This window comes from Cynocephalus volans, chromosome 10 (genome assembly GCF_027409185.1).
Source record: "Cynocephalus volans isolate mCynVol1 chromosome 10, mCynVol1.pri, whole genome shotgun sequence".
NCBI lineage: Eukaryota > Metazoa > Chordata > Mammalia > Dermoptera > Cynocephalidae > Cynocephalus > Cynocephalus volans.
This window is the reverse complement of record NC_084469.1, coordinates 60,446,529-60,516,995: the sequence shown is the minus strand read 5'-3', so window position 1 is coordinate 60,516,995 and position 70,467 is coordinate 60,446,529. Positions and strand designations below refer to the sequence as shown.

The 70,467-nt window shown below is 49.1% G+C and overlaps 3 protein-coding genes across 3 annotated transcripts; 2 read left to right on the top strand and 1 right to left on the bottom strand.

The window, feature by feature from the left end:
- Positions 1 to 1,488: 1,488 nt before the first annotated feature.
- Positions 1,489 to 13,510, top strand: KCNN4 (potassium calcium-activated channel subfamily N member 4). Its single transcript, XM_063112839.1, has 9 exons — positions 1,489 to 1,647; positions 4,555 to 4,650; positions 5,951 to 6,366; positions 8,144 to 8,279; positions 10,643 to 10,753; positions 10,918 to 11,036; positions 11,412 to 11,481; positions 12,792 to 12,959; positions 13,432 to 13,510. Exons 1-8 carry the CDS (start codon positions 1,489 to 1,491, stop codon positions 12,954 to 12,956), a joined length of 1,272 nt encoding a protein of 423 aa, XP_062968909.1. The 3' UTR covers positions 12,957 to 12,959; positions 13,432 to 13,510.
- Positions 13,511 to 23,149: 9,639 nt separating this feature from the next.
- SMG9 (SMG9 nonsense mediated mRNA decay factor) lies at positions 23,150 to 43,473 on the top strand. Its single transcript, XM_063111834.1, has 14 exons — positions 23,150 to 23,393; positions 26,137 to 26,292; positions 28,832 to 28,906; positions 28,996 to 29,260; positions 29,358 to 29,455; positions 31,064 to 31,176; positions 34,829 to 34,940; positions 36,944 to 37,039; positions 37,422 to 37,507; positions 39,972 to 40,078; positions 40,845 to 40,952; positions 41,125 to 41,253; positions 41,557 to 41,701; positions 42,956 to 43,473. The coding sequence occupies exons 2-14, from the start codon at positions 26,143 to 26,145 to the stop codon at positions 43,032 to 43,034; spliced, it is 1,563 nt and encodes a 520-aa protein (XP_062967904.1). The 5' UTR covers positions 23,150 to 23,393; positions 26,137 to 26,142; the 3' UTR covers positions 43,035 to 43,473.
- A 7,803-nt stretch (positions 43,474 to 51,276) lies between these two features.
- Positions 51,277 to 52,668, bottom strand: IRGC (immunity related GTPase cinema). Its single transcript, XM_063113074.1, has one exon. The coding sequence runs from the start codon at positions 52,666 to 52,668 to the stop codon at positions 51,277 to 51,279; it is 1,392 nt and encodes a 463-aa protein (XP_062969144.1).
- Positions 52,669 to 70,467: the final 17,799 nt, after the last annotated feature.

The following is a 70,467-nucleotide window of genomic DNA, read 5'->3' as shown; positions in this document are numbered from 1 at the left end:
TGTTGTGCCAGAGGATGACCCCTGTGTTGTGTGTGATGTTGTTGCAGGCCTAAGCCGTGTCAGTGGGTCTTGTCTGGTGTTTTAGGTGACACATGATGTTTCTGAAAAGTTCTCTGTGTTGGGAAATGTTGTGTCAATGTGTTTTGTGTCACTATGTGTTTGTGTATTATCCTGTATATGTTCTGTTTGGGTGGCCACATATGTTGGAATAGAGGGTGTGCTGGGCCATGTGTGGGTTTTGTATGTGGAGTTCAATTGTGGCTTGTGGGTCAGAAGCGACAGTGTGTATTGCATTTGGGCATCAGGGTCCATTGAGATCCAGCTCCATCGCCACTCCTTTAGGGTGCCATCTTGGGTTGTGTCCTGTGTGGCCAAAATATATCAGAAAGTCTTACTTTGGGCAGGTGCTGCTTGGGTTTCTCTGTGTGTCGTTGTACACTGCAGGTCTCTGCATGCATCTGTTCAGTATTCTCTGACCGTAAACTTGGATCACATTGTGCACCAGGGTATCCTGTGTGTCTGGGTGAATCAGTGTGTGCTATGAATCATCACCATAAACGTGGGTGCTGGAGTTGCCATGCGCCATGATGTGTGTCAGTGTGCATTTCTCTAAGTGCTGGGTGACTGGGGCTGCCACAAGAGTGTCCCTAAATGTTGTGTGTCTGCACATATTGGGTATTATTGCATGGGTGTGTCATGTTTGGGACACCATGACTGCATTGTTTACATAGGTGTGTTGTGTGTGGCAATTGGGTATCACTATGTCAATGCATATTGTGTGTTTCTGTAGCACTTGGTACATGTTGTGTTTGTGTAGCCAAGGATGTGCAACACCCTATGTGTGGTGTTTGGGTGTGGCTCTTTGTGTCAGATAATGTGGTGACACTTTTGAATGTAATGTTTGTGCCTGTTGTGTAGACAATGTTTGGGTAGCTGTGTGCACCACGGGACACTGCCTGCTTTGCTAAGTGCCAGCGTGTGTCACACCATGTGTGTAGTGCCTGGGGGTGGCTGTGGGTTTCAGAGCTTATTGGGAGTTGTGAGTCACTCTGTGTAGGTTGTGTTGTGTGCCCTGGTGTGTGAGGCTACGTTTCCGGCCATGCTGTGTCATGTGGTGTCTGAGTGCGGTGAGTGTAGGTGTGTATCACAAGGTGCAGACCATTGTGTGTGTCAGTGTGTGTCTATCTACATGGATGGATGCCTCTTCCTTGCTCTGCCCCAAGACACACCCCAGCCCCTCCTTAGCCTGGGAAGAGGGGTTGGGGAACCTCCCCCTACCCAGGGTCCTCCCCAGTCCCTCCCCGCCCTGCCCAGCCGTCACCACTCCCCAGAGGGCACAGGGCTCTGCTGTGCCTCAGAGCAAAAGCCCCAGAACAAGCAGAGCAGCCAACCGGCCACAACCTGCAAGCCACAGTGGCTGCTCTTTGCCTGCTGCGAGGTGGGGGACCTTGGGCAGGAAGCTGGCTGAGTCCCAAGACCCTGGGGGCCATGGGCGGGGAGCTGGTGCCTGGCCTGGGGGCCCTGCGACGGCGAAAGCGCTTGCTAGAGCAGGAGAAGTCGCTGGTGGGCTGGGCGCTGGCGCTGGCGGGAACTGGCATCGGACTCATGGTGCTACACGCAGAGATGCTGTGGTTCGGGGGCTGCCCGGTGAGTGGAGCCCTTATTCTGGGCCATGAGAGGCTGGGGGCTGTGACTACTGGGTCTGAGGGAAGAGGAGGCTGGGGCCTTGACTTCTGGGTCTGAAGGAGGAGGAGCTGGGGTCTCAACTCCCAGGACCTGAGGGAGGTAGATTCTGGAGACTCTCTGCAGGAGGACGGGAATAGGGATCACAGTATTTGTCTTTGAAGATGTTGCAATTAGACAGGCGGGGGCCCAGCACCCCTGGAGGCCAGAAGGTGGCTGGTCAGATACTGAGTTTCCCAAAAGCAGATTAGGAGAGAGGTAGCCCCAGGTTTGGTGAAGGGAGGGCGGAGAGAAAGACTAACTTCTTCCAGTTGGCGGAGGCTCCTCGGTTCTTATCTAACCTCTAACTTTTACCCAGTACCTCAGCTGCAAAGGCAGAGCCCAGAAAAAAATACTGGCTGGGGGTGGGAAATGGAAAACACCCTCCCCCCCCCACACCCCTCATCTCCAGTATTAAGTTCAATTTCCCCCAGAATCTACCTGCTATTTAGTAGGGGAAATAATGCAGAGGTAGGTTTATAGTAACCTGGACTCCTGGGCCCCAGGGGAGGAGGGGGATGGGGGCCAAGGCTCCTGGGTCTGAAGGAGAAGGATTAGAAAGTCTTTGAGGGAAGGAGGGCTGACTACGTTAAGGATAGTGGGGAGTGGGGAGGAAAAGGACAGGTGGGGTGGGACAGATCTCAGCAGGCTCCTCACACATTCCAGCCCTGGTCAGGACAGTGATGGGGGCAGATGGAGGACAAGGGTCAGAATCGGTGGCTCGAGGGGAGAATGGAATTGCCCGACAGGAAAGGAGGGGTTGGAGACCTGTCTGGGACTATGGGTTGTGGAATTAGGCTGGTGGGGGGGGGCAGGGGGCGGACGCTGATTTGAAGATGGGATTGAGAGGATTCCCGGGGGACTGAAGCTCAGACTTGGAATTCAGGGTGAAGGAGGTGGGCAGCTCTGAAGTGACCAGGAGCCACGTGGAGGGTCAGGGCAAGCCAACTTCCTCTGGCCAGGCAGCCGAGGCGAGGGCAGCAGGCACTGAGGGGGTGGGGCTGCCAAAGCCCATGACAACAGGAAGCAAGGCTGGGGCCTACCCGCCACTTCTACACTTCAGCACTGCGCCCAGCCGGGGAGGTGGGGACATGGTAGCCCCTGGCAGATGGAAAGGGACAAGGGGGTCCTTTCTTCCCCACCCCCTCCTTCCATTTCTCGCCTCTCCTTTCTTCCTTCCCGCTACCACCTGCCAGGCCACTGCCTCCATCAGTGGGACCTTGGGAAGCTGCTGCAGCTCTCTGAGCCTCAGTCTCCCGATCTGTAAATTGGGGGTGAGGATTGAAACACATGACCCTAAAGGTCCTCCTTAGTCTTGATAACAACCATGTCCCCTCACCCCACAACCATCTCAATCTAATGAACTCATCTTGCACGGCCCCAGACACCTGCTCCCAGGGGGTGGGACTGGCGGGGAAGAAGCGCCAAACCCTGCAAAGCACATGAAGGGGGATGGATGGAGAGTGGTACAGAGAGAGAAACAGAGATGCACAGAGAGAAAAAGATGGAGAGGGATGGAGACAAAGATGAAGTAAGAGACAGAGAGGTGCAGTCACAGAGAAAGACAAATAGAGAAGACTTGAGATCTACTGAGAAATCCACTAGTGAGAAAGATAGAAAGTCCAATAGAAATAAAGACCCTCAAAACACAAGTAGAGCAGAAACAACCATCCCCAGAGACAGGGAAATTCAGACACCAGAATACGGGCCCAAGTGTAAGCGGGTCTGGGATTTGGGGTGGGAGGAACTGGAACAGTAGAGAAGCCACCAGAGAAGCGAACTGCAGTGTGGGCTGGGGACTCCTGTCCAGTGGGGTGGGGAAGAAAGAGACAGGGAACTGGGGAGCCATAGAAGGATGGAGGGGGTGGGGAAGGGCTGGGGACAACGGCACCATTGTTCCAGAAGGGGGAGAGGAGCAGGCCCCCAGGACAGGAAACTGGCCCTCTTCCCCTGCTCAGAGGTGGGGCCCAGCCAGGGGAGCTGGCAGCGGCCTTAGGAGAGACAGGTGCAGGGCTCAGCAGGGGAGCCCAGGTAGCCCCCTTCCCTGACAACATCTCCCAGGCAGGGGGCAGCCCCTCTTGCCGGAATCCAGCAGTCCCAGTCCCCTCCAAGTCCCTCCCTTCAGAATTCTAGATTCCTCCAATGTATTGCTACGCAAAGAGAGGTTTCTGGAGGCCCTATGCTTCTGGCCAAATTTGCCCTGGGCTTAGAGCCGGAAGGGGGGGGGGAGGAGACACAGGGGCAGGAGTGGGGGCGGCGAGCCCTTTCAGAGCTGGGGCCAGGGTCTCAGGGGCTCAGCCCCCCGAAAGAGAGCGGAGAAGGATGTCATTCTGTGTTTGGTGATTGAATGATAGTTTCTAGGCTCTTCTGGAATTGGGGCGGGGGGCATTGAAGTTGATTTCCAGGACAAGACCAGCTGGGTGGGAAGGGAAGAGGAGGGGGCACTCTCCAGAGGCTACGTGTCTTTTCTAGACACGCAACTGAGGAACTATTTTTAATGGGGAACAGGACAGGTGAATAAGAAGGAATGTGAGTTTCAGAGGTATGGGTCAAGGGAGAAGAGCCAAGGAGGAGAGTGGACACCAGCACCTGGACAGGGTTTTCCATTTGGGAAGGAAGAGAGCACCTTCCCTGGGGACCAGATGATGGTTTGAGACTTCTCCAGAACCAAGATATCGGGAGGGACTGGTCTGGGTGGTGGGGGTTGGGAGGGTGGGTGGAGGAGGCTGGGAAACTGGGAATCGAGAAGGGATGGTACTTTTGAAGGAAGGTAGAGGGACTGACCAGGTGGAGACCTGGGATCTCATCCCCTTTTTCTATCCCTCCTGACAGTGGGCGCTCTACTTGTTCCTCGTTAAATGCATGATCAGCACTTCCACCATCTTGCTCCTTTGCCTTATCACAGCCTTTCACGCCAAAGAGGTCCAGGTAGGCGACGCCCCACCCCTGAGCCTTCCTCCCCCCAACCCCCACCACGCCCTGTCAGCTCACACTTTCCACCCTCTTCCACCTCCTGATCTGAGTAATGATGTTCCTCCACCCTGAGCTGCATCCACACCCTCACCCGTTGGGATGGGATGAACCACAGACAGACAGACAGACAAAACCTCCTGGAGCGGCCCTGGCCCTTCCTCCACCTGAACCCCCCTCCCCCATTGCACACTCAGGGGTGCTAAGAGTTCCTGCCCTTCCAGCTCCCCAGCTTCCCCACCTCTGCACCCTGGGCCTCTGTCCACTCTGCCCCCAGGCAGCCTCACTCCAGGCCCAGTCTCCCAGATCTCTGTCCTCCATCACTGTGTCTCCACCTAGTCCAGTACCAAGCAGCCTAAGGACCCAGCTAGTGCCCACTCCTGACCTCCCCAGTTCTGTCAGTAGCCCCCAGACCCAGGAACTCTTCCCACCCATACCTCCAACGCCATCTCACCTTGACACATCCCATCCCCCGTCTCCCCAGATCCTGTTGTCCCACTCTTCTTCCCCTGCCTCCCTCTTCCCATACCTTTGAGTATAGTGGGACTATTGGCCATGCATAATAATGCCCCGTGCAGTGCCTGGCACATAAAAGGAACTTGGTAAAAAGTGCACATTATCGTTATCGTTAATAACAGTCTTAGAGCAGTTAAGTGGTCTGGGTTTGTAGCCCAGCTATGCCACTGCCCACCTGAGGGACCTGGGCCTCAGTTTCCCCACCTATAAAATGGGAGCAATAATAATATCAATCTCACTGTGTTGTGAGCATTCACTGAGTCACGTACAAGGGGATAAAGCAGTGCCTGGCACATCCAAAGTGCCCAATAAAGCTGGCCATTGTTATTGCTGATGTTACTGCTGTTACAGTTACAAGTGTCCCCAGAAACAGGAGCAGGAGAAGGCTCCAGGGATGTGGGGTGTAAGCTCCAGGGAGGCAGGGGTTTACCTGTTTTGTTCTTCTCTATGCTCGGCACATAGAACAATGCCGGGCACACAGTAGACTAGGCGTTCAATAAGTGTTCACGGACTGAAAGTTCTGGAAGTGGGCTGAAACTAGCGGGTGTGAGAGGGGAGAAAGTAGAGCGATGTTTTCCTCGGGCCCTGCCCGCCCCTTTCCCAGCCCTCCCCAGCCCCACACCCCTGCGCTATCTCCCTCCCGGGGCCGGAAGGGTGCGCCCCCTTGTCTCCGGGCGCAGGCGGGCGGGCAGCCGCCTGACCTGCGCCTGACCCGCCTCCCTGGTCGGCTCCTTCCCCGCAGCTGTTCATGACCGACAACGGGCTCCGAGACTGGCGCGTGGCGCTGACCCGGCGGCAGGCGGCACAGATCGTGCTGGAGCTGGCGGTGTGCGGGCTGCACCCAGCACCAGGGCTGGGCCCACCGTGCGCGCAGGGCTCGGGGGCGACGCAGCCCTGGCCGAGCTTCCTGAGCCAGGGGGAGGCGCTGCTGTCCCTGGCCATGCTGCTGCGCCTCTACCTGGTGCCCCGCGCCGTGCTCCTGCGCAGCGGCGTCCTGCTCAACGCATCCTACCGCAGCATAGGCGCTCTCAACCAGGTCCGCTTCCGCCACTGGTTCGTGGCCAAGCTGTACATGAACACGCACCCTGGCCGCCTGCTGCTCTGCCTCACGCTTGGCCTCTGGCTTACCACGGCCTGGGTGCTGTCCGTGGCCGAGAGGTGAGGTTACTAGGGGCAGATGGGGTCACGGGGGTACCTGGAGCACCTGAGCCACAGCCACTGCCGCCCTGTACGGTGGTACCTGCACGGTTGAGGGCCCCTGGCGCCAAACAGTGGAGAAAGCTCACACTTTCCACTTTTCTCTTCCTGGCTGTTTGCCCACACCCTCATCCTCCGGGGCTGGAGGAACCAACAGGCCAGCCCCAAGCATTCCTCTACATGCAGCCTTCAGGTCTTCCCAGATACACACACAGACCTTCGCAAGCCCTTCCCTGTGTCTCCGGACCTCTCCTGCTTCAGGTTTCCAGGCATCTGTTCAGTCTCCAAATCCAGGCTCTGGGACCTGGCTAAGGGTTGCATCTGCCTTGGAAGAAGGGACACCTTTTCCAACTTAGCACAGAGGCACAGTAGCTGCTTGTTGTGACCCTGGCAAAGGGGTGATTTGGAACTGATCTGGAAAAGAATTCCCTGCAGAGAATTGGGACCAGATTCCAGGCTGCCAGCTGGAGACTGTGCGACCTGATGTGGGGCCCATACCCTTTCAGAGCCTCAATTTCTATCTTACGGAGAAAGAAATTGGGAGTAAATTTAGCCAGTGGCTCTCAAGGTGTGGTTCCAGGACCAGCAGCATCGCCTGGGAACTTGCTGCAAATGCATATTCAGGCCCCATACAGACTTGCCAAATCCAAAATCCTGGGGAGTGGGGCCCGGCAATCGGTTTTAACAAGTCCTCCTGGTGATTGTGACACCCATCCAAGTTTAAGAACTTCTAGTTTAGTGCATCTGGCAAAACATTCTTGAGAGGAGGTGGAAAATGAGAAGATTTGGCTGTAGATCTCTCCTCTCTGAGCCTCAGTTTTCTCATTTACAAAATGTGTGTCAAATTCTACCATCTTTAAAGTCTCACTGGCAATTCTATTGTTTCATGATTTTAAACTCCTTTACTTCCCAGGATCTTAGTTTTCCCAACTGAGAAATCAGTCAGAATTAGGATTAATGAGTGATCCCCCCATCATGTTTCTCCTCTTAAAAATGGGAGAATGCGGAGGAAGTCAAAGTTCAAAATCCCAAGGCAGGAGTCCTCAGACTTGAATGCATTTGGGAATGGGGGCATGGGGCTTGCTAATAGAGCAGATTCCACTTCCACCCCCGGAAACTCTAATTTAGTAAGTCTGAGGTGTCTGGGGCTCTCATGAATGAAGCTTTCCCTGATGATTTTGATACAAGGGGCCTATGGGCAAAGTTAGACAAATCTATTTTTTATCCCTTCCATGGCTGGATGTAAATATCCCCTTCTATGAAGGGAGGGGAAAGGAGGGCAGAGTCCTGCCAAGCCTTTTTAGAGTTCCATCTTTTCACTTCCGATAGGACTACTTCAAGGCCATACAGCATCTTTGTCGAAATTAGAAAAAGACGCCCCTTCCTCTGGATTGACACAGCCCCCTGCCAGGGTGTGACAAGTGAATTTTGGGCTGGGTTTCAGCTCCTAAACCCTCAACCACACACTTTAAATGTGGCAGCCCAGTAGCCTAGCTGAAACCATACAGGCTTTGGAATTGACCAGACCCAGGTTCAAGTCCAACAGCCCACAGTGGCTGAGCATCTTGCCAGGTCACACAGCAAAGAAGAGGCCAGGCAGGCTTTCCAAAGCCCAGAACTTATTGGCTCTGTATCCAGTACTTCTTGAGACTGCAGGTGTGTATTGGGAGCAGAGAGGAGCAAATGTGATAGAAATCTCCAAGGCGAAGTCTCAGGACTAATGCACTCTTCCCTGTAGGCAGGCTGTTAATGCCACTGGGCACCTTTCAGACACTCTGTGGCTGATCCCCATCACGTTCCTGACCATCGGCTATGGGGACGTGGTGCCGGGCACCATGTGGGGCAAGATTGTCTGCCTCTGCACTGGAGTCATGGTGAGTACAGCCCTCAGGGACTCTACCCCTATCCCAAACTGCTCGTCCTCTGGGCCCCAGGAAACCATGGAGCCAACACAGGCTTTCAAGAACACTCTCTGAAAAACTTGGGTGTCTGCACCCCCACAGTCCTATTCCTTCTTCAGGACTCAGACACCCAGTACCATTTCCTTTTAAGACCAAGGAATCCAGCCCCTATGTCTTTTCTCTCTCCAGAACCTAGTATCCTAGCCCTTATCCTCCTTAGAGACCCAGACCCCTGACATCCCAGCCCCATTTTGTCCCAGAACCCAGGAATCTAGTTCCCAGCCCCATCAAGACTCAGGCATCTTTTGCTCCACCTTCTAAATTGTCTAGGACTCAGGCACCTGGTTTTCCAGCTCCAGGCTCCAGCAGAACCCAAGAATTCTGTCTTCCAGCCTCCATCAAGGGTACAGTGTAGTCATCAAGAGCACGCCTGTGGGGCCAGGCTACCTGGGTTCAAACCTTGCTTCTGCCACTTCCTAGCTGAAGTCCTTGGGCAAGCCATATAATCTCTCTGGGCATCAACTTCCTCATCTATAAAAAAGGATGCCAATACTAGTATACTCCTCATGGCATTGCTGAGATCGTTAAATGAATTCAACCATGTAAAGGGCTTCAAACAGTGTCCAGCACATAGGCAGTGCTTAATAAACGGGGCTGGGGGCACTGTTATTGTAACTGGTCTCAGGCATCCAGCTGCTCCAACCCCAGTTCCTGTGTCCTCAATGATGAAGCAGAGGCTTCCCAGCCCCGAGTCAAGCCTCCTCCCCACAGCGGCTTCTTCCTGAATCCAGATATCCATCTCCTTCCCTCCATAGACCTAGTTATCCAGTTCCACTCACCCAGTTCCTATCCCCCTCCAGGCCCCAGCGTCTTATGCCTTGGCCCTCACCTCCCCACAAGATCTAGTTACACTTACCCTCAGGGACTAAGCCATCAGTCCCTAGCCCTGATGTTGTCCCAAGAGGGATATGTTGAATCCCCAAGCCCTGAATCCACAGGCGATGGATGGGGTGACAGGGAAATATAATCGCCCATAATGGTGAGTCTTTGAGACAAGGGAAGAGAGGCCAGGAAAACACTCCCATAGGTCCAGGGACCCTTAAAGCTGCCTGTGACCTTCTCCCTCACTTGACAGGAGAAACGAACGTCTTGAAAGATAAGGCAATGTGCACCAGAGCTCACAGCCCACTTTTGGCTGAAAAGTTCCATCGTGCAATGGAATAATAATCACTTTACATTTATTGAGCACATACTCTGTGCTGGTCTCTGCTCTAAACACTGTCCTGTGCTGGCCAGTTAACTCATCGGCTAGAGTGCAGCTTTATAACACCAAGGTCATGGGTTCGGATCCCGTACCACCCAGCTGCCAAAAAATTTATATATGTAAACGCTTTCCAGGTGTTAACCCATGGATTCTACAGAATAACACTGTGAGGGCATGCCTGTTTTACAGATGAGAAATTAAATAACTGAGAGATTAAATAACCTGATGAGAGCTGGGCTTGGAACCCAGGCAGCCCTTGAGGCCAATGTATGTGACCAGTAAATTGTTCTGAGTGATTGAGAGCTGAAACATATAGGGTGGAGGAAGCTTCAGAGGAGTATTCATTCTAACTCGAGGAAAAGTGAGCAGGTGCCACAGAGCAGTTGAGATTTGACAGGGCCTTCGAGATTCTTTAAGAACCAGGAGACTTGGCAGAAGAAAGGGAGGAGAATGAATGTTCGGACAAAGTGCTCAGGCAGATGAGGCAGAACACAGCCAGGGCTATGAGTTGTCTGGGAGTGAGTCCTAGACTTTGGAAGGTAGTGGGAACCTAGAAGGAGATTAGAATGAAAATGGCAGGGTCATAACAGGGTGTCAGGTCTCTCTGAGGTCAAGGTAGGGTGAGTGGGATGCTGGAGGTGGTCCAGGAGGGAAAGGACAGGGCCAGAGCTGGGAAGAGGCTGTGGGTGTGGGAGGAAGGTGAGAGACACCCTCCATGACCTAATGGCCAACTAGGTATGAGCAGTGAGGAAGCAAATCAGAGGTCTGCCCCTACCCAGAACCAGCTTTCGTCTCTCTCCTCCAATTATATTTTTGATGAAGGAGGCCATTCTGATGGTGTGAATACCGCCATAGAATTTGGATAGACATATGTGATTTCTGATCTCAGCTCCACCACCCTGAGCTGTAGGACCTTGGTTCTCCTTTCTGAGTCTGTTTGCTTGTCTGTCAAATGGGGATGGTTGTAGCTGCCTTCTGTGGCTGTTGGGAGGGTTCAAAGATAGAGTTGGTGGCAAAAGGCTGGCCCACAGAGCCCCACAGCCTCATGCCACAGAGCCTGCTGTGCCCACAGGGGGTCTGCTGCACAGCCCTGCTGGTGGCTGTGGTAGCCCGGAAGCTGGAGTTTAACAAGGCAGAGAAGCACGTACACAACTTCATGATGGACATCCAATATGCCAAAGAGGTGAGGTTGGACCTATGGCACACAGAATACACCCCCTCCTCCAAAAGCCAGGAGTCCAGGCCCCAGCCTGCTCCTCTCCCAGGATCCAGGAGTCCAGGCCCCCAGGCCCCTCCTCCCAGAGCCCTAGGGGTCTATCTCCACTGACACTGTGCCACCCACCCCAGATGAAGGAGTCAGCTGCCCGGGTACTGCAGGAGGCCTGGATGTTCTACAAACACACGCGCAGGAAGGACTCCGGAGCTGCCCGCAAGCATCAGCGCAGGCTTCTGGCCGCAATCAACACGTGAGGGCCACTCTGCATGTGTGCGCAGGCATCCATGTGTGCCCATGTCCACATCATCTCTGTGCACAACTTGTGTGTGTGTCCATGACCATGGCTGTTCAGGTCCGGGCACCATGTATGGTCTCAATGAACAGCTGTTCACCTGGATTGGACCGTGGCTCTATGCGTCTATGCTGGTTTATCTGTGCATGTCTCAGAGTGTCTGAGGATGGGGCTTATGGGTGCAGTCACCCCCTCCCACACTTTCAGCTCCTAGGCAACTTTTCCTCTTTGTAGTGTGTCTATGTTGGTCTCTTCTCCCCTCCCCAGCCCAAGCTAGGGCCACATCTAGGGACCAGGTTTGTATGAGAACTGACCCCCCATATCTTCCCACAGGTTCCGCCAGGTGCGTCTGAAACACCGAAAGCTGCGGGAACAAGTGAACTCCATGGTGGACATCTCCAAGGTACTGGGATCCCATGGGAGGAGGTTTGGAAGAAGGGGGAGGTTGAGGTGGCTGGCAAGGAAATCCGGCCCTAGAATAAGGAACCTTAGCAAGGGCCTGGCACACAAAGTTACTCAGTAAAGGTTTATGGTTGAATGAAGAAAGGAAGGAATGAATGATGCAATGTAGAGTTTCTTACACTCAAAGTGCAGATCTCTTTTAAACTTAAAAGAAATTGTACAAAGAATCCCAGTATTGGATTTCAAGTTATCTTTATTTTCAAGTTACTCACATGTGGACGGATATAAAATTCCTTCCAGCTACAACTCTTATACAATAAAACCAAAGCAAATTTACAAACCAAGGTCAAACATAGATGGCAAAACCAATAAAATTCAGATAAACAACACTGACATGGACACAGGTGACATTGTTTCAGGAAAACTCAATCTCTGCTGCTACTGTGAAGGGGGTGCCCAGGGCCACAGGGGCTTCCATGCTGGGCAAGCTTGCTTGGCCGAGACAAGACTCAGCTTGCCCACTCCCTTCTGCTGAGACCCTTGATTCTGACAGTGCTCAAGGACAGTGACATCATGCTCCCTTGGCCTGGCTCACAGCACCTTTTGCTTATCTGGTGGCCTTTGCTTTTCCTCATTAGTCCGCAACAATTCAAACAGTGGCCCTTGGCACCAATGCCATGGTAAACATAGTCACAAATGCAGGCCTTAAAACTGCATGGCAAGGGCCGGCCCGTGGCTCACTCGGGAGAGTACGGTGCTGAGAAAACTTCATGGCAGGTCTCAGTGAGGAGGTGGTGGCCCAGATCTGCCAGACTGGGCCAGTCAGAATTTCCAAAGATTACTGAGCCAAAAACACAGAATTCAAGAATTTTCATAGAAGGCTCACAAACCCGCAAGTGTCAAGCTGTGAATCCTAGTTTGAGAATGTAGTAAAAGGGCTATACTGTATGGATTTTGGAGTCAGGCATCATCAAATCCACTAATATTTAATGAGCACCTACTGCATTCTAGGCCCTATTCTAGGGGCTGCCTTGGGCATGTCATTTAACTGTCCCATGCTTCAGATTCCTCAGCTGTAAGAAAGGAACAAAATTCCCGTTCTCACAGCTTTTAGGATTTCAAACCATACAGGAAAAGCACCTGGCCAAGAAATTAGTATCTGGTGGGTGTTTAATAAATGCTAACAGTTATTATTGAGGATAATCCTCCAGGGCCAGTAAGGATTTAGTCACTGTTGGTTCCATTGCCTTACCCTGGGGGAGTGGGGAGTTTTGACCCCAGCCCTCTGACACCCACCCTCTTCCCACTCAGATGCACATGATCCTGTGTGACTTGCAGCTGGGTCTGAGCAGCTCACACCGGGCCCTGGAAAAGCGAATTGACACATTAGCAGGGAAGCTGGATGCCCTGACTGAGCTGGTTAGCACTGCCCTGGGGCCTCGGCAGCTTCCAGAATCCAGCCAGGAGACCACATAGCTGGTGAGGGGGCTGGGACTTGAGTGGGAAGTCATCCTGGAGGAAGGGTGCCTGTGGCCAGCACCCTGTATAGCTAAGCAGGTGAGGGATGGCCTGGAAACAAGGCCACCCTTTCTCTTCAGCTCTGGCTCTGTCTGGAGGAAAGGACTCTGAGTTCAGGGCTGAACTGGCAGTGAAGGAAGGAGACATTCATTCCGTCTCCACTTCATTGAGCCTCAGTACCTTTCTCCCTCTTTCTCTGCTTGTTCTCTGCCTGTTTCTCTCTTCCTATTCCTAGACATGTTCTCTAGCTCTGTCCATCTATGCCTCTCTCCAAATGCCCATCTGCACCCTGGTCTATTGGTGCTGGGGTACACCTACCCTCTTCCTCCCACCTTTGCCCACTGGTTTCTGTCTACCTCAGTGTGTCCCCACTCTCACTCTCCCTCTGCTTTCTGGTCTGCCTGTCCATCAACCTCTCTATTTGTCTCTCCAGGATCTATGGAGGAAGAACCAGCCTGCTTTCCCCAGGACTGAGGTCAAGGACATCCTCCCTGCCAATCCTGACTCAGCCCTGAGAATAAAATACCTCAAGTGTAAGGACCAAAGGGGGCCACACATCAGCATGGCTTAACTCATTGCTGGCTAAAGGGGGGAAGCCTTGGCCCAACTGAGACCCCAAATGGGAACATGGTCACCACCACCCCACATACCCTCATCAAAAACATTTCCACTGTGCTGCTATAGATGACCTCCAGCTTTCAGTTAGAAGTGGAGGCACCTGGGGGTCAGGCTTCTGGGTCCCAGGGGAGGAAGGGACTTGGGGCCTGGAGTCTAGGATCCTGAGAAGATTCAGTTGCTGCTGGACAAGCTGAAGGCACCAGGACTGAGGCTGGGGCTAGGCGGGAAGCAGCGCCCCCTGGTGGGACAGCAAGGAGGACACCATTTTTCTAGAGCTGCAGAGACTATCTGGTGGGCAGGAGGAAGAGTGTGCAGCTCACCAGTCTCTGCTCTTATACTTTGTAATAAACGAAGTGTTAAACAAAGCCAGAAGAAGTTGCTCTTTATTTCTAAACACATCTATACTCCAAACTGGCAGACCATTCAGTGGAAGGTCCTTGCCCTGTCTCAATCTGTTTCCCGTCTATAAAATAAAGGCTTCTCCTAAGTGCCCTCCCCGCTCTGTAGGCTGGGCAGTCCTCAACAACCCCCTGCACAGATCTGAGGCTAAGAGCAAGAACTCTGAATTCAGACAGATCAGGGTCCAAATGCTGGTTCTGCCATCCACTTCCTGTGGGACCTTGGGAAAGTGCCTTTACCTCTCTGAACATTTTACCTCACCTGTAAAATGGGGCTACCTCCCCATGGAATTGCTGTGAGGATTAAAACAAGGAGTGGTACAGAGGGTCGGGCATTTAGTAAGAACCAAGTACGTGAGAGATAATCATTTTTATTATTTTTATTGATTATCACACACAATAAGTGGCTATCCTTTTTTTAAAAAAATTTTTTTTGCTGCTCCACCTCCCCACATTCCTCACCAGAACCTAGATGACAACTCACCCATCAAAAGACTAACAGGAGCCCCAAACCATCCCACGACCTGTTTCACATCTGGTCAAGAGGAGTCTGCTAGGACTCAGATGAGGAAAAGGAAGAGGGTTGGCACTTAACAGAAGCCCTACTGTGTGCCCAATTCTGTGCTCCCTGCTTTTATAAATCATCATAACCACTCCCTTGCCCCACCCTACCACATTCTACAGCGATAGAAATAGGTTTCAAGAGGAGCCAGGCTTAGGGCTCACTTGGGAGAGTGTGGTGCTGATAACACCAAGGCCACGGGTTTGGATCCCTATATAGGGATGGCTGGTTAGCTCACTTGGGAGAGCGTGGTGCTGACAACACCAAGTCAAGGGTTAAGATCCCCTTACAGGTCATCTTTTTGAGAAAAAAAAAAAAAGAGGAGCCAGGCTGGTCCATGGCCCCAGCCAGGAAGCTAGGAATCCTAGCTGCAGGGCCCAGATTCACACCCAGCCCATCCCACTGCTGAGCCCTCCCTCTCGGCCCCACCTGAGGTGAGTCAGAGGCAGAGTGGCCTTGGCCTGACTTCCGACAGCAGCTTCACTTCAACTTGAGGGGATGATTCATCCTTACTTCCCTCACTTTGAGGGGAAGCCCAGGCTGCAAGTCATCCTCTTCTGCTCAGCTATCTTTGGATTTCCTAAAAGTCCACAGCCAGCCTCACCCATTAGCCCTGAGATTAAATTGCGGCCTTCACCACCCACTGCACATCCTGCCCTTCCTTTGGATGCCAGCCCACCTGGGGAGCAAAGGTGGGGGCTCAAGAAAGGAATTAGATGACACCTCCAAAGACATCTCCAACACCGTTCTCCTGCAGAAAGCCCTCCTAGCAGTGTTGCCAAATCCCCTGCCAAGCTCATTCTTCTGGGACTGCTCTTTCCTCGTCCCACTCCCCTTCAGCTGGCAAACTCCTTCCTACTCGTCCTTTAGGCCTTGGCTTAGATGTCTCTTCCTCTAGGAAGCCCTCTCTGAAGCTCCCATGGCCCCATCAACCTGTCCCTACCACAATAATATTTATTAGGTCAAGCACCATGCTAAGTCCTTTATATAAATGGTCTCACAAAAGGAGGCAAAGTGGGCACCATTGGTCCCATTTTACAGATAGGGAAATCAAATTGTGGAGAGATTAAGAAACTGTCCAAATCCATAGCAAAGAGGTGGGAGAGCTAGGATGTGACCCAGGCAGCCTGGGTCCAGAGCTCCAGCACGTGACTAACTGACCCATTCAGACACTGAGATCATTATACTGTATTTTCATTTTTGTTCACTATCCTGTCTTCAATGCCAACTCCTCAGTGAATGTTACTGAATGAACACACTGAATACCTGGAATGGCCCAAAGCTCCTCATCTTCTACCACATGTTGGTTTCAGCTGAGACAAGGGCAGAATTTGTTAGAAGGGGCTTTCAACAAAGAAAGTAAGAGAACACACAAGAGATCCCATGTTCTGAATCATCTTAGATATGTCCCAACTTACCTGCCCCCATACTCCTGTGTGGGACTCAGGTCCAAATGCCCCCCTTCTGGCAGTTTTTCTAACCACCCCCTGACACCACCACCACCACCAAATCATCACTTCCTGAAGATCCTGAGCCAAGAGCTGGGCTGCAGACATGAATCTGCAGGCTCTGTCCTTCAGGGGCTCAGTTTCATGGTGATTCTGGATACCTCCCTCTCCTATTTCGGTACTGCCTGCACTGCTATGAGAAGACTTCATGCATGCCCCATACTGCCCTTTGAGGACCTTTCTAACACCAGACCTGACCCAGCCCTTCCCATGCTCAAAACACTTCCATGGCTCCCACTGCCCTCCTGTCAAAGTCTAGCTCCGAGGTCTAGATCTTTTTTTCTGTAACTGAAACATATTTTATATAAAGAACACGAATTAATATCTCAAAGAATTTTTACAAATGCATTCATTTGAGTTGCCACCACCTAGATCAAGTTAGACATTTCCAGACTCCTAAAAGCTCTCGTGTCCCTCCCAGCCAATACCCTCCTCCAGCCCCAGTAACCACCATCCTGACCTCTATCTTTATTTCTTTTGACCAACTCTGAACTTTGAAAGGAACCCTGCTGCTTGCCCTGGTGTATATATGCTCCTTGGGATCTGCATAATGGCTGTGAGATTCATCCACATTGTCCATCTTTTTCACTGTAGAACAGTGTTCTATTTTGTCAATATACCCAAAAACCTCACCTGGAGGACGCTGCAAGATCTGGCCCCATCCTCCTCCTCTCCCCTTCCCTTCCCCTCACTGCGCTGGCTTCTCCAGCCATTGGGCTCCTTTTCCTTCCCAAACATTCTTTGTCGTAACTGCCCACTGCTCTCCCCTCCCTCTTGCCCCAACCACTTAGGACAAACATCACCAGTATTTGTCCAGTTCTTTGTTATGGTCCATAAAGGAAGCCATATCATCCTAATCATTGGACCAGACCGGCAGTCCAAAGACCAGCTTTGAGCTTTTATGCTGTTTGGAATAGCTGCTAACATACAAAAAACAGGAGAGTGCTTTTCACAATTTGAAGGGGATGTCAAATGGTAAAACTTCCCCTTCTTTTACCAGGATAAACTGGCTCTTCTTCAATTCAAGTCCGACCCCCTCTACACCCGTGCCCCATCCACACCTCTTTTAACCTCCCTAAGAACCCAGCTCCTAAGCCTCTTCATCCATTTTCCCTCTATCACTCCAACCAGCATACAAACATGCCGTAATTTCTCTCATCGTATAAACATCCCGCTGGAACTTTAGGAAGCATTTTAGATTCTACAGTATCCTTAAAGTTCACTATTTACCAAACTGCCAAACATCTGGAATGATGAGTACTTATAAGCTTTTCCTTATAGAATCTGTATTATGATATTGAGAAGTTTCCATAACAGAGACTGGGGGATAAAAAAGGCTTTTTTTCATGGTGGAGCCCACGTTCACCTCCAGCTATGCCCCATATCTCTGCTCCCTAGGCAATCACCTCTTCGGAACCCTTTGTTCCCTTAGCTCCAGGTCATCACCTCCTCTGATGTTCTTGCTCCCTCTCAGCCCTCTCCAGGATGCTGCTCCTATCCCTGAGCCCTAAATGTGGGAGGCCCAGGGGCTGGTCTCTGTGCTTTCCAACACCTCGGCCTGCATGATCTCAGCAAATCTCAGGGCTTTAAATATCCTCTATACATGAGCAGCTCCAAAATTTAGCAAACTTGTATAGTTATTGATAAAATGACAGGATATCTGTGATTTGCTTCAAACAACAAATCTTTTTTTAAAGTGTGCTTATATGTGGGAAGGGAAAAGAGAAAAAACGAGACAAGTAAAATGTAGATGATTATCAATTCTGGGTGATGGGTAGGTGGAGTTCTTAATACCATTATACCTTTGTCCATGTTTTTAAAATTCTGTAATGAAAAGTTGGGAAAAAAAAAACCTCTATCTCTAAATCCCACCTTCTCCCCCTAATTCCAGTCACTTCTTGATGTCCAGGGTATACCTCAAAGTTAAGAAGCCTGAGCTCATCAATTACCCATCAAGACTACTCCCTGTTCCTGCAAAAAGCATCACTCTTCATCCAGTTGGCAGGCCATAAATCTTTGGGATGACTTTTTTTTTTAATGGTGTACATCGTGAAATTTGACGCACGTATACATTGTAGAATGGCTAAATCAAGCTAGTTAACATATGCATTACCTCACACTTATTTTTTTGTGGTAAGAACGCTTAAAATCTACTCTTTTAGCAATTTTCATAACAATACATTCTAAATTATAGTCACCATGTTGTACAATAGATCTCTAGGATAACTTTTATGTCATTTCTGATTCTTGCTTCCTCTCACACTCCACGTTTAATCCCTCGGCTCTACCTTCAAAACGGATCCCAGTTCTTGACCCTTCTCACATAATCTATCGGCACCACCTTCTTGCTGAGCCACAACCATCTCTCACCCAAGCAGGAAAATCAGCTTCCTCTCCTGCCTGACAACAGGCCATCCTCCTCACAGCAAACAGCACTGTTTTCATTTAACTTGTCTGTGCATAGACAACAGTGACATGATTCAAAAAAGTTAACACATTCTCAAAAAATTGTCCCTACAGCCCTGACTTGCATCTGTCTATATCCTTCACCCCTACAACCACTATAAGTTTTTGTTGTTCACTACAGAAATATTTACAAAACATACACCAGAACATGCTGGTCCTTGTTTACAGTCTTCCAGTTACACTTGGAAATAATCTCAAAACCCTTACCATGGATGGTAATACCTTGTGTAACCTGGCTTTGTCTACACCTCCATCCCTAAATTATCCTGCCTTTCTTCCCCTCCCATTTTTCTGCTTCAGCCACTTTGGCCACCTTGACGGTCATTGAACAGTCAGGCCCACTCCCACCTCGGGGTCTTTCATTACTGTTCTTCAGCATCTTTATCTGGCTCATTTCCCTACCTTCTTTCACTCTCTGCTCAAATGTCACCTCCTCAGAGCAGCCTTCCCTGACCACCTGTCACTCACTGTGACCTCTGTCACTCTCAATTCCCTTAGCCTGATTTCCTTTTCTTTTGATTTTATTTTCTTATTTTTTAGTTGACAAATAAAAATTATATATATTTATGGTATACAACATGATGTTTTGATAGACATATGCATTGTGGAATGGCTAGATCCAGCTAATTAACATACGCATTACCTCACATACCTATCTTTTTTTGTGGTGAGAACAATTAAAATCTATTCTTTGAGCAATTTTTAAGTATATGGTACATTGTTATTAACTGTAGTCACCATGTTGTACAATGAATCCCTTGAACTTATTCCTCCTAACTGAAATTTTGTATCCTTTGACCAATATCTCCCCAATCCTCCCTACCATCCTTGATTTTCTTTTCTTCCAAGAATCTTTTACCTGATGTCATCTGCCCCACTAGAATATCTGCTCCTGGAAGGCGAGTGCTCTGTCCTATTCACTATAGGATCTCCAGCCTACACCCGTGTCTGGCAAACAACTATAGTTCTGTAATTCGTTAAATATAAGAATGAATGAAATGAACAGAGAAATGAATAAAGAGTTGAATAGATCATTTGACAATGGCTCTCAAAATTTCCAATCACATACTCTTTGACTCAGCAATTCAATTTCAAACAAGATACTCTACTGGTAATACTATCATATACATGCAATCAGATGTACATGGATATTATCTGCAGCAAATGTTTGTAAGAGCAAAAGTTCAGAAACAGTCTAAATGTCCATCAATAGGGAAATTGTTAAATAAAGTATCCACACAACAGCATACCATGCCACTAACATGAGAGAAAAGGTAGCTCTCTGGGTGCCTGACTGTACCACTCACTCACCACAAGGTAGGCTGCCTGGTGCCAGGAAAAAACTGTGGGCTCACCCTGGAGTGAGACAGGCTTGGGTCTGAATCCAGGCCCTGCTGCTTCCTAGCTATGGGGCCTTCGGTAAGGGCCTTCTCTCTTTCAGACTCATTTTCTGTATCTGTTAAACGGGGAAGGAGGGGAAGTTCGTAGTGATGGAACACAGAACCTGGTACACAGTGGACCCAAGGTCAATGCAAAGCCTCTTCTTTTCCCTTTTTAAGTCATTTCAACCTCTAAGGATTGCCTATGAAACTAGCAATGGAGGGTAGTCTGGAGTTGAGAAATTCAGATAAGAAAAATAGTTGTGGCCTGAGAAGATGTAAAAATGGACACTGACAGACATAATACAGAGATGGCCTGTCATGTATATCTTCCTTAGACACCCACAATCTCTCTGGAAAATCCATAAACAGGGCTCACGTCTGTTAAAATGATTAGTGTTTTCACCTAGCCTGTGGCAGCCTGGAGAAATGGTTCTACCTGGCACCAGGTGCTGGGAAAACGGCAGCAGGGATGAGGCCTGGAGTGTATGGGGCACCTCAGAATCAACCACTATCATCATCATAGATCACAAAATAATGGCAACACATAGTGCTGTTACTGAATTAGGCTCTTGGGTCCCAAAGTCATAGAAATGAACAATGTACCCAGCAGTAAAGCAAGCAACACTTTATTAAAAGAGGAGATAGACTTATGCATAAGTGGGGTAGCTACAGTAAAGCTAGCCTCCCGAGGGGAGCTGTTCAGAGTCTTTTATATGGAAAGGAATTAAGAGGTACAAGCCAGTATCACTGGAGGTGGTCCATTCTGTCTTCCTGGTTGCATCATGGGCACATGCTCAGTTAAGGCTTTGGTTCTTGCACCTACTTAGTAGGTCCAAGACGGCAGTGGTGTTCATCATCATCACTCCAGGAAGGTCAATGTAGCAGTCACCTTGAAGTTTTGTGTGCATGCAGGAATTCCTACAGCGGTTTTAAATTTAATCTGTAACTTACAAGCCTTGGGAAGGGGTTTTGCAAGTCAGTGAATATCTGTTCCCCTCTGTATGGAAAGTGAAGGTAAATGGTCAGGGTCCCTCAGATATTCAAAATCTTGCCAAGCATTTGATGTAAATATGCACCCAGGTGTTTCTTGGTTATTGTCTGATATAATTGTGCATGTTTGCTCAGGTGTTCCTGGGTTGTCTGACTCGCACCCAGGTGTCCTGGATTATTGGACTTGAGTATAAAGGACGAATGGCTCTGACCCACAGTGCCCCTCTGCCCCCGGAATCCTGGGGTGGGGGAGGCTACAGAGAGGCTGCCACCGCCATTACTGCCGCTGCTGGAGGCCATTGCTACGAGCTGTTGCTGACTTCGCTCGCGTTGGAATGAACCTGTCAACTCTGCTAATGGCTCCTGGGGTCTTTCCCAACTACTACCTCACGACCTGCACATGAAGGGTCTGTGACCCAGTCTGTACAACAGGTTTGAAGGGCCTGTGAACTCTAGTCCAACACCCTCTTATCTCAGTTTATTTCATCAGGGCCGATCATGGGGTAATCATGTGCCCTGGGCGGGGGATCTCACGACTGAGGAGTGGAAAAGTAATAAAATGTCCCCTGCAGGGAAAATAAAGTCAATTTGGTTCACAGGCCTAGCAACAGGCACTGTTCTAGGCACTTTCGCCCATTTGTTCCTGACATTATCCCATTTCACAAAGGTGACAAAGAGGCAGGGTGTTAAGGAACTCAGCCAAGGTCAGCTGCTACTCATATAACCCAACACATGCTCTTAACTCCAATACTTTGCTGTAACAGGTGCTCCAGGAGGAAACTGAGAACCAGTGCTTTAAGAACAGAAAATGGGGAGCAGAGGTTGGGACTTACTTTTGTGTACCTTAAACTGTATATATATTTCCTGTTCAAATATATATATATATTTTTTTAAAGATGACCGGTAGGGGGATCTTAACCCTTGACTTGGTGTTGTCAGCACCACGCTCACCCAGTGAGCAAACTGGCCATCCCTATATGGGATACGAACCCGTGGCCTTGGTGTTATCAGCACTGCACTCTCCCGAGTGAGCCACAGGCCGGCCCCTCAAATATAATTTTAAAAATACTTTAGAAGATTTCATATGAAAAGTGGGAAATGTGGCTAGTCCGTTAGTTCAGTTGTTTAGAGCACCATGTTGTAACACCAAGGTCAAGGATTCGGATCCCCGTACCGGCCAGCCACACCCCCTCTCCCCTGAAAAAAAAGTGGGATATTTCCCCTTCACCATTTTTTGTGTGTGTGTGACCGGTAAGGGGATCACAACCCTTGGCTTGGTGTAGTCCGCACTGCGCTCAGCCAGCGAGCACACGGCCATCCCTATATAGGATCCGAACCCGCGAAGTGCCGCTGTGCTCCCAGCCCCGCATTCTCCCGAGTGAGCCACGGGTCGGTCCCCATTCACCTTTGTATCTTCCCATTTGGTAACAACCCGCGCTAAGTCACCAAATCCCTTCGACTGCGCATGCGCTATCCGTAGGCCGCACGCTCGGCCCTTAGTCCTCTTCGGCGCTCCACTTGCTGGAGTTTCAATTCCGACCCTCGACTGCATCCCTTTCTCCACCGCGACCCCGAGGTATTTAAAACGTAGTTCTGCCCCCAACAGAAATGACATTGGAGCCGTTTGGGATCTGATCTGCCCACCTCTGCTGCCTCACCTCCCACCCTAGGGGAACCCTGAGTCCAAGGGGGTCCTCGCAACCTTTGCTAAGCTGTTCCCTTCGCCTGGAGTGGTGCCCTTGTCTGCCGTCCTTCAAGGTCCAACTGGATTGGGTCCTTTCCTAAGTGATTTGGTCCCCTAGCCGACTCCCTCCACAGACCGGGATCTCGCCCAGGGTACACGCCAGTTCTGATTCACTCATGTGTTCTCAGCCACTCAACACTGAAATTCCTCCCAGCTGCTCCATCCCCCGCTGCATCTCGCCAACATCACTGAAGAGGCGAGATTCGAACCCGAAACGTCAGGAGCCGCCCTCCCCTCCTTTGTCTACTATCCACCCATTTCCCAGGGCCTCCACCGACGCGCACGCGCATTGAGTCAGAGCTGCGGCGCTCTCCCGCCCCCCTCCTTCTGTAACCCGCATGCGTGCTGAAGTCAACCCCCTCCCTCAGCGCATGTTCAGCTAGGCGCTCACATTCAGCTCTCGCGCGTCCAGCCCGCACGCATGCGCAAAGCCAGCAGCTACGAGACCAGATCTAAGCTTGGACCCGCGATATTTCCTCCTCCTCCTCTTCCTCTTTCGGGCTGGCGTTCCTTAAGAGCCGCTTCCGGGACGCCGAAGCCGGTTCCATAGTGGCGGGTGCCCGTTTTCTCTCTCTCACCCTCCCACGGTCCCGGCCCCCAAACGCCATTTCCAGGCGGGTGACTTGTGGTGAAACCTCCCCGACCCCACCCCCACCCCCACACCACGCCCGTGACGGGAGAGCGCGTGTTGCGCCACGCCCCAGGAGCCAATCAGCAACCGCCTTAGGTAAGGAACCCGCGAGCCCGCGCGAAGCACGCGCACTGGCTGGGGGCGGGGCGCGCCGCCAAGCCCCGCCCCCGCCTCTACCGTTAAACAGACGCTGGGCGGGTGTACGGAACTAAGTAGGGAGCTGACAGCAGCTGGTTGAGTGCCGCGTTGGCGGGGGTGGGGGCGGGCGGGACGACACAAATGTGTAAATAGAAACTTCAGTTCTGGGAGATCCTCATAGAGCCTGCAAACTTCCCCTAGAGTACTGGGGAGGTCTCTCCAGTAACGTATGAAGAGAAACTATTTCCGGGAATACCCTCATAGAGGGCCTACAAACAGATTCTTAAATACTAGGGCGGTTCTCCAAATAATGTGTAAATAGAAACTTGAGTTGTTGGGTTCCCCTTGAGAGACTTGTAAACCGATGCCTAATTACGGGGAGAGGCTCCCATATAGGAGATGGGACGGTTTCCCCAAGTAATTTGCAAATAGACACTTAGATTTTTGGGAGATCCCCAAAGAGATGTGAAGAGATGTTTAAGTACTGAGGAATCCCCCTCCCCCCCCAAAATGCGTAAGTTAGACTGTTAATTTCTGAGAGGTCGCCATAGGAGTCCTGTAAATACCCTTAAATTGACTGGCTTTGTAAGTTCTGAGGGAATCTCCAAAGGAGCGTGGACACGGCATGGGAGGGGGGTCCCCAAATTGCATGTAGGTGGACTTTTAAGTTCTGGGGAGCTTCCCACAGAGGCTATTAAATAGACTGTGGAAGTTCCTAGAATAACACGCAAATGGACACTTACTTGCGTGGGAAGAGGATCTTCATAGTTATGTAAACCCACACTTTAGTGCTGGTGCAGAATCCCTGTTGAGGCATGAAAACGGACACTTAAGCTCTGCGGAGGTGTTCAGAATAATGTGTAAACACAATTGCGAAGGAGGGAGGAGTCCCAAGTTCTGGGGAGAATCTCCATCGGAGACTGTAAACTGTTATTTAAGTGCGGAATGAATCATTTTCAATAAGCACCTGTAAACAGGCCCTTGTCCTCTGTCGAGGAAGGCAATTTTCAACCCGGTTTGTGGCTGGGAGAGAGGAACTAGGCAAGCCCCTGTCTGGCTGTCAAAATCACTCTTGCATCCTGTAAACAGATATTTCATTTCTGGAGAGTTTCTCAGGGACCTGTTTATGTCATTATGTACTGAGGTGGTGGTGGGAAGGATTCATAGAGTGATTTAACAGGCACTTAAGAGCTAAGCAAGGGTCAGCAAACTTTCCATAAAGGGCCAGGAAGTAATTATTTTAGCTCTGCAGACCATACTGTCTCTGTCTCAACTAATCAACTCTGCCATTGTATCAAGAACGTGGCCGTAGACAGTTTGTAAATTGATGGATGTAGCTTTGTTCCAGTAAAACTCAGTGTTTGCAAAAACAGAAGGCAGACCACATTTGGCCCGCAGGACACCACTTACCAGTCTGACCTCTGAGCTAGAGCAGATAGCCCCATAGAATCCTGCAAACAGTTAAGTACTCAAAAGACCTCCATAGAATGATGATGTGTAACCACCTGGGGAAACACTCACTAGGGACCTGTGAACAGATACTAAATGGTGGAGAGTGGGTAGTGTAGGGAGCCATACATTGTATAACATCTTAAATAGATTAAACATTGACGAAATCTTGAAATGAGGTAAAATTCAGAGTGTGAGGGATAGCAGACCATCAGGAATAGAAGAATACTCAAATGGCATGGGATACCAGGTGGAAATAGGTCCTTCGGTGTTGGAGCACATTCCCCACATATGCCTGGAATGGGTGATCAATAGAGTAGTTGTCACTGGGCTGGTGGGTTAGCTTCAGTTGGTTAGAGTGCAGCCTTATAACACCAATGTCACAGGTTCAGATCCCCATGCCTGCCAGCCACAAAAGAAACAAAACAAGATAGTTGTTGGACAGGATCACATTATGTTTTGTTAGAAAATGTCTTGCTGCATTTTGGGAAGGAGAATATCGCATTTTTGTGTGAACCTGCCCCTGTGAGTTGTATTTATGTTGGAGCATTTCAGTAGTTGGGAATGGTTTTGGCTACAAGTAAGAAATAGAAGTGTATTTGTTTCTCACTGCTTCCAGAGATAGGCAATTCAAGGTTAATATGGGACACCTCCCCCCACAAGGCTTTACCATGCCTTCCATTAATTTGCCTCACAGCCCAAGATGGCTGCTTGAGTTCCAGCCTCCACACCCACATTCCTTTCAGCCAGCAGGAGGAAAAGGCAAAAGGCATGTGCCAGCATCTGTGAAGTGAAGTTTCCAAAAGCTGCAAAAAATTGGCCAGAAAGTACTTAGTCATATGGCCACACCTAACTGCAAACAAGTGTGTTCTGGATGGCCTAGCTCAGAACTGAGGGTTTTACTTTCTTTTTTCTTTTTTTTTAAAAGATGACCGGTAAGGGGATCTTAACCCTTGACTTGTTGTCAGCACCACACTTTCCCAAGTGAGCTAACCAGCCATCCCTACATAGGGATCCAAACCCATGGCCTTGGTGTTATCAGCACCACACTCTCTAAAGTGAGCCACAGGCCAGCCCTAGGGTTTTACTTTTTTGGAAGAAGTTAAGAATGGGTATTGGGAGCCAGCTGGCAATTGCTGCCACAGCCACAGAGCTCTCTTTTGAAAGTAAGTGCCTTCGTATAGTCCAGGGTAAGCCAAGTAGAGTGGGAAGAGACTCTTTTCACCCTGAAATCCCTTTATTCCCTCCATAGGCGACCATGTCTGAGTCTGGGCACAGTCAGCCTGGACTCTATGGGATAGAGCGACGGCGACGGTGGAAGGAACCTGGCCCTGGTGGCCCCCAGAATCTCTCTGGGCCTGGTGGTCGGGAGAGGGACTATATTCCACCATGGGAAAGAGAGAGACGGGTGAGTGTCTGTACCCAAGAGCACATTCACATGTCCATTTGTTCCACAAATGTTTATTGAGCACCTGCCATGTACCATACCAGGAAGTAATCTAGGTGCTAGGGATACATTTGTGAATAAAACTGGCTGCCCTCATGAAGTAGGAAGGTGGAGAGTGATAAATGGGGGCTGTTTTAGATGACATGGTCAGAGAAGGTATCTCTGAAGAGGTGACGAGCAGATACCTGAAGGAGGTCAGGGAACAAGCCATGTCAAAATCTGAGTTGAAGAACATTCTAGACAGAATACAGCAAGTGCAAAGGCCCTGAAATGGCCTACATCTGGTGTGGTCAAGGAATAGCCTGGAGGCTAGTATGGCTGCAGTGGATGAGGAATGAGGGTGCATGATAGGAGATGAGGTCAGAGAGATAACTGGGGCCTGTTATGGGTCATGTAGGACCTGGTAGGCCTTGGAAAGAATTTTGGGTTTCACTGTGAGTGAAATTGACATTGGAGAGTTTAGCTGAGAGGTGCCAAAAGCTCATGTTTTAAAGAGTTGTGTAATAACAGTAGTAACTATTTCTTTTCTTTTTTTTTTTTTTTAAGATGACCAGTAAGGGGATCCTAACCCTTGACTTGGTGTTGTGAGCACCATGCTCTCCCAAGTGAGCCAACCAGCCATCCCTATATAGGGATCCAAACCCATGGCCTTGGTGTTATCAGCACCACACTCTCCCAAGTGAGCCACGGGCTGGCCCTCAGTAGTAACTATTTCTATTTATTGAGCAGCATACAGTGTGCTGGCCTTGTACTAGCGCTTTACATCTTTTGGGCCTTCCTACCCCATGGTAGAACCTGTGATAGATCCAATTTTCACTAATGAGGAAATGAGTCTCAGATGTGAAGGGATTTGCCCAAAGTCACAAATTCAATAAGCTTTGGGGCCTGGGCTCAGATCCAGATCCAGCTTAGTCTCAAGCACATTATCATTCTGCCTGCTATAGAGAGTGACTTGATCTGGGAATCAGGAGGCCTTGGTGAGTGCACGGACCCTGCCTTGCTCTTCTCATGTGCTTAGTTGACTCACTGCCAGAACTTGCCCCCTGGGTTCTTTTCTAGGGCTGGGCCCTCCTCAGAGGTGTCTGATAGGGTAGAAGAAGGTAACAGTTGAGGCCAGTTTGTGACCGATAAAACTGCAAAAGTGAAGAATAATTTATTCACTGTGAGCTGGGCTCTTGTTCCTTTTCTTGGGTCACAGCATAAATGAGAATGTGTAGTCTTTCCTTCCACCTCCATCATTCTGAGGAATGTTACTATCTTTCTACACTGTCAGCATTAGTCCCTGGATGAGCAACTCTGAGATCTTGTCTTTGTTCCTGAGCCTCAGCAGCCTCCTAACTCACCCATGGGCTTCTCACATCCTCCATGTCCCTCACTGACTTCCTTATCTTCCCACCATTTCTCCTCCTCCTCCCATTTTTCTTCCTCATATCAGTGACAGCCTATTGGGCCTCATCCTGGGTACCGTCCTCTCCCCTCCCTCACTCCCTTTGCACTAGTCAGGCACTGTACATTATATTCTGCCTCCTGAGTATGTCTATCCATCATCTCTCCGCCTCACAGCCTCAGTCTTAGGAATCATCCATTCCTCCCTGGCCTTCTGGAAGCCCACCTGTAGTTATTCCCTCAACTTTTCCACTTTCCAAAGCACTTTCATCATATTATCTTTTTGTTTGTTCTTTACCATAAGCCAGTGAGATGAGCAGGATTTAAATAAGTATTCTCAATGTATGGGTGAAAAAACAGACTCAGTGAGGGGTCAAGAGTCTCCCAAGGTTACTTGAGGAACCGGAGAAGGAACAGGACTCAAACTCAGATCTCTCCCCTCCTTTAAGTAGATTGGGGGTGAGTTGAGTTGGGGGAGTATGAAGAGGGCAAGGTGTGGGAGTCAGTTTGCCAGCTTGACTAGAGCAGGAGCGGGGCTGAGGGGGAGAGGTGATCAAGAACAGCATGCTACCAGCAGCTCTCAGATAGTGAGAACCTGCCAGGTGCCACACTGCACAGGTTACAAGTTCTCTCTCCATTTCATCCTCATGATAGTCCTAAGAGGAAGGAATTCCTATTCCCACATGCCAGATGAGAAAACAGGCATAAGTGAGGGTGGTTCCTTATCCAAGTTCCGCAGCCAGCAAGAGATAGAACCAGGTTTGAACACAGATCTATCTAGCTCCAGCACCCTAGCTCCTTCCCACCTTGATTTGTTGTCTAGCAGAAGCAGCTGAACAGAATGGTTGAGGATGTGGTTATGGAGCCAGGCTGTCTGGATTCAAACACTGGCTCCATTGCTTGTGGTTGTGTGATTTTGGGCAAGCTGCCTAACTTCTGTCTACCTCAGTTTCTTCATTTGTAAAATGGGGGTAATAGTACCTATCTCACAGGGTTGTTGGTAGGATTGAGGAAGTTCACATATGAAGAAGGTATTTAGAATAGTATCTGGCACATAAAGGCCATCTGGAGTGTCCAGGGGAGCCATTCCTGAGTAACTGCTCTCCCTCCACAGGATGGCAGCGAAGAGACAAGCACTTCCGTCATGCAGAAAACCCCCATCATCCTCTCAAAACCTCCAGCAGAGCGGGTGAGCAGGGAAGAACCTTCAGAAGGAGGGTGGAGGGGATTGATTAGGGAAAAGATAATCCCGCATTGACTGAAAACTTACCCCCATAGTCAAAGCAGCCACCACCTCCAGCAGCCCCTGCTGTCCCGCCTGCCCCAGCCCCTCTGGAGAAGCCCATTGTCCTCATGAAGCCACGGGAGGAAGGGAAGGGGCCTGTGGCCATGACAGGTGCCTCTACCCCTGAGGGCACCGCCCCACCACCTCCTGCAGCCCCTGCACCACCCAAGGGGGAGAAGGAGGGGCAGAGGCCCACACAGCCTGTGTACCAGATCCAGAACCGAGGCATGGGCACTGCTGCACCATCAGCCATGGACCGTGAGTTGGGACTTGGCAGGATTGGGTTGGGATCTGGCACACCCGCACACGCAGACCCTCACTGCATCTTCTGTCTCCTGCTTTCTCCTATCTCCAGCTGTTGTGGGCCAGGCCAAACTATTGCCCCCAGAGCGCATGAAGCACAGCATCAAGTTGGTGGATGACCAGATGAATTGGTGTGACAGTGCCATTGAGGTATTTGGGGGTCCCTCTCTGCCCTGAGCTTTCCCAGGCCCCATTCCCTCTGTCCCTCCACCCCTACCTCCAGCTCTTAGTAGGCAGTGTCAGACTGGACAGCTTTTAAGCAACTGCAGTGGTGAGAGGGGGTGATCAGATAGTTCTCACACAACCAGGGCTGAGTTTCACTAGCTCAGCTATGCTGGTTATTAAAATATGGAAATATTTTGATACTGGTTGGTAGAGATACTCTCACTACCACTCCAGAAGCCCTGGGATCTTCTGTGCCATCCTATAGCAGAGGGGTCCCCTGGACCCTGTTCCAGTCCTAATTGGTCAAAACCCATGCTGTCCCAGTGTTAACTGTTTTGAATGTCACTCCCTTGAGATCCCTGCCACCCCCCCTCTCTTAGCAACCCCTGTTCAGACCTCACATTCCCAGACCATCATACCTAATTCCAGTCTCCCAATCCACATATCCCCTCTTCTGCTTTATCTCCCCTAGACCTGTCATATCACACCCCTACTCAGATTGTCCCAGAGGTGTCCCCTCTCCTTCCCCAGAAGCCTGGACTTATTAGGACAACATGCCAGGCACATTTGTCATGTGGCTCCTGCCGCCTCTGTCCACTCACATTGACAACTGGGGAGCCTTTTTAAAAAAAAAAAAAAAAAAGCCAGTTTCCAGGCCGTACCCTTTAGCACTAAGTAGAATTTTCTGCAAGGAGGAAAATGTTCTATATTTGCACTATGTAGTATGGTAGCCACTATCCCCATCTGTGGTTCTTGAGCACTTGAAATGTGGCTAGCATGACTAAAGAATGTCATTTTCAGTTTTGTTTAATTTTAATTAAATAGCCACATGTGATCCATGCCTCCCATATTAATCAGGGCAGCTTTAGATATTTTTCTGTAATGTGTTAAAGCATATTTAACCCTGGTTGGACCTAGAATTCGATTTTTTTTTTACCCCCTTTTTCTAAAGCTCTCTAGGTGATTGTAAGGAGCAGTAGCCACAGTTCAGTACATAGCTGTTTTCCTTGAGGAGTGTCTCTTCTGCCCCCTGGTGGTGAAGGACAGCAGAGCTGGTATCCCAGAGGTGAAGGTCTCAGGAATTTCCTGAAGGGCCCTTAAATCCTACAGATAAGATCCTGGATGGCCTAATCTTCCTTTCCTGCACACCACTCCCTTCTCATGCTTCCCCATGTTTTCCCAAACTTCCTAAAGCAGGAAGCCTTCCAGGAGTCTGCTCCAGTAGCCTTCCGTTACCGATTCCTGTCTTTTCCAACCTGCCTTTCCATTCCTATACTGCTCACCTTCTCTTCACCAAGATTAAACTTCCCTTTTCCCACTGTGTCCCAGCCACATTGACTTCCTTTTAGCTTCTTGACCACATCAGGCTCTTTCCTGCTTCAGAACTCACAGATGCTGTTCTTTGCACCCATACATTCCACACATAACCCCACGACAACACAGACAGAGGTCCTTTGTCCAGTTGAGGGGATTGGGACTACAGAAATTTTTCTTCGTATGTGGACAAACAACAGTGGTGTCTGAAGTCTTCTATTTTACTCCAGCCCTAGCAACTGACATTTATAAGTGTCATCTTCCTACATCTTCCCACAGTACCTGTTGGATCAGACCGATGTGTTGGTGGTTGGTGTCCTGGGACTCCAGGGGACAGGCAAGTCCATGGTCATGTCATTACTGTCAGCCAACACTGCAGAGGAGGACCAGAGGTGAGCGGGGCATCATGTAGGGGTACATGAGGGAGGTGATCACCTACCTAGGGAGGGCAGGCCTGGTTGTTACAAGTTATGTTTTTCAAAGGATTTTGGGAAGTTGCTTCCCCTCCCCAGGCCTCAGTGTCTTCATAAGATGAGGATGATTATGGGCTGGACTAAATCTGTGTAGCTCCAAAGTACCCAATCCTGTTCTTCCCTCCCTCCCTCCCTATATCGCTCACCAGGAAATAGTACAGAGCCCAGCCAGGAAGTGGAATGATATAGTCATTAAGGCTTTGGACTTAGGCCCACCTCAGTCTCAGTCCTGCTACTTATTTGACTTTGGGTTGACCTTGGGCAGGTCACTTCACCTCTCATTAACCCATGTCCAAGTGGGTTTCTGTAGGATGAAGTTAGGTCAAGAAGGCAAAACTTAATGAGCACCTGACACAGAGCAAATGCTCACAGGCTGGTGGCTGATATGATCTGGGAAATAGAGTGAGGAGAGAGATCTGTATACAGGGAGGGGATTCGATACCAGTCTTAGTACTGCTGGGTCACCTTTGGGTTGGGGAGGATCAGACATGAGGATTCCCGGCCTGAACAACATTCTTGAGTAAGGATAGGATATGATTGTGAAGATAAAGGGTGAAGTCATAGGAGTGAAATTTGGAGAGGAGGGAGTTTAAGAAATAGGCTCTGAAACTAGGGGCAGAGAAGGAAAGGGAGAAAGACAGGGAGTGGGGAAGATATACAAGCTAAGTAAGGAAGAATCAAAATGGTGGATGAGAAAGGGTAGTAGCAACTTGGGGTAGTAAGGAACAGAGATTCATTCAAGTTACCTAAAAAAAAATAGGGGTTTGTTTTTTATAAAGCAGGTGATATTACTCTGGATTCCACAGATGGGCATTAGGGCATCTGTGAACCCCCTAACAGTACAAAGGGGTACTTCAAAAAGTTCATGGAAAGATTCAATTCTCTTAATTCTACTTTTCCATGAATCTTTTTAAGTACCCTCATATATGTAGAATTGTATGCACATCTGTAGTCAGGCTTTTTTTCTAGAGAAAGGGTTCATAGTTTTCACCAGATCTCAGAGGGGGCTGATGGAGACCCAGAAAAAATTAAGAACCACTATTATGAGGATGTATATCCACTAGAAGTGGAGTTGCCAGGTTTCTGCCTCTCTCCCAGATCAGCTTCATCCCCCACTTCTTTTCTCACTCTTGCCTTCAGCTCAACTTGTCTCCACTTTTGTTTTTTTTTGTTTGTTTGTCTTGTTTTTTTTTAAAGATGACTGGTAAGGGGATCTTAACCCTTGACTTGGTGTTGTCAGCACCACGCTCAGCCAGTGAGCGAACCAGCCATCCCTATATAGGATCCGAACCCGTGGCCTTGGTGTCATCAGCACCGCACTCTCCCGAGTGAGCCACGGGCCAGCCCCAACTTGTCTCCACTTTGGAACAGTCCAGCTCTCTTGGATATCATTCTTTCCATTTCAGCTTTCACCCCCAACTAGCAAAATTTCCCATGGCTCTCAGTTCAGACTCCTGAGCTAGAGAGAATCTTATTGGCCCACCTTGTTTTTTTGAGCCATGTCAGCCTGTGGTTTTGTACCAACTCTTTTCATCAGGTCTCATAGATTTTACCTCCTAATTCTCTTTAGAATTCATCTGTTTCTCCTCTCCTTCATTCCCACCTCTCTGGTCTAAGCCATTAATATCTTCTCTGGAGGATGCCAAGAGCTTCTCATCTGGTCACCCTGCTTTAGTTCAATTTAACAAGTATTTATTGAAAGCTTACTATGTGAGGCACTGTATAGCTCTTGGGGGATACAACAGTATACAAAACTGACAAAAAATCTACCCTCATGGGGCTTATATTTTAATAGGGGAGATAGTAAACAAAATAAATACAGTATTTGGCATGTTAGAAAATGATAGCAAACAGGAGCAGAAGTTATAGGGAGGCAGTGTTGGGGCTAAAGCTACAGTTTCAAATAGGGTGGTCAGGGGAGGCTGCACTAAGGGAAACATTTGAGTTGAGAATAGAATTGGAGGAGGTAGAGCATTTCAATGAGAGGGAATGGCAAACGTAAAGTCTCTGAGGTAGGAGCTTCCCCAGCATGTGTGCAGAATAGTATGGAGGCCAAGGAACTGGAGCAGAGTAAACGAGAAGGGAAGTTGTAGGAAATGAGGTCAGAGAGGCAAAGGGAGGCCACATGGTACTAGGCCTTGTAAGCCCTTCTCTGCTCTTTCCACCCTACAGTCCTCACCACAGAGCAGCAAGGGGGAACTTCTCACACCAAAATCTCATCCCATCACTCCTCTTAAATCTCTTCAGGGGCTTCTCCAGACTCATAGACCAAAGTAGCCAGCTCCTTACCATGCCCCACAAGAGCCTATATAGCCTCTTCTTGCTCCTAACTTCTCCCCCACATTCTTTCTTCTTTTACTGTTCTTTCTGCTTTCGATTCCTTGTACAAGTCACCTGTCTTCTGCCTGGAATAGTCTTCCTCTGTGTTCATCTTGTGCTTATATACACATACTCATATACATACATGCACACATGTACACACACACAGTCCAATTAACTCCCTCTCACCCTCACCATGTCATTTCCCTCTTAAGGGCGGCCGTTCCCAGCTCCACTGACTAAGTTATCCCCACTTGGAGTGCTACATACCTTTCTAACACCCATAGTTACTGAATTCTGTTGATTTGTAAGCTAGACCAGAAGCTCCATGGAAGCGTAAACTTTTTCTTGCTCACTGTTTATCCTGGTATTTGACAGATAAGAGGCTTTCAGTATAGTGTTTGTTAAGTGGGAGGATGCCTGCTCCATGTGAGAAAACACATTAAGCATCTCAGAGAGGCAGAAATCACCCTTTCAGAGTTTAGGTACTGTTATCCTAATTTTACAGATTGAAAGAGGTAAAATCACTTTGTCCAAGTCACAGAGTCACCATGTTGAACTCAGAGGTTTAGTGCCGGATTTTTTGTTTTTGTTTTTGTTTTTTGTTTGAGTATTTTGTAAGGCCCAGCTCTTCCTGTTTTGCCCTTATATCCACAGCACACAGCTCAGGTAGAAATGAGGGAGACTCACCTGATGGAAGATGTGCAAACCAAGACACCAAGCTACCTCTCACCGTGGGGGTGTAGGGCATTCAGAGCTGTATCTCCAGTGCCTGGTGTATAGGAGGTACACTTGGTAATTAATAGCTAACCCATATATATCTGTATATCAAACACTATTCTGAGGGCTTTACATATATATTAACTTCATAGTAATCTTAAGAGTTTTGGTAGTATTGTTATCCCCATTTTATAGATGAGGAAACTGAGAAGAAAGAGGTTGAGGAACTTGCCCAAAGCTATACAGCCAGGAAGAAGCAGAGCTGGGATTTGACACCTGGCAGTCTATGCTGTTTAACACGTCAGTCTACTGGCTTCATTAATTGAACTAATGCATCTACTTATAGGTAGGAGTGAAGTCATTTGGTGCAAAACATGGCTTCCCCCCAGACATGGACCACAGATGGAAGGCTTAGTGGGCAGGCAAGGAACCACATCTCACATGCTCATGTCACAAGGTCATACTATGGAGGTGTCAAAGACTGAGAACCAGAGCTCTTATGTACCGCCCCCCCGCCTGCTCCTCTCCACAGGGCATATGTTTTCCGGGCTCAGAGTGCTGAAATGAAGGAACGAGGGGGCAACCAGACCAGTGGCATCGACTTCTTTATTACCCAAGAGCGGATTGTTTTCCTGGACACACAGGTGCCAGCTCGCCACTTGCCCCACCCTGCTGCATACTGCATTCAGCCTCATCCCAGAATATTTTTAAGTCAGAACCCTGCATAGATTCCATATGCTTCCAGCCAAGCCGTGCACATGCTGGGTGCCTTTGGGCAAGTTGTGTCTTTTCTTTACCCTTAGTCTCTTGTCAAGTCTTACGTTTTCCCCTTGTCAAGTCTGTCATTCCACGTGTACACAGTAGCCTAAAGGATCTTCTACTGTAGTGCTTAAAAGTCTGGGCCCTGGTCTGTGTTCAGATCCTGCCTTTTAATTCTCACCAGCTCGGTGACTTTAAGTAAGTTTTAACCCCCTTAAGCCTCAGTTCTTCACCTGTGAATGGGGATGGTAATTATATTCAGCCTCTTAGGAATTTCGAGAATTCAGTGGAACAATCCAGGCAAAGTGCTTAGCCAGGATCTGGCCTGAGGTTAGTGCTCAGGCTCCTCACTGTCATTAGAACTCTTGTCATGCATTTGTCCGGCACTTTCCTCAGCTTTTCCCTTGCTCTCAAAGTCCACATTCCTTAGCCTGGCCTTCAGAGTTATATGGCTTGACTCTTTTAGATTGTGTAGCCTCACCCTCTGTGGTGTAGTTTCCAGCTCACTGCCACACACACACCACAAGTCCTCGCCATGGTCTCTCTTCCCTATACTTCTCACATCCTGATCTGTTTACTTGAAACCATCAACGAATTGTCCAACCTTGTTCAAGTCAGTTTTCTTTCTTTTTTTGATGTTTTTATGTTTTTTTAAGTTTTTTTAAATTTTATCATTACACAACAAGTCAGTTTTCTTAAGTGAGGAGAATAATATTGCCTGCCTCATAGGGTTTTTGTGAAGTTTCAGTGAGTTAATACAAGTCCTAATGACAGCACCCCACATGAATTAGGTGCTAAATACTCTTAACTCTTGGTATCATTATCATTAGGCTAGTCTCTCCCCTTGCCTTACTGCCTGGCTAATGCCTTCTCCCTGAACACTCCACTCGGATGTGGCCTCCTTTCGGGAGCCTTCCTCATTGTCTGAGTTGCCCATTGTTGCCCATGTGCACCTCCCGTTGCAGCATGTGATTTGCCCAGTCTCATTGCCACAGTGTGTGCTTCCACCCCCTACGTGCATGGAGCTCTTCAGGGCAGGGTTCTGACTCTGTGGATCACAGCTGGGGCACAGGGCCTGGCCCATAAGTAGCACTTGTAGTTGATGGAACAGTTCTGGTCACCATGGGCATTGATGACACACAGAGTGGAAAACTTGCAAATGTAATATGAACTCTATGTGCCATGCCCTGTGCATTGACTGCCAGGACCCAGAGACAAACAATTAGCTGTAGGCTGGGTCATAGGCCTGTAAGGGGGAGAATGGAAGTTAACAAAAGAAGATAGAGTAGAGCATTGCCCAATGTTTGGAGTTTTGGAAAGTGAGCAGTTGTGAAGGCCCCTTTCTGAAAGAATTCCACTCGTTGCAGTAAGAAGTCAATAGAATACCAGGCTAATTTAGCACTTGTCATTTTTAAATTCAGTGTTCCTTTAAGAAAGATTTGGTGAGCTCATCACTGATTATTTTATATACACTGATGCAATTTTTAAATCACCAGTTTTCATGCTAATTATTTTTTGACCTAAGTAATTATCTTAGCAAAGTTTTGAAAGCTTATGAAACAACTAACAACAAATGGAGTTTTTAAGGGACATGACTCATTCGAGTAAATGTTAAATTTATTAGCACAAGTAGATTTCTTCTTTTAGGGCATGAGGTGCTTGAAAGTAGTGATGATTTGTAAAGGTTCTGGAGGCAGGTGTATCGGCTTTGAAATTTCTTTCTTTAGCCTTTTCTTGCTAACCAGCATTGTACTAATTAGAAATTGCCAGCTTGTATTTCTGACCTTGTTATGTCCTGAGATAAGCAATGTACTTATCTTCAGCATGTGGAACTTGGGTAGCCATGACCAACCCCTTCCCTGACACTCTCTTTTCTTCCTTGCCCCAGCCGATCCTGAGCCCCTCCATCTTGGACCATCTCATCAACAATGACCGCAAACTGCCTCCAGAGTACAACCTTCCCCACACCTACATTGAGATGCAGGTGAGGGAGCTGAACCAGGCCCAGGGGTGTGGCTTTACAGCCCTACCCCCAGCCTCTCAAGATCTGTGATGGGGAGCTAGATATGTGTTGTTGACTTAGTTTCTGGCTCACCTCCTGGCTATGCCCTCAGGCAAGTCATTTTCTACCCCCTCCTCTTTAAGCCTCAGCATTCACTGTATAAAATGGGAGTGCTAATTCCTACCTTGCCTGATATATGGATGGCCTGCAAAAGAAGTGCCACCATGGTGCTGGGTACACAGTAGGTGCTTAAAGGCTCTAAGGCCCTTGCCCCGCTGCCCCCTCAGCTGAGTCCTAGGATCAGGGACCCCAGTCTGGGCAGAAGGGACACTCAACTTTGTTGTCCCTTTCTGCCCACCCTCAGTCACTCCAGATTGCTGCCTTCCTCTTCACGGTCTGCCATGTGGTGATCGTCGTCCAGGACTGGTTCACAGACCTCAGTCTGTACAGGTGAGGAGCTGGTGGGGACAGTGGGGAAGGGGAGAGTGAGGCAAGAGGCAGAGACTCAGAGACTGAGCCAGTGGCCCAAGGTCTCACAGGTTCCACACAGCAGCCAGAGGAACCCTTTTAAAATGTAAACTGGAGTGGGTCACCCCCACCTAACCCCACCTGAAAGCATGCATGCACACACACTTACAACCCTCTGCTGACTTTACACATCAATCAGAATAAAATCCAAAGTCATTCCATACATGGCTTGCTTAGAGTCCTATACCATCTGGTCACTTTGCTGGCCTCTCCCACTGCTTTCCCTCATTCCCTCCACTAAAGCCATAGGTGGCCCTCATGGCTGTTCCTCTTGTAGCTCAGGACCTCTGCACTCCTCATTGCTCAGCCAGAAACACTCTGCCCACAGATCTTCTCAGACTCCCTCAAGCTATTCAGGTCAACCTTAGGCCTTCTCTGACCGTCTAACATAGCATCCCCAGGTACTCTCCTCCCCTCCAACCCCCACTCCCCACCTTTCCTGCTGTGTTTTCCTTCATTGCACTTACCACTTCCTGACAGGATACTATAGATCTCCTTATGATTTCTCTCCCCCATTAGAATGTAAGCCTCAGGAGGGCAGGGTCCCTGGGGTACTTACATAATACCTGGCATAAGGTAGACATTTAATACAAATTTGTTGAATGAGTCGCACAAGGAGCTGGCTTGTCTGGTTCTTGGAGTTTTGTTGTCCATCTCCTCTAGGCATGTGTGCCGTCCCTTTGGTACTTGGCAGGCAGGAAAAGAGAAGGAGTCAGAACCTGGCAGGAGCCTTGCCTGAAGCAGCGGCAGGTTCCAGAAATGCCCCCAGATAAGAGTGGCTCAGAATCTATGGCTGCAAATGTTCCTCTTGGCCTCAGGTCCCAGGAAACAGCTAGGAGTGTGAGAAGTGGGACAGCAGCTCTGGGCACAAGGTTCAGGCAGAAGGAAGGGATGGGAACTCACAGGGAGAGGAGGGCTGTTATTAGGAAGCAGATGTCTCCAAAGTCGGGCAGCCAGGGGTTTGAATCCCAGCTCTTGTTGGGCATGTGTATTTCCTCCCCTCAGTTCCTCATCAGTAAAACTCTTTTGTACAGATCGAGTTAAAGAATTTAAAGCATTCAGCATAGTACCTGGTACATAGTAATCAGTTGATAAACGGGAGCTTACTGTTTGTATTAATAACTAGAGATGGGGGTGAGCTGTGGGTCTGGCCAAGAGCAAAAAAGACTTGCTGTGGAGCTGGTTCTTGTGACCAGATCTAAGTGACTTAATTCTGAAATACCCTGTTCTACCATTGTTCATTGGGATTTGTTCACACAACAAATATATTGAACATAGTGCCCTTGTGGAGTTTACTTTCTGTTGGGGGTATTGGCTTAGGGGCTGACATGTGGCAGAGCCTTGTGTTTAAGCCGTCGTCTGCAGGTGGGCTTCTCAGTAAGCGAGTACCTTGAAATTGTAGTCAGTTTGTTTCTGAGAAACACATCCACACATTTTATCAGATCCCATTATCCCTTATCTTAGATAACAGGTTTGTTTTATTTACTTTTACATATTTGAAAGAATTACTTAAAAATAGCATAAACTGAAAACTTATGTCCACACAAAAACCTGCACACAGATGTTTATAGCAGCTCTATTAATAATTCCAAAACTTGGACACAACCAAGATGTCTTTCAATAGGTGAATGGGTAAAGAAGCTGTGGTGCATCAAGAAATGAGCTATCAAGCCATGAAAGATGTAGAATAATAAGTGCATACTATTACATGAAAGAAGCCAATCTGGAAAGGCTGCATTCTGTGTGATTACAACTATATGACATTGTGGAAAAGGCAAAACTATGGAGACAGTAAAAACATCGGTGGTTGCCAGGAGTTGGAGGGAGGGAGGGAAGGATGAATAAGTAGAGCACAGAGGATTTTCAGGGCAGTGACACTACTCTGTATGGTGATATAAAGGTGGATACATGTCATTAAACACTGTCCAAAACTACAGAATGAACACCACTAAGAGAATACTAGTAGTAAGCTATGGACTTGGGGCAATGATGTGTCAATGTAGATTTATCATTTGTAACAAATGTACTGCTCTGGGGGAGATATTGACAGCGAGGGAGGCTATGTATATGTGGGGACAGGAGGCATATGGGAACTCTCTGTTTTTTCTGTCCGATTTTGGTATGAACCCAAAACTGTTCTACAAAATAAAGTATTTTTTAAAAATAGGATGAACTCAAATTTGTACTGTTGACATAGATCCATGGATTGGTGTCTGAGAGGATTGTCTTTGAGTTTCCTAAAATTGTGCGAGAAACATGGTGTGTGTGGCATTTTTCTGAGCATGCCTGTAGCTTTCATCAGAATCTCAAAGGGAGCCCCCTCCCCCAGGCTGTGGGATATGGGATGCAAGTTCAAGAGCAACTGCCTCTCACCCCCAACCCCAAGGTTCCTCCAGACAGCAGAGATGGTGAAGCCTTCCACCCCGTCCCCCAGCCATGAATCCAGCAGCTCCTCAGGTTCCGATGAAGGCACCGAATACTACCCCCACCTTGGTGAGAGTCTTTCTGGGGGCTGAAGGGGAGGTAGGAGGAAGAATGGGGCGGGGTGTGAAAGCCATGAGCACTCTGGAAATGGCAAGAAAGGGGAGGGATGAGGATCTGGGAGGAGCACTTTTGAGAGTTGTGAGGAGGGAAGTCAAAAAGGATTAGCTGCTATTTCCTCTGAGATTCCCACTGCTTCAGTCCAACCCTAGCCACCAAGAGCATGACCCTCTGAGTCTGTCTGGCTCCATGATCAGAATGAGACAGGACCCAGGTCTTCCTGTTTCTGGGTCCCTTGCATCTCCCAGCACAAGGCTCAGGAAATGAGTGTTGGGCTAAACTGAGTGGCCCCCATCCACCTTTTCTCCCTCTTCCGGCCTTGGCACATGACATTCCTTTGCCTTTGTCCTTTCTCTGCTCTACTTCTCTTCTACAAAGATCTAGTTCATTTATGACCCCTCACCCCAGGCACGTTCTTTACCTCCTCTGGCCTTGCTAAGCCCCTTGTTCCTCCTGTAATGCTCCTGATTATGTGGCCATCTTCCTCATCTGTCTTTGTTCATTAGACTGGAGGCTTCTTGACAGCAGAAACCAGATCTGACTCACCTCTAGGGTCCCAGCATTGCCCTGCAAAGGGCCTCAGGCTAAAGTGAAATTATGTAAATATTTACACAGTGATCTGAACTCAAGGGTAAGGGCACGTCTTTGAGGTGAGAAAGGGGAGTCCATGAGGCCAAGTGCTGTCTGCCTCACAGGGCCTGTCTCCTCCCATCCTCAGTCTTCCTGCAGAACAAAGCTCGCCGAGAGGACTTCTGTCCTCGGAAGCTGCGGCAAATGCACCTAATGATCGACCAGCTCATGGCCCACTCCCACTTGCGTTACAAGGGTGAGGCTCCCCAAACTCGCCCCCAAGCTGGCCAGTGCCCTCCTAGCTCCTGACCCAATTCCATGACAGAGACCCCCAGACTAGTCTCCTGACCCTGGCTCAACTCTCAACTACTCCCGCCCCCCAAAACCTACAACATGGTACCTGCAGGCTGAAGCATTTTCTTCTCCAGGTACTCTGTCCATGTTACAGTGTAATGTCTTCCCGGGGCTCCCGCCTGATTTCCTGGACTCTGAGGTCAACTTATTCCTGGTGCCCTTCATGGACAGTGAAGCAGAGAATGAAAACCCACCAAGAGCAGGTATGGTTACCCCTCACGGGAATCTGGTCCACGGGGAGACAGGTCCTGGTTTGGTCAGAGAGACCCAGGTTGCCTTGGTCTGGGAGGAATGTGGACCCACCTGGTCTGAGAGAAGACTCTAGCATGTCCCCAACGTGCTTGGACCCTTTCTTAGGAGCATGTTTCAGAGTCGTGAAAGTACAGAAGGAGCTGGGCTGGGGCTGAACTCTGAGGTGCTCCTTGAAGCCCAGGATGCTATTAACTGGGAAGAAGAACTTCTCCTGGCAGTCTGTCCCTCTTGTCCTCCCTGCCCCAACTTTTCAGGACCCGGTTCAAGCCCACTCTTTTCCCTGCTGCCTGGGTACCGTGGCCACCCAAGTTTCCAGTCATTGGTGAACAAGCTCCGGAGCCAAGTGATGTCCATGGCCCGGCCACAGCTATCACACACAATCCTCACTGAGAAGAACTGGTAAGAGAGCTCTTTGTAGAGGATGCCAATTTGAGGTGCCCCATCCTGATACAGACACAACGGGGCTCTCAGAGAGCTGCATGACCTCATCAAGCTCCTCTCCAGACCGCAAGTTCCTTTTCTGGAACAGTGATGATTGCTACCATCTGTAAGCACCTCCTCCATGCCAGGCAACATGCTGCTTCATGTGACTTTGAATTCTCTTGATTAGCTAGCAGGGTGTAGGTCTTGTCACCAATTTTACTGGTGCGGAAATTTATGCTCAGAAGTGCGTCACATAGCAAAGTCACACAGCTTGGATAGGTGCCATTTGATTGCTAGGTGCCAATGGGCTCAATTAAGCTTAAGGAAGATTTATTCCAAGATCTGAGTGCAGAAAATGTAGCCCTACAGGAGGTAGGAACCAGAAAGCCAACAGGAACAACAGGAGCTGCACTCTCCAGCTCCCACTGGGTAGCACAGTCTCATTGTCCCCTTCCATTTTCCTCCTTCCCTACCTGCTGGCTTTCCTCCCTCTGCTCTCACATGGCCCTGCAGTACCTCGCCAACCCCTACTTTACATGACTTCTGTGTCCAGAGTCCACAGCCAGTAGGTCCAGTTCAGCCTCATCTTACTTCGAAAAGAAAGAAATCTGAAAGAAAAATAGCTTGGCATGGTACTGCCTCTCTAACTTGGCTTTTAGGGTCTTTTTGCAGTTGGCCGTGACCAGAAGGGGTCAGGAATGCCCATACAGCAGCAGGAAGCCACTCAGGGCTCAAAGGGAAGAAGTGGGGTGGAGCTGGTGTTCAGCCCCAGCTCTGCTCCTCCCATTAGTCTAAACGAGGGCCCAGTGAGGAGGGGGGAGAATTTGGGAGGTAAAAGGTTGTGCAGCTGCTGTTAGATGTTTCCCACCATCACAAGACTCTGGCAGAGGTGGAGATAGAACCCTTACCCACAAAAGTCATCACTGAGTGGAGTGAGAGAAGTTTAGACTTGGAGGTGGGGACTTGAAGTCTTAGTCCAAGCCCAAACACCATTTTTTTTTTTTTTTATTAAACTGGTGTAGGAGAAGCAGGGCCGCAGGGCCGCAGGGCCAACTCTCATCAGTATTGGCATCTTCCCTTTATCTCGGTCAAGGAGTCTGGGCTCCAAGAGGGTTAGAGTCACATTTTGGGTCATAAATGGGGCTTCAGTTTTCCCACCTGTCCAAGGCTGGTGCTAAGCTGGGTGGGTCCCCAGCCAGGACAACCATAACGGTTGACCTTCTCTTGCAGGTTCCACTATGCTGCCCGGATCTGGGATGGGGTGAAAAAGTCCTCTGCCCTGGCAGAGTACAGCCGCCTGCTGGCCTGAGGTCAAGGGGAGGAATGTCATATAGGAACCTCCTGGGTCCCCAGTGGATGGTGAGGGAGCACGCATGTCCTTCCTGCAGTGGGGTGGAAAGTGACAGCAGGTCTGATGGACGAGGGATTGCAACTTCTCCGCCCAGAAACATGAGGTGTCCAGGGCTAAGCCCCCACCCTCAATTGGGGGTTTTCAGGGGGTGAAAGAGATCCCATCCCCAAACTGGGATGGGACAGCTCATCCTAAGTCCCCACAGGGACAAGCAGTGGGAGGAGTCTGAACAGTCACCAGGAGGCCCAAGCTCTATCTTGAGCTCCCTTTTCAGGGACAGGAGCAACAGGCCCCTCTCCCCTGACTCCAGCCCTTCCATGTAAGGGGAGGCAGGGTGTGGAGAGATCTCTATCGGAACAGATCTGGTGGTTCAAATAAACACAGTCATGCAAGCCTGTTTGTGTGTTCTGCTTATTCCTTTTTACTCAGCATGCTGTCCTGGGAAGCAGGGCAGATGTGGGACCTGGCCCTTGTGGGCAGATTATCCCTGGCCAGTCATTGGAGCCTGAATGAACTTCCCTCAGGGACACATCCACTGTGGGTCTTAGAATTGTCAGGAGCAGATGAAGACCTGTCTCTGCTAAGGAGGAAGCCCCCAGAAGGAACTGTTCTGTTTCCCAGGATGGCATCAAGCCTCCCTTCTGTGTGTGTTTTGGGTAGATTAATACACTATTCAGCCAAATACAGTGACTACCCTCATGTCTTCTGCTCTCATTTGAAGACAGTGCCTACCTTTGGGTTAAATGCCTAGTTAAATAAATGCCTACATTTGGTTTAAAAAATAGAACTTGCCCTTATTTAAATATAGTACTTACCCTTAGTTCAAGTATCATACCTTATCCTTGGAGAAGGTGCCTACTGTTGGTTAAGAATGGTGTCTTCCTTCCCTTATAAACCTCATCTACTCTTGCTTAAAAACAGCAGTCCCTACCTTTAATTCAGAGCCTACACTCAGTTAAATACACCATACAGCTCAATATAGTAGCAACCTTCATCTTCTCAGTTAAATACAGTACATAATCTTAATTATTTCCCAAAGTATGTCTGCAAATTGGTCTGGCTGCCCAAAGTAGTCCTTACCAACAAATCCTGCCAATTTACTGTTTAATAAAGCAGTTAGTTCCAGTCCAGCCAGCTGGGTCTCTGTATATCCACTACCCCTTATGTCACTTCTTTGTCTCCCTGGCTTCCTCCTGCTCTCAGGCATACCCATAAAGTCCTGGTGTCTATATACCTGGTATCTTGGTGCCTTTCAAGAAGAAAGCACAACTGGAGAGGGTTAGAGGGCAGTGAAGAAAAACAGCAGGCCAGAGGTCAGGCCAGAAGTGGGGAGTCCATGCAGGTCTTTACAGAGAGGAGTTAAAGCCTGGAAGGTATGAGACCCAGAGCAGGCTCTGACACTGTCACTTCCTGACTGACCTTAGGAGCCTCCTCTCTCTGGCCATTATCCCAACAGTAAGTTGATCCTGATGGCCCTTCAGAGCTGTGATATTCACTGCCCTCTAACAAAAATGCTTCTAAATCCTTTGTCCGACTGCCCCAATCTGTGCAGAAACCCTCCTAACTGACCCCTCCAGCTAGATAACTGAGCTCCTCCCTGCCTTGTCAAGATATCATTCCCAGGTCCCGTTCCCACCCAGTGCTTCCTAGAGGGTCTATCTACTGGTTGACTCCGGATTTGCCAGAGAAGGGAAAGTGGAGGCAATGGCCAGAGAAGGGCATAAGACCCAGGGCGGAAAAGCACAAGATAGCACATGGGCTCAGTCCAGGGGAGTTAGAGCTTGAGTTTCTTCCTCCCCAGCCCCCAACACCACACAGCCTGGGGACAGAGAACTGCATCTTCCCAGTCCTTCCCTGCCACCTCCAGTTGGCCTAGGCTCAGGGCTGAGATTTACCGGTTGGATACACCTGGGATCTTATGGCTGGAGTTGTCAAGGAAGGCCTCAATCAGCACACTGCATCCTTGGCTGCCACATCTGGTATATGGTGGTGAAGGATGGGTGAAAGCAGAGGCACCTCTGGAAGCCTGGCCTAGCATTTCCACCACCAGTGCCTTGGTGACCTTGGTTCATAGTCCATGTACTGTCTCCAAGCTGGCCCATCTGCTCAGCCATCTTGACAAGGGAGTCAAGCTGCAACGGTAGCCTTCCAGGGAGTGGATGAGTGTGTACAGAGCTCATACCACACTGTTATGTCCAGCATGGGACTCAGGTTGATTCTTCAGGCCACCGTGGCCAACAGCCAGATATGCTGCTGCAGGGAGGCCTTCTCTAGGATGGGCTGTGAGATGTTGGGCATGACCAACAATGCTTGCTGCTCAAGGCTGCCCAGTTCCTTCACTATCGTCTCCTATAGCAGGTGGAATTCGCCCTTGCCCAATTCAAGCATGGAGATAAGGAAGACTTCGGGATCCTTCACACCCACCACTGCAGAAAACATGACCACCATTCAGTTTCTACATTGGAGCAGACTGTATTGTCCTGACAGGTGCCTGGGCTCAAGCGCTTGCCATGAGCACAGAACGTTGCTTTAAGAGTGTCAGCTCTGGAGCCAGGCTGCCTGAGTTCAGATCCCAGCCTTGCCACCTACCACCTGTGGCCTTGGGCACGATACCAAACCTCTTTGAGCTTCTGTTTTTTAATCTGTAAAATAAGTTGATATTGTACCTACTTCCTAGGGGTGTTGTGATGAATTGAGTTCATGAAGATGGAGCCTGGCTATGGCAAACCCTCTTGTTAGTTGCCCCAGGTGCCAGATCTGCATTGGGCACATAGCATTTGCACTACTATAACTTTGCAAATGCATGAGCCAATACATACCCTTTTTTCCTTAATGCAAGTGGTCTATGTCACCACTGACAAAAGTGCCAACCCAGAAGATGGCAGCTGTAAGCATTTCACTGTGGGACCTAGTTCAGTAATTCAGTGTGACCTTGAGTGACCCCTTTTCCTAGTCTGGGCCTCAGCTGGAAGATGGAGGGGAAGGAGTCGGAAATTCCTTAAGGATTCACCCACCCCATCCTGCCAGAGCTTGCACCTGATCCTCTAGCTGCTGCTGACAGCTTTTCCAGATCTGACTGGGCACACTCTCAGAGAAGGTGCTGGAGGAACAGCTGCAGGAGGTGGAAAAGTTCGTGTCCACCTTGGAGTGGATGAAGTAGAAGCGCTTGCCCTGCTGCAGGATCTTGCCAGCCAGCTGGGCATAGTTGGTGTTTAAATGCTCTAATGTAATGATGAAGTCATAACAGTCCAGCAGCACCTACTGGAAGTATTTGTCAGCCTGGAAGGTGGGAGTGCCTGTGCCCAGCAGGTCCCAGATGACGACTCTGGATACTTGGTGTGCAGGTATGGCATGGGGTCCACAGTCATTTCCACCACACCCATGCAGGCTGAGTTGGGGTCTTTGTCTCCCAGCCTCTGGATGGTATTGACAAAGGTCAGCTTGCCTGAGCCTGTCCCCATTAATGCCAGTGTCCAGCCTGACATTCTCCAGAAAATGAAGTGTGGACTGCAACTTGGCAACTACTGCCAGCAGGTTCCCTGTCCTGAAGGCTTCCTTTAGAGACCTGACCTCCTCCAGTGACAGCATTAGTGTCTTTAACTGGCTGAGGCTTGGCTGGGCTTTGCTTGCCATGGGCTGTCTGATCCTAGTTCTCTGTCTTCAGAACTTGGTGGCCTTCAACAAGACAGGTAAGGGAGTATCTTCACTCTGAGTTTCCCTCTCTATTGCCCTATCTAGATACTGTCATAAATTTAATATAGTTGCTGCCTCAGCATCCATTTTTAGGCATAAGTTGTTTGAAATCCGGTCATACCACGTCACATTGGCCTAGTCGAAACTTCCCCTCACTTTGTGTTTGTTTGTGACATAGCCCACTCGTTCCTCCTCTCACTGGCCCCAAACCCAACCCTCCCACAGCAGCTGACTATGACAAAACCTAATGGTCAACATCAGAGTCATAGAAATAAGTTCCCCCCTTTGAGCTTATTTACATGCCAGTGTAAATATATTTATAATTGCCAGTCCACAACTCCCACAGGAAAGCCTAAGGGATAATGTCCACATCCCTTAATAAAGGCATAGGGCCACAGGTCCTCTCCCTACCTCTGTCTCTCTCGCTCACTCGCTTTGCCTCCCACTGGTTGAGCTTTCTGTCACCTCCCTTCCACAGGCACCTCTAACCTCTCTGGAACCTGTGAGGAGTAAATTTCTTCTAGGCATTTTGGTTTCACCTCCTTCTTGTGTCTCACCTGACTCACACATGAACCTAACTGCCCTGGTGAGGGCTCTCCTAGAGTGGCTGTCTTGACTCTCGAGAGGGAAACCTCAATGCCAAATTTAAAAGAAACCATAATAATAGAAAACACAACAATGCCCAAAGTGTTTGAGGCATCACCAGTAATAGTACCAAGAGTGTAACAATTTGCCAAGCTAAATGCTTTATTTTAGTTAACTTTATTCATCACTGCCGGGTACTCCTGGCTCATAACAGCCTGGAAAAAGAGATTCACTTACTATCCTCATTTGGCACTGGGGATGATTTAACATACCCGAGGCTGCCAGCTGGTGCATTGGTTGTTGGGAATGGGACTGAGGTCTTCTGATTCTAGAATTCAAACTCTTAAATAAATTTTTGGCATTTACCATGCACCGGGCACAGTTATCAATAATATAGGACAATGAAAGAGCTGAAACCCTCACTGTTCTAACCACATGCATAATTTTATTTTTTTTTAAGATGACCGGTAAGGGGATCTTAACCCTTGACTTGGTTGTCAGCACCACGCTCACCCAAGTTAGCCACGGGCCGGCCCCATGCATAGTTTTATTAAGTCCCTGTTTTACAGAGTAGGAAACAGGCTTAGGAAGGTAAAAATCACTTGCTACATATCTTTCAGCCTGCCCCAGAGCCAGGACATAGACCAGCTCCCTTGGATCTTTTTGCCATACAAAACCTCCAGATCATTGCTGTTGAGTGCCCACTAAGTGCTAAGACTTCTTTGGGTGCTGCAGTCCTAGACCTGAAGGAAAAGACAGGCCCAGTGGGTCTGCTGCATCTGTGCAACATTTGCCCATTGCACCCATGCTGCCTAGCTTCTGACTACTTACATCTGCTCAACCGTGGAGCACACCTTGTCAAGCCCTGTCCTGCCTTGGAGTTCTCACTAGTATGATGGACAGGGACAGCCAGGGCAGACCCCCTGGGACTGCATGATCACATCTAGTCCCAACTGTGCCAGGAACTTGCTGGGTCACATGGGGCAGGTCACATCTCTGCTGTAACCTTTATTTCCCCCTTCTGTAAGGGATGGGACAGGATAAAGGTGTCAGTCTTCTCACCTGTGAAATGGAGAGCCGACTCCTTGGAGTCTTCTCAGCTCTGCAGTTTTAGGAAGACTCAGGGTTTTACTCTTGGTGAGGTTCAGGCAGAGGCCAGCTTGGGAAGGACCTGGAACATCAGCCTGAGCAGCTTGGTTTTATCTCAGAGTAGCCACGGAAGGTTTGAGCAGGGAAGGAAGAGGGCCACTGTGGACATTAGGAAGATCCTTCTGGGGCCTTATGGGGTACCTGGGAGAGGAAGCAAGAGGCTGCAGCAAGAGGTGGCAGGAGAGGGTGAGGCCTGAACTGGCATGGGCTGAGGGGGTCAGGATGGGGGATGGGGACAGGACGTGGAACCAGTTGGCTGAGGGGGGTGAAGAGGAGAGGGGAGACTTTCACATGTCATATCCTGGCCTTTCCATCCCAGCCCCAGCGAGGCCAGGAAGTCCTGTGTTTAGGATAAAGTCTGAGGGTCCACAGGGAAGAAGGATGTGAGCTGGACTGGAGCATGGATTTGGAAGGGACCATCAGTCTTGGGCATCTGGGGGTCTGGGACTTTTCTACCATGATCCCCTATACTCTCTTTGGTGCAGAAATGCCCATGTGAACCCCAAGTAGTCTTGGCAGAGCCAATGGAGAGGCCTCCCGAGAAAAGGGGAGTCCTTTTGCAAAGCACAGGAGCCCTTCAGTAAAGGGAACCCTCTAATCCTACAGGTAAAAGCAGACCATCTTCTTAGGGACTGTTCCTAGAGTCAGGGGTAATTTGAGGCCTCCAAATGAGGCTAGAACCATCACCGGTCCTGGAAAAATCCACAGGAATATATGTGAGCACTTAGGGGTGAGGCCAACTTCGTTGCACCTTGGTCCCCTCTGCCACCGCCTTGTACATAGCCTCCAGAGCTGCCTTATGACCTTCATGAACCTTGGAGGGTTTGCCCAAGATGTAACCACATGGGCTGGATCCTGGACTCCATCCTTCCTCAACCCCACATGGCAGAGGAGGCAAAGCCTGGGAGAGGACTCAGATCCTGGTTACTGTTTCCCCCTAGGACGGCTGCTGTCTTACATTCCCCTCCACCCCAGCCAGGCATCCAGGAGACTCTCCCAAGGGAGACCCAGGTCATATTACTGCTCCCCAGCTGCTGGAGCTGAAAGGCGAGTCTCTTCCACCTCCCAGGACCCTGAATCTCCCCCCACCACTCGCAGTCATTGGCCAGTTTTTCCAGTCCCATCCATCTTCCCCCTGCCCCTCTGAGTTCCTTGAGCCCTGGATGTGAGTTCTCATCTTGGGCTGCAAAGTTTATACTGCCTGCTGCCCCCAGGATCCCAAGCCCAGGAGGAAGTGTTCTTCACTGAAACATTTCTGGGCCCTTAGCCCAACCAGCTGTGTTGAGTGGTGAATCAGCTCCTGTCCTCAAGGTCCTCAAGCCTCAGGGAAGCTGCTGCCCTCCCAGCTCCTCTGCCTTTGGCAGTTTTTCTTATTTTTACACAGGGCAATCTCACTGGCTCCCAGCATTAGCCCTGCCCTGTTCTGGCTGCCATCCCTTTGCCCATACTGTGTAAACTCACCCTCTTCCCTGCACATAAATCCAATCCTTACCTGACCCTTGTCTGAGCCCACAGAAGCCCTTGGGGCAGCCCCTGTCCTGTCCAAACACCTCAGTCTGGTAGTTCTTTTAATTTTTTAAACACGTGTGATCCTTGACTCAGCAGGTAAGAGTTTAGGCTTGGAGAGGTATGAGGGTGTATTTGATGTATATGATGATTCACTTTTGCATCCCTCCAAGAGCCAAGCACAGAGCAAGGCGCCTTGTAAGTTTGGTCTTAGGATTTGGTCTCACAGGGACACTTGGGCCAGATACAGATACCCTCACCCATTGTGTTGCATGTACCCCCTGTCACTCGCAGCCACATGCAGCTTTCACAAACCCCAATGCACAGTCACTGTCATTATCAGACCCACAGCCTTCCAGCACAATTCAAGTATACACACGCAAACACACCCCTGCCAGCCACACATACACAACCACACAAAGACTCAGCAAACAACTCACAGTCTTAGACCCATGGCATAAAAATCAGAGACTTATAAGATTACTCCCAATCACAGATGCACCAGAAATCTTACCATGCATATTCACACTCAGAGAGACACCTGCAGTCTTTCTGAAACGAGACTCAGTCTAGGCCGTGGAGTTGAGCCTATGGCCTCCTCTCTTCTTTGATGCTCATGGAAACCATACGCTCGCCCTCTCACCACAGTCCACATGGAGGTGAGCCCCATGGCCACCTAGCCTCTCTCCCTCACTCCCACCAACGATCACTCACAGGTGGCAGAGCAGGCCCAGGATACCTGCTCTTTCCACCTGTTTCACACAGTTGCTAGGCACCATTGTGCCAATCCCAGGTCCCAATTGGCTGCCTCTCCAGAGGCAGCCTTTGGGACACTGGGGTTCTCAGAAAGGGACATGAGACTGAATGTAAAGCACCTTAGCAGGACCCAATCGCCACTCAACCACCCACATGAACTGACGATTGGCTCCTGTCTGGGAACCAGGCTGTGCTGCCCACCACACAAATCCCCCTTGATCACTTGGGGACCAGGGAGAGTGACACCACCGAGCAGCCCTGGGCCCACCATGTATACCTTGAACCTCTCACCCCAAGGTCAATTCCTATCCTCATTCAGTCTATGCCTCTTGGACTCGGGCCCACCTGCCTCCCTCAAAATGGTGAGTTCTCGCCCCTCCCTCCAGATCCCCCCTCCACACTCTGCCCTCAACAACTGCAGCTCTCAATTCACCACACTGGCTCTTTGGTTAGTTGGTTGGTTTTGTTAAGGCTTGGTTTGTGGGTGAGGCAGGGGCTGGGAGCTGCACTTTTATTTCTCTTCTAAGTCACGCTTCTTCCAGCTGTCAAGAAAGTACTTGAGAAGGAGGCCGAGCTTCCGGCCGGTCGAGAGCGGGGCTTCCTCGCTGCCTCCCTCCCTTGATCCCCGCTTTTCCACACCATTGTCACCAGCTGCCTCCAAGCTGACCTCAGTCTGGGGCTCATCCTCCTCCAGGGCTTTGATGCGGACCCGCTGGGCATCCTCAGCCATCTCATTGAGACAGCCCTGGAGCATGGTGTAGACAGTGCCAAAGCTGATGCCACCAGCCACCAGCGTACCAAACACAGGGATGCCCTTCTCAAAGGCACGGGCCACCCGCATGGCGCCATCGGACGACTGTGAGTAGAGCCGCAGGACAGCCTCAGGCGAGACCTCATTAGCCAGCGGGGAGCGGATGACGGAGCGCAGGTCCCCCGCCTGTTTGCCCACCTGCTCAGCCAGCTTGGCCAGCGAATCATCGTCCAGGCCAAAGCTGCGGTGATAGCCGCGCAGCGAGCGGATGAGCAGGGCGTCGTCGTAGGCGGCCGCCAGCCCTGGCACAGGCAGGGCCTGGATAACGCCGGACACCAGGGCCGTCTTGAGCACTTGCTCCTGGAGCATGTCCTTCTTCTTCTGCAGAGCCTCCAGTGAGATACCGGGCAGCGACAGCAGGCCAGCGTGGCGCCGGTGGGCAGGCAAGTCGTGCTCCCAGGTGGACAAGAGCATCGGAAAGTCGTAGTGGGCCGGTGAGAGGTTGGACACGAGGAAGACGCGGGGGTCGGTCACACCGACCGCCCGCAGCCGCTCGGCACAGTGGTCTCGGATCTCCTGCAGGACAGCGGCCTCGCTGAAGCCTGAGGGCCGCTGGGTTCGCGTGGCCACCAGGTCCTCATCCACCTTTGTGCGCACAAAGTAGAACTTCTTGCCCTGGCGCAGGATCTCTGAGGCCAGGCGGGTCTCAACAGCCCCGCAGCGGTGGGCGGAGACCAGCAGGAAGAAGTCATAGCGGCCAAAGGCCACCTGCTTCAGGTACTTGTCAGCCGGGCAGCCTGGAGAGCCAGCCCCTGGCAGATCCCACAGGGTCACGTCAGGAAACTGTGGGTGCGGATAGGGCGAGGGTTGCATTGTGGTCTCCACAACGCCTGTGCGAGCTGCGCCTGGGTCCTCAGCTCCCAGGCCACGCAGGGCGTTGATGAGGGATGACTTGCCAGCTCCCGACTCACCCGTGATGCCCACCTCCAGACGGGTGCTTTCCGAGGAGGCCAGCAGCTCCCGGAGGCGAGAGGCAGCCTGGGGAATGTCACCTGACTCAAAGGCTGTGCGCAGGGCCTCCAGCTCTTCCTTTGCCATGAGGATGGTCGTCTCCTCCTCCCCAGACACCATGGGCAACTTCGAAGTAGCCATGGTGACCAGTGGTTCCGAGAGTGGCAGGGGAACAGGGGAGAGTCCCAGGACGCGTGATCCTCAGCGTCTGTGGAGGAGAAGGGAGCAGTTCACAACTCCTGGGACTTGGCATGGGGCAGGGAGAGAGAAAGCAAGGGTATGAAGGAAATCTTTCTGGAACCCCACCACTCCCTCTTCCTCAAGAACCCGCGGTACATTTTTGGCATGAGTTAGGGGTGTGGAGATACTAACATTAATAAAGCACACGTATTTCACGGGGCCTTAACCTTTATCTTAGTAGGACCAGAGTCCTTAGTTTTAGCAGGGCCAAAGCCCTGTAGTTTAAGGAATAGCCTAACTTTTTAGAATTACACATAGAAATGCTAAACTTGGGAAAAACAGAAAACTTTCTCAGGACTAAAGTCTCTGTTGTAGATAAGACAATTGTAACACAGCAAAAGTGATTGCTCTAAGGGCAGTCGTCCATGGTGCAGCTAAACCTAATGATGGGAAAGTATGTGAGCTAAAGGCTTCAAGGCTAATGGTTGGGTTATGTTCCTCATCTTGCCTTCAATTATTTCTTTCAGTTTCTTGGGGAACTAAGTGTTGCCATGATGATTATCTCATTGTTTCTTTTTGTACTTCACATAGCTTAGTTTTTTTGACTCCTTAAATAGTAAATTGCTTACACTATGACTGATTAACCACCTTTGTTCTTTTCTGTAACTTTCTTGCCTGGGCAATAAAAACTGAGAGAAAACCTTATTTGGGGTTACTCCTGGGATCCTCCTCTCTTGAGGGAATTCCTCCTGGGATTAACCCCTTCGAGCCTCTCATTGCTCTGGAGAAATGGGCTTTGAGTAATCCTTTTCGTCTCCATCACCCTCAGAGAGGTGACAAGGGGGCTTTGGAGTCTCACAGGCCCCGACTCATGTCCTGTCTCTGCTACTAATTTTCTTTGTGACCTGAAGCAAAATGAAGCCCCTCTCTGGGCCTGTTTGCTCCTCTGGATAATGGGCATGATGGTCGGCTGCCTCCTGAGGCACTGTCAGGAGTCTGTGGGGTGACCTGGGGAAGGGGCCAGTTTTATGGAGCCTTGTGCCCTGTAGGGCCCAGTGTTTGGTTTAGTGTCCTGCTGATGCTGAGCAAATTCTTTATAATATCTGAAACGGGGCCCTACATTTTCATTTTATACTGGGCTCTCATTACATTGTCCCTGCCAGAGCCGATCCTCCTATCCCGGGTGGGGCATTTCCCCAGTGCTGTGCCCACTCCCTGCATGCCCTCTCCCTAACCCATCTCAGCGTATGGCCTTAGGAGAAAGAGTAGGACCCTGGGACAGGACCCAGCAGCAAGGCCAAGGCAGGTGGAATTAGGACTGAGGGGTTTGGGAATGGGAATGGAAGCCCCTGCCTCCACCCACCGCAGGGCCCAGCTGGAGACCCCTGCCCTCGGGGGACTCACCTGCCCTGCAGGCTCTCCCTCTCGCCTCACTCTCTCCCTGCTGGTGGGGCCTCCTCCCATTAGACCAGAGTCAGACCCTGTTGCTAGGACCCATTATAATAGCAAGCAGCATCTTATTGGTCAGCCAGCCCTAGTGCAATAATGTGACAGTGATGTCAAGGGGTGGGGCCCTGATGTGGGGAGGGGACCCCACCCCCCAGCAGCTGATGGGGCCACCATTCAGTCACACTGGGCCCTCAGTCCCCCATATGGGCCCCAAAGAGATCTAATACTGAGATTTGTTCAAAAGCCACCATGTTCTCCATGACAAAGTCCTAAATTCACAGCTTGGCATCTGAGGACCTGGCTCTGCCCACCACTCCCCCCTCCATCCAGGGTACTCTCAGTTCCCTAAACAGGCCATTCATTGGCCTTCTCTGCACCATCTGCTCACCTACCTTCTTCACGAGGTGTTGTGCATGCTCTGAGAGTAGTGAGTTGGCTTGGCCAGTGGTGGCAGGGACCAGGAGAAGCCATGGGGAGGGGCCGAGTCTGAGGCCACCCACATGGTCCCTGCCAGCACGCCTGTGCTGGGCACTAGCCAGGACTCACAGCCCATGGTGGCGGCAGGGCAGCTCCACACCCCAGCTGTGAATCTGTATCCAGACTCCCCAAGCTCAGGCCTTCCTCCTTCCTTGGAATTTTATTTTATTTTATTTATTTACTATTATTATTTTTTTCTTAAAAGATGACCGGTAAGGGGATCTCAACCCTTTGCTTAGTGTTGTCAGCACCACACTCAGCCAGTGAGCAAACCGGCCATCCCTATATGGGATCCGAACCCGTGGCCTTGGTGTTATCAGCACCGTACTCTACCGAGTGAGCCACGGGCCGGCCCTCTTCCTTGGAATTTTCATATCCCCTCCCACCCTCCTCCCAGCCCATCCTTCAAATCCCAGCCCAGGGGCCAACTGCTCCGCAACACCTCTCTCCATTTTTTTTAAAGATGACCGGTAAGGGGATCTTAACCCTTGACTTGGTGTTGTCAGCACCACACTCTCCAAAGTGAGCCACGGGCCAGTCCTCACCTTTCTCCATTCTGCTCTCTCCTTCCTCTGCTTCCTCGTGACCTTTTAAGATGGCATCAGTGTGACAAAGAAGGAAATGGAAGTGGAGAGAGAAATGAATGAAAAAAGGGAGAGGCAAAGACCCGTCGAGAAAAAGGGGGTTAGGTGGGGGAAGAGAATCCCCAAGAAAAGAACAGAGGGGAAGTCAGGCGGGAAGAAAGAGTGGACAAGAGACCAAGTCAGAGAGAACCACAGAGTCAGAGGCACAAGTGACAGAGAGAATGAAAAGGTACAGAGCCTTAAAGATGGGAATCAAGAGGTGGAGGCCGAGACACACCTGGAAGGAGATGAAGACCTAGACAGACCAAAACCCAGCCCACTGGGGGACACCCCCAGGCTCCAGCAGCTCCCTGCACCCTGTCCCCTGCCCCTGCGGCTCCCAGGCCTCCCCCCTACCCTCTAGTCCCTTTACAGCTGTCTCGGCCCTGTCTCCCCTCCTGGCTTCCTCTCTGCCCAGGCCAGACTCCACAGGGCCTTCCCGCATCCCCGTTTCTGAGATGTACCACAGGCCTCTGCTACTCAAAGGATTTGCCTGACCATCCACAGGTTAGTTCTGGAAAGAAATCTCTGAAAACGAGTGAGGAGGAGAAAGAGGCCTGGGAAGGGAACAGACTAGCTCGAGGCCACAACCAGAGTTGCTGCCCACATAGTCCGGAGTTCCTAAGCCAGAGGCAAGAGAGAAACACAGACTCATTCATTACCTGTGTTCATACCTCATTGACTGACACAAACGCATAGAGACTAAAGGAGGAAGAAACATTCTAAGACATTCCTGGACACAAAACACATACAGACCAGCAGACACCCAAGACTCCTTCCCAAAATGCACAAACACACACCCCTGACCCAAGAGGAAAAGAAAAGATATAGAAAGACCTCAGATACAGTTATTAAAGAAAAGCAAAACTCAGACAGACTCATAGATACAAAAGCCTCGCAAACACACACATTCATGGCCAGTTAGCCATTAATTAGTTGGTTAGAGCGTGATGCCAATAACACCAAGGTCCAGGGTTTGATCCCTGTACAGGCCAGCTGGTAAAACACACACACACACACTTCAGGCACACACAGACTTGCAGACCTTAAGAGACACAGTTACACACAATGTATACAGACTGCACCCAATGCACTGCATCCATACGTGATCCTCCTCCCTTCTCCAGCTCTGAGCCAGGGATCCAGAGGTGCATCAAACCCAGGCACCGCCCTTGGTGCTGCCGGCCTGAGGAGAGGGAGATGGTCACAGCGCAGGGTGACTGCAGGCAGAGACAGAGCCACAGGCATCTGCTCACATGCATTCGATGCAGACTGACATGCTCCAAGGCACCCCTGCCAGCTGCTGACAGCACCAGCCAGAGAGGCTGCACCCTTGCCCACCTAGCAAGCCTCTTCCTTTTTCCCTTTTCATTCATCAAACATTCGACACCTCTCCAGACCCCTCCTGGGCTGGGTTCTGGGGATGCAGCAATGACCAAGACAGCCCCAGGGTCTGCCCTCCTGGGGCTCAGAGTCTAGTGGAGGAGTCACATCCATCCCAAGAAAATGATGACCCAGAGTGGGCAGGACTAGGATAGGGGACCCTATAAGGTCATGAGAGAACAAAAGGGATACCTGACCCAGCGTGATGGTCAGGGAGGGCTTCCTGGAGGAGGCAGCACCTGAGCTGAGAACTTTTTTGTGTGTGTTTGGGGTTTTTTTGTTTGGTTTTTGTGTGTGTGTGTGTGTGGCTGGCCATTCCAGAGATTTAAACCATTGATCTTGGTATTATGACACCGCATTCCAACCAACTGAGCTAACCAGCCAGCCCTGAGCTGAGATCTGAAGGGTGAGTAGGAATGAGCTGGGGGATCTGCCAGGGAACTGCATCTCAGGCTAAGGGACCAGCTTACACAAAGGCCCTGAGTTGAAAGAGAACTTTCATTTATCCAATAATTCACTCAGTTTTTTGATCATTCCACAAACACTTCTTTGGACTTGATTCTAGGACAGAGCCCGTACTGGTTCAGAGGTGTGAGTCACGCTTATCCCAGCTGCTATAGAACTTGCAGGCTGGTGGAGCAACAAGCATGACCACACACAAAGGCAGAGTGATCATTACAGTCGTGTACCTGCATGAGCGTCTACAATGTGCCAGGCACTATTTTATTTTATTTTATTTTTATTTATTTATTTATTTTTAAAGATGACCAGTAAGGGGATCTTAACCCTTGACCTAGTGTTGTCAGCACCACGCTCTCCCAAGCAAACTAACCAGCCATCCCTATATAGGATCTGAACCCCTGGCCTTGGTGTTATCAGCACCGCATTCTCCCAAGTGAGCCACGGGCCGTGCCAGGCACTATTTTAAAGCACATTAGTTAGAATAAATCATTTTTTTATCTCTTTTTTTTCCCTCTCCTTTTTGCAGCCGGCTGGTTCAGGGAACCGAACACCTGACTTGGGTTACAAGGCCATGCTCTAATCAACTGAGACAAGCAGGCAGCCAGAATAACTCATTTAACCAAAACTAGAATTCTGTTCTCTCACCTTCATCCCTAGACAGACGTAAAACCGAATAGCTGAGACTGGAAGAGAGAGGAAGAGACAAATGAGATGAACACATTTATTCACTCATTCTTTCAACAGGTTCCAAATATAATCAAATGTAAGGTTGATTGTCAGACACATCCTTTTCTGTCCCCCTAACAAAGAAAAAAAATGCTACCAATAAAACTATGATACGATATTTCCTTATCACTTAAAATTTTTCTTTTACAGTTACTGAAAGAGCTTTTTGCAAACTGATTTAGAAAACACAGATGTTCATTATACACCACTAGGAAAATAAAGGGAAATAAATTGGCTAAGCTAGTCCTAAAACTACGCAGAGTCTGACTCTTTGGTGTTGCTTTTGCCTCAGAATAGTCGACATCTGTGCTAGTCCACACTACATTGTCCTCCTACCGCAAGGAGCCGTGATAATGCTATTAAAAGCAACTCCATTACCACATCCAGGCAGTGACCAGCTACGTCACAATGGCTTCCCAGCTGACAGCAATAGTAAGGCATCATTCACCTTGACTCCTTCTGATTTCAGAATTGTTAAAATGTGAGAAAAAAAAAAAAAGGCAGGGAGAGAGAGAGAAGTGTGGCTTAGCATCTATGGAAGTGTTTTCTGAGTGTCCACTCTCTGCCTGGCCAGGCCGGGAACACAGCAATGACAGAGACAGCCCTGCCTCATGGGGAGGAAATCGATGCGACAAGGGCCCGGTGGTTGATGTCCGGGACCCAGAGGTGACTGAAACAGCCCCAACCTCCCTGCACAGGACTTAGAGTCCAGTGAGGAACACAGACCTGCCCCCCCAACAGCGATGATCCACAGTGGTTAAGGTGGGGATGGAGTTGCCCAGAGGGGTGTGGGAGCCAGGGGGTGCCTGACCCAGCGTCAGGGGGTGGGGACGGAGTCGGTGAGGGCTCTTTGGAGAAAGGTCACTCATTCAGCACATGCTTTCTAGACACCTACTGTGTGCCAGGCTCCGGCTGGTGGAGACTGGAGATAGAGCAGTGACCAAGACTGTCCCTCATGAAGCTCCCAGTCCTCTGCTTCTCGCCTTCCTATCATTTCTCCTGCCCACTCCTGATCCTTCTCCTTTCCTCCCTGTCCTTCCTCTCTGAGTCTCGCAGAAATCCTAAAGCACTTCCCTAAGAATATCTACACATTCTGGCCTTCACCTTCGCCCCACTCCCCAGAACCCTGGGTAAACCTGAAGCTCATCCCAGGGACTCATTCATTTATTCATTTAAATATTGGGGGCCTTCTATGTGCTAGGCACAGTTCTAGGCGCTGATAACAGCGGTGAATAAGACACCGTTCTCATGGACCTTATATTTTTTTGAGAGATATAGATAAAAACAAAAGTAATTTAGATAGTGTCAAGTGGTGATAAGAAAAAACAAAGAAAAAGAAAGCAATGGGCTGGCTGGTTAGCTCAGCTGGTTAGAGCCTGGTGTTATAAGATCAAGGTCAAGGGTTTGGATCCCCATACCAGCCAGTGCCAAAAAAAAAAGCAAGCAAGCAAGCAAGGGTAAGGAGATGGGAGGTTGGGGGACGTGGTGGAATGCCTGTAAGTGTGTGGCAAACTGCCATGACAATTCCTCCCATGCCTGTGAGGAGACGCCACTCTTCCCAGCAAGAAGTCGAGTTTCTTTCCCCTCCCCTTGAATTTGGGCCAGCTCTGTGACTTACTTTGATTAATATAATGTGGCAAAAGTGATTATTTTTGGATGTTCAAGCGCAGGCCTTAAAAGTAGCAGCTTCTCCTTGGAGCCCTGAGCTACCGTGCAAAGTGGTCCTGCTATGCTGCTGGTGACACCCCATGTACAAACGGTGGCCACATGGAGAAGAACCTGAAGCCATCTAGGACATTCCAGCCACAGCTGAGCTCCAGCTGAATGCATCCACAGGAATGACCCCAGCTGACACCACATGGGGGTAGAAGAACTATCCAGCTGAGCCCAGCCAATCCACAGACTAGTGAGAAATAACCCAGGAATGAAGTGGGGATCTTTCTGCATTCAGTGGCAGAATTTGGTCAGAACTAGGGCCAACAAGTGGGTGCAAAATTTAAGGGTGAACCAAAAATCTCAGTAATCAGGATAAATAATATTTTAATGCAGTATTTTAACAAATCAAAATTAATGCAAAAAAAAATCCATTACATGTTGATGAACAAAATATCAAAATTTTAAGTAAAGACCAGTGCTGTACCAAGCCATGTTGGTACCTGAAGCAAAAGGAAAATGTGCACCCCAGCTCTGATGGAAACAAACTCATCCATGTTTTCAAAATCTACTTCTTGACTTACCTCGTTATCAATTGAGAGAATTTTCCTGCTTGACAATTTTTATTGACCAAGTTCAATTAACTTAAGCTGAAATAAAATTAAAATAAAATTTTATATTGTTATAATTAAAATAATTTACCTCAGAATAATGTGAGTTTTAATATACCCACTTTACAATTTTGGGCGGGGGTTTGACTTATGTAATGTTCTGGGGGAAAATCCACCTTTAAAAAATACATGAAAGCAGGTAACAGGTACACAGGTTTGAGGGTACTTCAAAACGTTCATAGAAAGATTTTGTATTATCTTTCAATGCTATTTTTCCACAATCTTTTGGAAGTACCCTTGTATATAGGGCCTTTTGTATCAGGCCTGGGGTGGCCCAGCACTGCTTAAAACCCCAAATTGTTACTTCCAAAGGTTCAGGGAGGTAGGGCAGGGAGCTGGCAGAGGGGCAGGGCTAGGAAATCAGATTCTGCCTGACAGAGAGAACCAGGTCTCCCCCACGCAAATGGGCTCAAGAAGAAATATTTGAGGCAAATCCACATTAGCTGTTAATGAATTAAATGCCCACATTCCCTTCAACCCAGCACCCATGTTCCTGAGAATCTATCCCACGGACCTTCCCAGGACTGAAGTAATTTAATCGTCTGCTTCTTGGAGTCTGCAGAGGAGAAAGGATGTCCAGGGAGTCTCATCTGGGTGGAGATGGCACCTGGGGACGTGGGGGCCATTTCACTATTTTTTACTTTTAATTTTTAACTGTAACTTTTGATTTCATTTCATTATACATTTTAGAATTTTCTTTAAATGCATTAAAGGGATATGTCATCCAAGCTTTTAAAATTTATTAGGAATTTATTGAGATACAGAAACGAAAGATAATAAACTGTCATACTTTCATCAGGTTATTTACTGTTGAATCTCTCATAGTGGGGGGGAGAAAAAAGGAAACAACGTGAATCCCTTCAATAGGACAATGACTGAATAAATATTGGCACATCCACACCGTGGCCATGAAAACCACACCATATGGTCACTAAAAATGGTGAATCAAATGACTTGGAGGAGTTCCATGAGGTAATGTCAAATGAGAAAAGCAAGATGCAGAGAGCTGTGGCTAATATTATTTTTGAAAGACAAAAAAACCCCCCCCAAAACATCCCACAACCCTATATACCTATATGTATGTGTGGAGATATGTATAAATATGTATGTTTATATTGACATCTATATATGCACAGATATATACATATAGTATGTATAAAATGTATATATAGGATTATTTGAGTTTGGAAAATCAAGGGAAGAGATACAGTAGGTTATTAACATGAAATTTCTGGGGATGGGGGCCTGTGGGAGAGTCAGTGAGGGAGAGAAAAGGGAAAAAGCCAAGAAGAGAGAAAAAAAAAAAAAGGAAAAGACATTCCTTTTTTTTTTTTTTTTTTTTTTTTTTTAAAAGATGACCGGTAAGGGGATCTTAACCCTTGACTTGGTGTTGTCAGCACCATGCTCAGCCAGTGAGCGAACCGGCCATCCGCATATGGGATCCGAACCCGGGGCCTTGGTGTTATCAGCACCGCACTCTCCCGAGTGAGCCACGGGCCGGCCCGGAAAAGACATTCCTTAAAAAATTAAAAGCATGTACATAGGTAACAAAATTAGAAATATCATGTTCCGAATAGTTTTCTCAGGTGAGGAAAGAGACAAGGCCAGGGAAAGGGCCACTGGGAATTTCGACTGTTTTGATGTTTTCTGTCTTTCAACTGAGCAGCTAGAAACACCCCTTATTTTTTATTTTGTTTTTGCATGTTTTGAATAATTCCCTTCTACTTCCCCCACCTCGCCCGAGGGTCGCAGTCATTAAATGGCTATTTCCGACTGCAAACATTTCCTGAGCACTTGCCGGTGGGCTTCAAGCTCAGACGGGATGGATCATATCCCGGCCCCATCCCCAGGAATCCAATCTGGCAGAGAGGTCGCCTTCCTTCCTCACCCTCTCCCCTGCCAACTTCAGGTTCCTCTGCACTGACCCCTTAGGGCAGGCACCCTCCAGACAGAAGGACACGTTGGGTAGCAGAAAGAAAGGGACTTTTGGAGTCGAACGCACCTCCTGGCTGCATGATCCAAAGGGCACTCCCCAACCCCAACAATGAACGTCCTGGCTACGGTGACTCGTATGCACTCTTTCTGAATGTTGTGAACTGCTCCGAGTTCTGCGCACGTATCGACTCTTGCCCCTAACATTGACTCTGTGAGTAGGATCCATTCTTTCCCCATTTCACAAATGGGAAAGCTGAGGTCATGTTACTCACCCAAGGTCACAGAACTAGTGACTGGCAAAAGCAAAGCTGGCTTTCAAAACCAGACAGACTGGTACCTGAGTCCATAGCTTAACCACTCTGCTAGGCTCTCTCTTTGGATGTGTCTCCTGTCTGTACATTGAACTAACCGCTTTTGATAAAATTTTTCTTTTTTTTTTTTTTTTCCTTAAAGATGACTGGTAAGGGGATCTTTTTTTTTTTTTTTTTTTTTTCTTTTTCGTGACCGGCACTCAGCCAGTGAGTGCACCGGCCAGTCGGTAAAGGGATCTTAACCCTTGACTTGGTGTTGTCAGCACCACGCTCTCCCAAGTGAGCCAACCGGCCATCCCTATATGGGATCTGAACCTGGGGCCTTGGTGTTATCAGCACCACACTCTCCTGAGTGAGCCACAGGGCTGGCCCATTGACAAAATTTTTCTATAGAGGCTGTAGTAGTCCATTTTTTGTTGCTTATAACAGAATACAGAGAACTGGGTGATTTATAAAGAAAACGAAATTTATTGCTTACAGTTTCTGAGGTTGGGAAGTCCAATGTCCATCTGGTGGTGGCAACAGTGACACAGGGGTCTTACATTGCAAGATGATGGAAGCAGCAAGAGCAGGGAGAGAGGCAGACTCTCCTCTTCTTTTAAAGCCCTCAGAACCACGCCCCTGACCACCATTTTTAATCCATTCACTACTGTGTGGTCCTACAATCCAATCACCTCTTCAAGGCTCCACCTTTCAATTGCCATAATAGGATTTTCCACCCTCTTAACAATCACAGTGGGGGCTAAGTTTCTAATACATAGAACTTGGGGGACACAATTCAAGCTCCAGCGAGTGTTGGGGGGACATAATTCAATCCACTACGGAGGTCTTAGAAGAATGCCACAGCCCTATAGGTGAAGAGAGGTCTCCCCTGAAGGACAAGGACATTCAAGGGACTTTTGCTAATGAGATAGAAGCAACCAAAGTGTCCATCAATAGATGAATAAGTCAACAAAATGTGGTGTATCCACACAATGGAATATCATTCAACTTAAAAGGACAGAAATTCTGACTCATACTACAGCATGGATGAACCTTGAGGATATTATACTAAGTGAAATAAGCCAGTCACAAATGTGCAAATTTTGTATGATTCCACTTATGTGAAGGATCTAGAGGAGTCAAATTCATAGAAACAGAAAGTGGAATGGTGGTTGCTGGGGGCTGGCGGGAGGGAGATGGGGAGTTGTTGTTTAATGGATATAGAGTTTGAGATTTGCAAGATGAAAAAGCTCTGAAAATTGATTGTACAGCAATGTGAATACAGTTAAAACTACTGAACTGCACAGTTTAAAATGGTTAAGATGGTAAATTTTTGTTGCACATATTTTGCCACAATTAAAAATTTTTTTAAACTAGCACCCATTTGGGCCAGCCTGTGGATCACTCGGGAGAGTGTGGTGCAGATAACACCAAGGCCATGGGTTCAGATCCCATGTAGGGATGGCTGGTTGGCTCACTTGGGAGAGGGTGGTGCTGACAACACCAAGTCAAGGGTTAAGATCCCCTTACCGGTCATCTTTTTAAAAATAAATAAATAAATAAATAAACTAGCACCCATCTATTATCACATGGTTATGTAGATCAAGTCTGCTGGGCTTGCTGGGTTCTCTGCTTGGGATCTCTCAAGGTCAAAATCAACGTGTTGGCCAGGCTGGGTTCTTCTCTGGGGCCTGGGATCCTATTCCAAGCTTGTCCGGGTTTTTAGCAGAATTGGTTACTTGCATTTACAGGACAGAGGTCCCCACTTTCTTGCTGGCTCTTGGCTGGGGTCACTGTCAGCCGCTAGAGGGCACTCTCACATCCTTTACACACAGGCCCTCCAAGCTTAGGCCAGCAGTGCTGAATCAAATCCTTTTCACACTTCAAATACTAACTTCTGCTTCTGCTACCAGACAGAGAAAGTGCTCTGCTTTTAAATGGCTTGTGTGAGTAGATTAAATCCACCAAGATAATCTCTCCTTTGATGAACTCAAAGTCAACTAATTGGTTACCTTAATGACATTTGCAATATACTCTTGGTCGTGTAACATAACATCATTGTGAGTATGGTATTCCATGATATTCACAGTCCCAGGGATTAGGGTAGAAATCTTGGGGAGCCATTTTAGAATTCTGCCTACCACAAGCTGAGACACCCATGTTGTAAGGAAGTCCAAGCACACAGAGAAGCTACATGTAGGTGTTCTAGCTATAGCCCCAGGTAACGTCTCAGCCAACATCCTGCATCAGCTGTCATAGTTATGGGTATATGAGCCTCCGGATGGTTCCAGCCTCCCAAACTCAAACCACCCCAGCGAATGCACCACACGTCACGGAGCAGAGACAAAGCATCCCCAAATTCCTGCTTCACAATCCTGAATTAATGGTTTATGCCACTAAATTTGGGGGTAATTTTGTTACACAGCCACAGTGACTAGAACACTCTCCCCTTTCTTCATTTTTGCTCTCCAGCTCGCCTCCTTCTCTCTTTTGCTCTCAGCCCTTCCAACACTTTGTAAACAGTTCCCTGTTTTAAATTCCTTCTGCTGAAAAAACTATGGTGGTTTCTCTTTCTGGCTGACCCCTGTTGATCCATTCCCCCTTCTTCCTTGCTAATAGAACCCCATTTTGTTCAGAATCGGGGGCAGCCGTGTACTTGAGAAGAGGCTGGGACCTCTCTCAGCCCCAGGGGCTGAATCTTGATTAGGCAAAGCCAATCAGGATAAGTCTATCACCTGGCCAGGGATTGGCTGGCTCGATTTTGGCCAAGGAGGCATGAAGGGAAGTGTGCTAGGGGATGAAGTTTCTGGGAAGACAAAGATGGGCAGCAACCCCTTCCAGCTTTGGCTATGGTTGTATGAGGACATGATGCTGAGGCTATGGCCATTGTCATGCAGACAGAAACATGCTGAGAGCGCCAGAGCAGAAAGGTAAGTAAGTACCTGATGACTCTTTGGAACCGCCGAATCAATGACCCATGGATACCCCCAACTCCATTCTTTCTGTTAAGGTGTATAATGTTAACTACTTCTTAATGCGCCTTCCTCAGGGCCTTTGCATTTGCAGTTCCCTCTGCCTGGAGTGTCCCATCACCCTCACCTCAGACATCTGCCTGACCCTCTCCCTTGTCCCCTTCAGGTCTTTAGGCAAATGTCCCCTCACTGAGGCCTCTTAACCCACCCTATAAAAAGTCGTACCCCTTTGGCAGCACTCCCATTCCTCTTCCTGAACTATGTTTTCTCCATAGTACTTACTGCTCTCTGACATATTATATATGATATTTATTTGTTATCTGTGTCTCCACTAAAACACGACCTCCTTAACAGCAAGAAATTGTATCTGTATTCGTAGAGTCTAAAAATGTGCTTGACACATAGTATGGGATTGAGAAGTATTTGTTAGATGACTGATGAATGCATCGTTTCAATTCTTTTGGCTGGGCTTTCTGTTACTTTCAGCTGAAAGCAAATGGTTCCAGACATTCTGCCTCTTCTGAAATCTCCATTTTTACCTTTCTGCTCAATCCTTTGGCTTCAATGTTTTCTCAAAAATGACACTTGCTCCAGACTGAGCATTTGATCCTATGCACCACCCGCCCCCCATCCTAGGCTCCCAGGCATTGTCACGTGTAGCCCCTGCCCCCAAGTCCCAGAACCCCCAGCTGAAGGTAGAACTGACCTCCCCTGGCCTCAGATGAGAGAGTAAACCCCATCAGGGCCCTATTTAAGGCACAAATTCAGAAAAAAGAAACCCAAACCACTTGGCATTGTGGGATGCGATTCATTCAGATTTCATTACAGCTCGGAGATTGAGACCAGACAGAAGAGGGTCTCCTCACCACCACCACCCCTGCAACCCATGCTGGGCCTTGGAAGGGAGTGCATTGGGTTCTCCAGCCCCATCTTAGCTGGACTTTGCTAGACCCTAAAGAGGAGTTGCTTCCCAGTGTATGGGAGAAGAGTGACAGCCTGATGTTGGGGACCCCCTAATTTGAGAAAGGAGAATGTGTAGCCATATGGGGACATCTCTAACCTGAGGAAGAACAGCCCTAGTCTGAGGGAGGAGGTTTTGCCTTGGGGAAGCCCCTACTCCGAGGGAGGCGCTACAGCCAGAGTTAAGAGGCCTGGCCTCAGCAGGGTGGGTGGCCTTACTCTGAGATGGGGAAGACACACCCTAGGCTGATAGAGAAGGTAAAGCCTTTGGGGGCCTCGGTGTGAGGAAAGAGGACTTAGCCTTGGGGAAGCTCTTAGTCTGGAGACTTTGGGAAGCCCTAGTCTGAGGGAAGAAGCTCAGCCCTGGTTCCTGGCTTTCTCACCAGAATCTTCCAGGCCCCAGAAGTGCCCAGTATAGGGGAGCCAGGGCGCCATCTAGCGGCGGGTGGAACAAGCAGGTGGATGGGGGTCGAGGTGCAATTCCTCGGGAGAGCGCTGCGGTTCTCAGGGCCACCGCCAGCAGCGGTAGGGCGAGGCAGAGGCCAGGAGCGGTGCCCAGCGGCACTGGGACTCTAGGATGGTGTGGTGGCCGGAGCTGCAGTCGGGGCGTCCGGCCAGCCGGTGGCCTGGGAGCTGCAAGACCCCCTAGGTCACAGCCAGGTCGCTGCGTAGGTCTCGGGAGCTACAGCCGCACACGCTCACGTTCCTGCTGCTTGCAGCGGTGGGTTGTGAAGACGGGGACGTGGGGACACGCGCGCAGGCAGAGGGTCGCACCTACACACGCACTCAAGTGCACGCGCACAGCGCCCACCAGCACCAGCCTTGCCCTTCGTGAAAACTCACCGAGTGTTCCCTTCCTCCAGCTGGGGCTGGTCAGGGTCGTCCCTTTCATCGTTTTTCTTCCTACCTTACACGTATGATACAGATATGCTTTTACTTATGTTCAGGATTAACAAAAACCATGACAGCCGGAGGCAACTCTAGTCACACCCCTCCATCCCGTTTAATGCACAGCTTTTCAACTTTTTCCTATGCTTCTTCAGAGCCATATGCGAAATATGATATGATGCAGTATACATATGTATAGGTATAATATGCAAATGTAACCAGTTTATTGAGAACTTAATGAAGGATATGAAAGTGAAATGGTCTTATGTTTCAATTTTAAAACCTCACAATTGTAGGTTATTTTTAAGTCCTTATCTTGTACAGATATATACGGAAAGACTGATGGATGAGGCGACAGAATATATGAATTTGCTTCACAATAATACGAGGCTGGGATGGAGCTGAAACAGGACTGGCCGTGAGTGGATAACATCAGAGCTGGGTCTAAGGGTATGCATGGGTGTTATTAAACTGTTCACTCTTTTATTTATCTTTGAACTTCTCCATGATAAAAAAGTTAAAAAGAAATGTAAGCCTCACAGCGTGGTCCGTATTTGTCTCATTTTGCCCAGAGCTGGTCTATACGTTCTCATAGAGATGTATTTGTGAGTCACTCCCCAGGCCCACTGTTGTGCACGCCCACACACACGTGCACATGCGCACACACTCTCAATCACAAGCAGCCCCCTGATGCACCCAGAGGCCCACACAGGATCAACACAAACACATGCACCCATGCTATCCACTGACACATACTCCCCCCAAGAAATACACACACACGCAGAGCACTGCACACAAACCCAAGTTCCCTGGCACACTCATTCCCTGAACAATGATTGATTGAAGGCCTGTCCAGCCCACATAAGCCTTATACACATATAACAGCTGTGACCACTATCGCTCACTAAATTTCATCAATTCTGAGATGCACTCCCCCCCCACACACATTTTAACATTTCTGAGTAGAGCTGTCTTGCTGTCTTGCTGTCTTCCAGTCGATATCAGCATAGATTCACTGAAATGCCACACATAGTACTTACTGAGTTCCAGAATTATGTTGTTCAATATAGTAACCACTAGACACATGTGACTGTTGAAAACATGAGATGTGGCTGGTTTGAATAGATGTGCTGTGAGTGTAAAATACACACCAAATTACAAAGACTTACTAGGAAAAAATGAATGTAAGATATCTCATTTGTAACTTCTTATATTGGTTACATGTTGGAAATGATCATTGTTGAATATGTTGGGTTAAATAAAATATGTTATTAAATTAATTTCCACTGTTACTTGTTACTTGTTTGGTGAGGTTACTAGAAAATTTCAAAATGTACATGTGACTCATAATTTTTTTTAAACAGCACTAATCTAGAAGTTTAATGGATTATTTTATTTCTCACAACAGTCTTAGATCTTAGAGACTATTACTGTACACTTTTTCAGATGGGGAAATTGAGGCACGGAGAGGCAGTTACCTGCCCAAGGTCACCCAGCTCATAAGTGGTGGATCCAGGATTTGGACCCAGGCAGCCTGGCCCCAGAGTCCTGCTCTTATGCCCTCTACTCTGCTGCCTCTCTCATAAGCTCACTTTGTCTTCACAAAACCCTGCGAGGTGTGCTTCCATCATTCCAGTTTACCAGAAGAGAAAACTGAAGCTCAAAGAGATGAAGCCTCGGGCCACACAGAGTAAATGATGGAAGTGAGACCCCAAACTCAGGCTCATGTGTGCACACACTACCCCTCCCCATGCCACCCCACACACTGCCCCATTACCTTCTTCAGGCATCAGGTCCAGCTGGATGCAGTTGGTTTCCCCACTAGGACACCGCATGTAGAAGGAGGAATTGCAGGGCCCCAGGTGACCCTCAGGACGTGTAGGACACAGGAACTTGCTCAAGGTACGTGAGGCCAGTGGAGCCGCTATATCGGGGAGGGTGAATGTCAGCTGGGAGGAGTTTCGGGACCTCCCAGGGCCCTCAGTGCACTCATAGGCTCTACCACAGGGGAATGACCTTGATGGAATTTCCCACTAAGCTGGGGTCAGGGTGCCTTAGGGGAATGGGGGTTGATTGATGTTTCTGCTTATCTTCCTTCCTCAACCCAGGACAAGCTCTCCTCCAAACTCACCCCACCACCTCCTTGGCCACCCATCTGACCGATTTCTGGTAGCAGCATACTGAGAGGAAGGGGCTCCTGGCAGTTGCCTTGGCAACAGGTGGTGTTGACCCAGAAGTCAAAGCCAACACTATATGTAAATGCAGAAATGGAGCTGTCAAATTTGCAGTCCTCGGAGGCCACACAGGAACCATCTCTCCAGGTGAAAGAGTTATCTTCCCTCAAGCTGGAGAGATGCGGAGGACAGGCAAGCCAGGAAAAGCAATCACAACCCATCATCCAGCAGAACCCCCCAAATCCTTCTGGGTATCACAGCTTTGCCTGAGATCCCCCCATAATGTATTCAAAGCTGGTTATTGTTCATTAACAGTTCAGAAAGCCTTCCTTGATATCCCGTCTTCTCGCCTAAGGGTTCCAATTAACCAGGTGGCTCTGTACATGTGAGTCTTCCCCACCCTGTCCTTGAGCACCTCGAGGGTTTAGTCAGAAACTTCTCTAGAATACCAGAAATGCCCAGCATTGGGGCCTGGTACACTATCCTTACTACTCCTATTTATGTTGCTGGAAGACAGCAAAGAGCTTGTTTTAAGGGCTGGCCCGTGGCTCACTTGGGAGAGTGTGGTGCTAATAATACCAAGGCCATGGGTTTGAATCCCTATATAGGGATGGCCAGTTAGCTCACTTTGGAGAGCGTGGTGCTGACAACACCAAGTCAAGGGTGAAGATCCCCTTAGGCGTCATCTTTTTTTTTTTTTTTTTTTTTTTAAAGATGACCGGTAAGGGGGTCTTCACCCTTGACTTGGTGCTGTCAGTACCACGCTCACCCAGTGAGCTAACCGGCCATCCCTATATGGGATCCGAACCCGTGGCCTTGGTGTTATCAGCACCACACTCTCCCGAGTGAGCCACAGGCCGGCCCGGGGTCATCTTTTAAAAAAAAAAAAAGAAAGAAAGAAAAGGAAACTTCTCTAGGATCCCAGAAATGCCCAGCACTGGGGCCTGGTACAGTATCCTTACTCTTCCTATTTATGTTGCTGGAAGACAGCAGAGAGCTTGTTTCAAGTTCAACACCTCTTCCCATTTACAGAAGAGTCCAGTTTTCCCCTTTATAGGGGCAGACTGACAGGGGCCTTAGTGGGCTCCCTGCCC

Excerpts from the sequence above, each read along its gene's own strand:
- KCNN4 (XM_063112839.1), top strand. The coding sequence starts at position 1,489 with ATGGGCGGGGAGCTGGTGCCTGGCCTGGGGGCCCTGCGACGGCGAAAG. Across the intron at positions 4,651-5,950 it reads TTCACGCCAAAGAGGTCCAG|CTGTTCATGACCGACAACGG; the intron begins GTAGGCGACGCC and ends CCTTCCCCGCAG. Across the intron at positions 11,037-11,411 it reads CTTCTGGCCGCAATCAACAC|GTTCCGCCAGGTGCGTCTGA; the intron begins GTGAGGGCCACT and ends ATCTTCCCACAG.
- SMG9 (XM_063111834.1), top strand. The coding sequence starts at position 26,143 with ATGTCTGAGTCTGGGCACAGTCAGCCTGGACTCTATGGGATAGAGCGA. Across the intron at positions 29,261-29,357 it reads TGCACCATCAGCCATGGACC|CTGTTGTGGGCCAGGCCAAA; the intron begins GTGAGTTGGGAC and ends TCCTATCTCCAG. Across the intron at positions 40,953-41,124 it reads CTCCCACTTGCGTTACAAGG|GTACTCTGTCCATGTTACAG; the intron begins GTGAGGCTCCCC and ends TTTCTTCTCCAG.
- IRGC (XM_063113074.1), bottom strand. The coding sequence starts at position 52,668 with ATGGCTACTTCGAAGTTGCCCATGGTGTCTGGGGAGGAGGAGACGACC.